This window comes from Coenobita brevimanus, chromosome 19, assembly GCF_032717465.1.
Source record: "Coenobita brevimanus isolate Jiangsu-jjx chromosome 19, ASM3271746v2, whole genome shotgun sequence".
Taxonomy (NCBI): Eukaryota; Metazoa; Arthropoda; class Malacostraca; order Decapoda; family Coenobitidae; genus Coenobita; species Coenobita brevimanus.
This window is the reverse complement of record NC_136972.1, coordinates 3,030,953-3,103,041: the sequence shown is the minus strand read 5'-3', so window position 1 is coordinate 3,103,041 and position 72,089 is coordinate 3,030,953. Positions and strand designations below refer to the sequence as shown.

At 43.3% G+C, this 72,089-nt stretch overlaps 1 protein-coding gene across 1 annotated transcript; it reads right to left on the bottom strand.

Moving 5' to 3' along the window:
• Positions 1–18,960: 18,960 nt before the first annotated feature.
• LOC145391608 (sodium-coupled monocarboxylate transporter 1-like) lies at positions 18,961–66,396 on the bottom strand. The gene is made up of 13 exons (XM_080266152.1): positions 66,168–66,396; positions 65,608–65,741; positions 57,638–57,826; positions 56,176–56,327; positions 55,595–55,735; positions 54,313–54,531; positions 46,058–46,176; positions 45,661–45,815; positions 41,385–41,629; positions 29,528–29,932; positions 26,989–27,066; positions 23,164–23,264; positions 18,961–19,145 (listed from the first exon to the last, which is right to left on the bottom strand). Exons 1-13 carry the CDS (start codon positions 66,394–66,396, stop codon positions 18,961–18,963), a joined length of 2,352 nt encoding a protein of 783 aa, XP_080122278.1.
• Between the last annotated feature and the right edge of the window lie 5,693 nt (positions 66,397–72,089).

The window sequence follows — 72,089 nt, the reverse complement described above, 5'->3', positions numbered from 1 at the left end:
GTGAACTGAGTTAATTTTTCTCTTTGAAAGTTGGGTTGAAACAGGGATGTGTCATGTGTCCATGGTTGTTCAATCTGTACATGGATGGGGTAATAAAAGAGGTACGAGGTAGGGTAGTGGATGTTGGAGTGGCCCTGTTGAGAGTGGGAAGTGTTTGGAAACTCCCTGTTCTGTTGTTTGCAGATGATACTGTGTTGTTGAGTGAAAACGAAGGAGAGCTGCAAGGCTTAGTGGATGAGTTTGGGAGAGTGTGTAAGAAACGGAATCTAAAGGTGAATGTAGGGAATAGTAAAGTGATGGTCTTTGAGAGAGGTGTAGTCAGTGAATGTACAGCGAGGGTGGATGGTGAGGAATTGGAAAATGTGAGTAAGTTTAAGTACTTGGGTAGTGTGCTGAGTAAGGATGGAGGTTTGGAGGGTGAAGTGCTTGAAAGGGTACAGCAGGGAAGAAAGGTTGCTGGTTCCTTGAAAGCAGTGATAAGAAGAAGGGAAGTGAACATGGAAGTGAAAAAGTTACTACATGATAGTATTGTGATACCAACTCTAATGTATGAAAGTGAAGCTTGGACGTTGCTGGAAGGACACAAGTCAAGAGTGAGAGCAGTGGAAATGAGTCATTTAAGAGGAGCCTGTGGAGTCACATGGAGAGACAGGCTGATAAATGAGGATATAAGGGAGCTTTGTGGTGTGGATATGGATGTGATAGGAAGCGTCATTAGGAATACAGTGAGGTGGTTTGGCCATGTGGAGAGGATGGAGGGTGAGAGACTGAAGAAGAGAGTGAATGTGAGTGAGGTGGAGGAGGGAAGAGGGAGGGGGAGGCCGAGGATGAGGTGGAGGGGGGAAGAGGGAGGGGGAGGCCGAGGATGAGGTGGAGAGAGGGGGATGTGAGTTGGGAGCGGGGCAGTGAAGTGGCGGGGGACAGAGCGACGTCGAGGCGATTTGTTTGTGGCCACCCTCAACGGGATTGAGGCGTCTGGCAATAGATAGATAGACTTTAACCCGTCACGTCCCTAGCTATTTTGCACCTCGAACACCCCCCAATGCAGAGCTATTTTGGAAAAAAAATTTGGGGGCTAAAACTTCCTTTTTTGTTGAGAAACAAAGGAAAATCACCAAGAAAGGGCTTACCATGGTCAATAAGTGGTCGGAACAGGTGAGGTCCCCCGCACCAGGTATCATATTCTATCACTGACGTGTGAGTCGCACACGTTTTCTATGGTAGGTAAATTTGGTAGAAACCACAAAAAACACCTCTACATTTATTGAATTTGAGCTAATAAACAATAAGAATAACAATACAATGGTTTTCATTGACTTATATATGAAAAATAAGCATTGTACCTTCGTACGAGCATAGCGAGTTGGATCAGAGTGGTAACACGCTATGTGCTAAGTTTCTTGTTTCAGTCAACATATCATTTTTTCTACTTGTATACTACTGTTTCAATGTCATTTTACCATTTTGTACTGTATGTAAATGTTTTCAGCTGTTTTCATTCATTACGATGACATGTAGCATAACTATAACGCACATCTGCTTAATCAGCACACTCGCTATGACTCGTATCTCAACATACCATATTCTTTTATCACTTTCATAGTATTATTTTCTTTACATAAAACCTTTCTCCATCACTGTAAATCTTTTCAATTATTTACATTCATTACGAGGGCATTTAGCGAAATGCTAGCGCATATTTACGTAGCAAGCACAATCTCTACGACTCGTGTTTCAACTTCTACTTTATATTTTCACTCCCAGTATACTTTCCCACTTACATTACACCCGTTTACACCCTATACTGCACTGTACATATTTACTAGCATTATTTATTCAACTGAACGTCAGAGTATCGCACCAAAATACCCTCGCGATGAATGTTTTGACTAAGATAATACTCACACACTTACATACTAATTTTTCACATATATTACACCCGTTTCCACTTGTAACGCCTATTTACATATTTACGGGCCTTATTTATTCCACTAAGCGTCAGGAAATCGCATCTATTTACTTGCTAGAAATATTTTGACTTAGAATAAATTGCAGCACTTACAAAGCTTTCAACTTATATTACACCCGTTTGCATTTTCCATACAAATATTTACACACTTACAGGCCTTCTTTATTCCACTGAGCATCAAAATATCGCATCAAAATACCCTCGCTAGGTATGTTTCCACTTAGATCATATTTATACACTTACATACTAATTTTCCACTTATATTAAACCCGTTTCCACTTTATACAACTATTTACAGATCTACGGGCCTTATAATTACACTGAGCGTCTGTTTATTGCATTTATTTCTGAGTATCAGCGTCCTATCGCATTCACACCATATCAAAAGTGCATCAAGGTGTGATACTCGCTGAAACATGGGTGAATACAGAGACCCACGTCACACTCCACGCACTCATAGCGGGTGCCTTTCCTCTGAGTGGTGGGTCTCACCCGGGAATTGGTACACACGTGACACCTACGTTGGGGCCTAGGTCTATTTGGCTTGGGAGGGATAGGAGTGGGGAAATGTCGGGCAGATATTCTCAGGGGAGTTTGGGTGACAGGGGCAGTGCAGGTGCGGTGTTGGGGCCTTTCAATCGCATACCGGGAAAAAATCTCTCTTGTTAGCTTCCTTACAAACCCTTCAAATGCTTCCTGAACTCCTGTTGTCATGGCGTGCAGGTGGTGGCAATTCAGTGCAGTTATATCTAGCAAGTGAAAGAAAAGCTTCTTATACCACTTCATCGTGGTTCTGGCACATTCGACCGTGGATATCATGGAGTCTGACTGGTCCACCAGGTGCATGTTGATGTTATAATCTAGGACACACTCAGGATTCCATGTGTGGCGCCTGTTCTCGCTCCGGTAATCCACGGAATCAGTATGGTGCATCAAGGGGAGGTGAACCATGGACAAGAGGCTGACTTCTCTATTATGGTTCCACACAGTTGCAAGTATGTTGTTTGCCTGGAACACGACAACCTCATTTCTGTCAAGTTTCTGCCTCACCTTGGCCATGTGACGCCGGTTCACCTTGATGGTCCCACATATCCCCGTGTCATGCCTGTGTAGATAACGAGCGAGAAGAGGGCTAGTGTACCAATTGTCCAGGTAAAGGACGTGACCACGATGAAGGTAGTCTTCTATCATTGTCTTTACCACTGCTCCCGACAGTCCAATACTCCGATCTTCTATTATGTCTGTCTGTGCACCGGTGTACAAGACTATGTCTTGCACATAACCAGTCCTACAGTCACACATAACAAAGATCTTGAACCCAAAACGGTGCCTTTTGCTGGGTATGTACTGCCGAAATGATGTATTGCCTCTCCACAACACGAGACTCTCGTCTATGATGAGGTCTCTACAGGGATAAAATGACGAACGAAATGTTTGCCTCAGGTGATCAAAGACCAACCTAATTCGCCTCATCTTATCTGTGTCATTCGCATTTGCAGGATCATCAGCATCGTAAAAGTGGAGGCGACTTAGAATTTGTTGAAAGCGATTACGGTTCATGATTTGGCCAAATATTGGTGTCAGCATAACAGGGTCCCTTGTCCAGTATGCCGGAATTCTGTTCTTTCGTATAATACCCATCAAAAGGACCAGGGCAAAAAATAGGAACATTTCTGAAAGGGAGACAGGGTAATCATATATGATAGAATGCCTGCTCCTTGTGCCCAATCTTTCACCCTCACGGCGCTGGCTGCTAACAAAATGGTTTGTTTGGTCAACTATCTGCTCCACAAAACCCTCACTGAAAAAAATGTGGCCTGGTGGAATTAGGGTGAATTCTGGGAGCAATGCAACCAGCATGCCCATGCTCAGTGAAGGGATGAATGATGGGAGAAAAATCACTCCCATCCTCCCAATTCCTTGTAACAAATCCCTCATCCCCATCATCCCCATCGTCACCTTCGTCTGGGTGGGGAGGAGATGCTGGTGGGGGAGGTTGGGGAGGAGGAGTGCGGAGGGCTTCCCCACTCGCACTCCTCTTCCCTTGGCCTTTACCCTTTCCTTTTCCCTTACCCTTACAGCCTTGTGGAACATTTGGGGGCTGTGGGGATGAAGTCTGGGAATACTGGGGCACATAAGATGTGCTGGGGAGTGGTTCCTCCCCTCCTTCCCCCTGCATCACAACACCACGTGATTCATCATGCATCCTCACTCACCCACGTGTTAGGGAATACTGGGGAGCATAAGTGGTGCTGGGGAGTGGTTCCTCCCCACCTTCCCCCTCCATCACAACTCCACATGATTCAGGATGCACCCTCACTCGCCCACGTGATACACCCCGCCGCCTCACACCACCACAGGAGAGCGATGACTCACTTCCGCCACTCTCACTTTCAGTACTCCTCCCTGCACTTTCCCTTTCACTCCCCACTCCCTCCACGGCACTTCCTACCTCTCCAAACAAAAGACTAGGCCCATACTTGCTTGTATGACGTGGTGTGCGCTCAGGGCCACGATGAGTGATAACTTCTCGGCCGTACCACGTGGCAGCGCATCCCTCGGCTCCGTCCTCGTCCTCGTCCTTGTCCTCGTCATCAAAATCAGGCTCCACATCACGTTGGGGCTGGCTAGAAGATGTTGCACGTTGTTTTTGTGCCTACTGCCCCTCTATAGCAGCACAATAAGTCACGTACTTCCGCTTCCTGGGGGACGGGACCTCCTCATCACTGCTGGTGGTTTCCTCCACCTCTGGCTGGACATAATCTTTGTCAACAACCTCGTCGTCCATTGGGGAATCGCTGTCGCCTGTAAAGGCGTCCAGGGCGGTTTGGATTTCTTCCTTGGAGAGACCTCTATGCGCCATGTCTGAGCAGGACTGTTGCTAACAGGTGAGTGACCTAGCCGCAGGTGAGCGCGGGTTGCGTGGGGTCACCAAGTGCCCCAGCCCGGTGGCAGGTAGGGGAAGGTCGAGCAACCATACCTACTGAAAATCAAGCGCGAAATTTGAAAATTGTGCAAATTATCCACCTTACAAGTGCGCGATGTACCAGTACGTCATCAGGACTGGCAAAGGCAAAATGTTGCAACGTATCCATACGTCGACGGGACGCCTCGGGTTAAGGCGAAAATCACAGTCACAATAAAAAAATAATGTTGGAGAGACAGACAGACAGACAGACAGACAGGCAGAAACAGAGAGTAGGGGGGAAAGGGCATGGAGCAAGGGAATGAATATGAGTGCAACAAGACAGACAGAAACAGAGAGTAGGGGGAAAGGGCATGGAGCAAGGGAATGAATATGAGTGCAACAAGACAGACAGATAGTCAGTCAGGAGGCTTTTCCTCAAATTCTAATATTTCATAAACCCGTATAGACTTTTTAAAGAAATAAATCTACAAGAAATGCAATTTCTAAATGAAGTGAGAGAGAGAGAGAGAGAGAGAGAGTGGTGTGTGGGAGGGAGAGCTGTCATTTGCGCCTTGTCTCTAATCCAATTAAGTTGCCCAGTACAATGTATGGCAACACTGTGGGACGGGGACTCCCCATGAGGGACAATGCCCAAAAGCTCTCCATAAAATAGAGAGACTATAGTAAAGTAGATAATTAATACACTGGTAAACTATATAACTGCTGGGACACAAGTAAGAGGTTTAACTAATGAATTGATTTATTAGTGAATTGAGGAAGACAGAAAATAATGGCCTGATACCCTAATGAAATAGTAAAGTTGGCAATGAATATACTATACCCTTTTTACTCTAACTTCGCCTAAAACTGCCACCTATCCATCTTCATTACTGGTTGTAGCAAGAGATTAACACTACAGTATGATGCTAGTCATGAAGAAGTGCTACGGAAGGGATGTGGAGCCATAGTATTGCCTTATTCTGCATGGAATAAGCCGCAGAAAGACGAAAATCTGTGCCAAGTTAAGATAAAGGGAGTATAGTGAAGCAGGAAAATAATGAAGTGTTAAATAAATGGCAGGACAAGTTGTGGTAGGGTGTTAGGCAGGAGGGACTTTACTGGGTCAAGATACAATCTGAAAACACAGGCTAATAAACTGGTATGTAGGAGGATACCCAAGCAGGTTCACATACTGTACTCTGGGTAAGACATACTCTTTGTTGTATATCAAAACCGGTATCAGAGTCAAGGGAAAAACTCACATTTTACACCCGCTGCAAATTGACTTAGGACCTACATACAGAATTGCTATGGGAAAGTTGTCTGTCTTTGCTTTGTGTTTCCATCTCTACCAAGTGAATTTTTTGAGCAAGAAGTAACTGGCAACTCCTCTGGTGTTGGCGGGAGGTGGTGAAACACTCAGCATGTCAGTGCTTGCCCAGGAGCGAGAGTGGGAGTATATATTCCCATCACTCCGAGCTTGCACCTCCCTCTTTTTTCATATACATTACTGTTGCCCTATTATTTTCCCAGAGTCGAGTTGTCATGCCTGGAAAGTACTGTTCAAGGGATGAGAGGGTCCGTATCATTGCATGGAGGCAGGATAATGTCCCTGTCAACACGATTTGTGATGCATAAAGTCAACCCTCATGAAGATTCTTGCTGCAGTGCCCGGCCTGCCACCTGATGTCTTACCATGGTGGTGGAAATAGGACAACTTTCAGAGGTACAGATACCCTTCTGAAGAGGAAAGTAATCAAGAATCCTGGACTGACGGCAGCAGAATTGAAGAGAATGCATCCCCAGCTGTTACAAGATGTCTCAATTTGAACTATCCAATACTGTTTGCAGAAGGAGCTGGGTCTGCCAAGCCAAGCCGCAGCCAAGAAACTGCTTCTCACTGACCGCATGATGAAGCAGCGCATTCAGTTTGCCAAGAAGTATGCACTTGGGACATCGGATGAGTGGAGAAAAATTATGTTTTCCGATGAAAGCACATTTCAAGTGTTCCAGGTGCGTTCTGCCAAGGTTCGTCGCCCTGCCTCCCATAGTCGATATTGCCCTGCTCACACAGTGCCGACTGTTAAGCACTCACAATCAATAATGGTATGGGGGTGTCTCTCAAGTGAAATGGGAAGGGGAGGCCTCTACTTTCTTCCTATGAACTTGACGATGAATGGTGGCCGGTACAATCAGTTTCTGAAAGATCATTTGTTAAACTTTTTTGCTATTCATGGATGCGACTTTTTCATGCACGATTTAGCTCCATGTCGCAAGTCAAGAAAGGTGACAAAATGGCTTCAGGATAATCGGATTGAGGTCCTTGACTGGCCTGGCAACAGTCTGGATCTAAATCCGACAGAAAACTGCTGGGCAGAGATGAAGAAAATCATGGGAAAGAAGAAGACACCCAATCTGGACAACCTCAATACTGAACTGACACTTGTTTGTGCGAAGAAATGTCCTTAGATTACTTTAGAGATCTAAGTGATTCCATGCCAAAACGCATCCAACTGGTCCTGAAAAACAAGAGTAACATGAAGTCATATTAATGAATGGCATATCATGAACAAACACTGATATACTATGATTTCTGTGTTTTTTAATACCTTGTGGGTGAAGGTCCTAAGTCAATTTTGCGGTTGCTGTATAATATCCTAACCATTATTATTTTTTTTTTTGGGGGGGGGAAAGTCTGTACCAAACACAGACTGCTGTTGGTCTGATGGGATTTTTTTTATTTTTTTTATTTTTACGTATCCGACTTTGGGCAAAGGCAAGGCCAATTTCTCAGGGGCAGTGACCTATCCCAAGGCCCAGTAGTCCCCCTACACCCCCACATGTCACCACTTCGGCGCTAGGGCTGTCTCATACAGGACTGGTGCATTGGTATTAGCTGGGGTATTTTTACGACATGCCGGCGGGTCATCTAATAGATCAGGAAAGTCTGCTTTTTTTTTTTTTTTTTTTTAGGAAATTCAAATCTATGGAAGATATTATGACAAAACTTTTATAATGTTGTTGCTGTTGTTGTTCCTGTCTGTTAGTCTGTGTGGCCGAGCAGAACCATCGACCACAAGCAAGTAGCTGCCATCCTGTGGCAGACAGCGCCTCGCCAAACCGAAACAGGAATCTTAACGACAAAGCTGATGCATTGACCCACTCTTGCTCTCTTTTCTTAATCAACTTTTTTAACACCACAGTCAGGGCTAATTATTCCCATACGTTTTGTGAAGGTGTTGGCAACAGCACTAACCTAAGGCGTGAAATGTCCTGATCTACCAAAATGTGTTGTGCAGATGACTGTATCACTGCGGTGATGGATGTCACAATCTGGTGACTCTTCCTGCCTCTCGCTTCCCCCTCATGTTGTAACCCCCACTCCCTGCCCCCTCACCCTGCCCCAGCCATTCCTCCCTCACTCAGCCTCCTCCCTGCCCCCTCACCCTGCCCCATCCCTTCCTCCCTCACTCAGCCTCCTCCCTCCCTCCCATACCCTACAGTACATCCTCTGTTCTTCCTCACCCTGATCTATTGCTTCATAGTGTTGTCTGTCATCCACCCTCTTTCCCATCATCCGTCTCCCTTTCTCGACTGATTCAATTCCCCTTTCGGTTTGTTCTCTCCCTTCCACCTACACCCTCACTTTACATTCTCCAGCCTTCCTCCCTCCCTTTGCTGCACCCTTTCTTCTTTCTTCCACTCTATTTTTCCTTCCTCTCCGTTCCTCAGTCACTCACTGTTTCTCCTTCCTTTCTTCCTGCCTAACCTATCGTTTTCCTTCATTCCTCACTCCTTCTCTCTTCCCAGTCCACTCCTCTTTCTCTCTCTCTCTCTCTCTCTCTCTCTCTCTCTCTACCCCACTGCTGCTGCCCCTTCTCTCATCCCCCTCTCCCTTACCCACTGTACACTGTCGCTCCTCTGCTTCCTGTGTTTCCCCACACAGATCGTGATTATTTCATTTTATATTTTTATTCCACGCCCACTGACGATAGCAAGAGAGAGTGGGTTGCTTTCACGACGTGTGTTTGTTTGTTTGTGTGTGTGTGTGTGTGTGTGTGTGTGTGTGTGTGTGTGTGTGTGTGTGTGTGTGTGTGTGTGTGTGTGTGTGTGTGTGTGTGTGTGTGTGTGTGTGTGTGTGTGTATAAAAGAGAGAGACAGACAGGCAGAGATTGACTCAGTGAGAAAAACATATCGTGAATAAATGCTTATAATATAAATGTGTGCATTAAAGAAAATATATTTTGGTGACGCAGGGAAGGTGGACAAAAGGGAAGAAATGAAGTACTGTGTTGATGGTTGGGAAGCTGAGAGAGGAGAAGAGAGAATGGAGAAGGAGAAGAGAGGGACGAAGTGAGGGGAAAAGAGAGAGTAGAGAGTGAGGAAGGAGAAGAGAGGGAGGAAGTAAGAGGATACTAGAGAGTAGAGAGTGAGGTACGAGAAATGGGGGGAGGGAAGGGAGAGAAGACAGAATAGGAGACGGAGAAAGAGAAGAGAGGGAGAAAGAGAGAGGAGACAAGAGTGTAGAGAGTGAAGTGGAAGAGAGGGAGGAGGTGCAAATAATATATATAGACACACACACACACACACACACACACACACACACACACACACACACACACACACACGAGCAGGATCCGGAGTGAATATATTCACAGAAAAAAAAAAGTTTATCTTATTTCCTCTTTCCTTGCCTATCTGCCGTGCCTGTCATCATCCCTCTTATTTCCTTTTCCTTGTTACCTCTCCCAACGAAGTTGGAGGAGGTTATGTATTCATCTATGTTTGTTTGTCCACAGGATATCTCCAAAAGTTCTCAGTCACTTTCAATGAAGTTTTGTGGAAGGGTGGGCCATGGGCCAAAAAAGTATCGCATAAATTTGGGGGCGGATCCGGATCCGGATCCTATGTATCCTTGATAATATAAGTTTTCAATGAATTTCAATGAAATTTGGTGGAAGGATGGGTCACGGGCCATGAAGAATTTATTAAATTTTGCTGCAGATCCGGATCCGGCATTCGCGGAGGTATGCGCTCACTGAGTGGTTTCTAACTACACTTTTCCCCCTTGTTAAATGCAGTCTCGTATTTTGTCAGTTTCCTGCCTCAATATATCTTTGTGCTTTTTCCGCCTTGCACTTACTTGAGTCATCTGCTTCTCATCACTTATTTTACCTTTGCCAGTCGTGCCCCACGGCTGCCTCCTGACTTACACTGACACCCAAGAGCCTGTTCAGTGAAAACAATGACACTCACTGAACCAGGAAGACACACCTAGTAAACAGAAAAACTACGTGTGTTACTTGTTGATGCATTTGCCAGCATGGCACAGGTGCGGTCGACGAACGTATAATAAACCTGGGTTGGGATGACAGGAAAGGGGGAGGGAGGTAGAAAATAAAGGAGTAAGTAGGATGAGGGATGGAGGGAAGGAGGGGTAGGAGGAAGAAAATAAAGAAGTGAGTAGGGAGGGAGGGAGGGGTAGGAGGAAAAAAAATAAAGGAGTGAGTAGGATGGGATGAGATGGTAATGGCTGGTGATGAACAAATAGATATGAATACCGTGTGAGGACAAACACTGATGTTATACAAAATCGTTGAGTGTTTAATGGAGTATCCTGTAATGTCGGCACCTCACAACACCACAGCTGCAGCACACTGGATGAAAGGTTAATATAATGTTCTAGTCTCGCTGTATACACTACCTTTACCGTATTAACTTCTCCCTCTTATATATCATATTGGCCTTTTTATGCGACTTTGCTTACCTATTGTTTGGAAATGTTATCTCCCCCTTCCCTACTTGGTTATTATATTGTTTCCCTCTCTGTCTCTGACTCTTACTTCCTTCAGTAAACTCTGCTTATATATGTCTGATATTTGGAGTATTCAAATGCTTCCTGTGTTATTTTTCTTTCATCCTCTGCTGCGTCTCTCCATCCACTGTTGAATTCCAATACATTACCTGGTGGCAGATTCACCTCTTCCTGTACCACAGTAACACTTGAGCATTGATAAGCTGGTCCATTACCACCGACGTATTGTGTGTATAAAGTGACCCAGTTACCGGCACACAGTCAACCAGTTACCGCACACAGTCAGCTAGTTACTGGTACAGTGTCAACCAGTTATTGGCACACGGTCAATCAGTTACCAGCACATAGTCAACCAGTTACCAGCATACAGTCAACCAGTTACTGGCACGCAGTCAACCAGTTACCAGCATACAGTCAACCAGTTACCGGCACACAGTCAGCCAGTTACCGGCATACAGTCAACCGGTTACCGGCACACAGTCAACCAGTTACAGGCACAGTCAGCCAGTTACACAGTCAACCAGTTACTGGCACACAGTCAACCAGTTACCGGCACAGAATCAACTAGTTACCAGCATACAGTCAACCAGTTACCGGCACACAGTCTGTGGCTATTTCTCCTACAGATAAAGCAGATCTCTTCACTCAGACTTTCTCCTCCGATTCCACCTTAGACGATTCCGGTGCTGTTCCTCCATCAATTCTCTCTGACTTCTTCTTGGCTGACATTAAAATTTCTTCAGTTGATGTATTTTCTGCCATCACTGGCCTCAGTACTAATAAGGCATATGGGCCTGATGGAGTCCCTCCTGTTGTTCTCAAGAACTGTGCTTCTGTGCTTACACCCTGCCTAGGCAAGCTCTTTCGCCTTTGTCTATCAACTTGTACCTTTCCTTCTTGCTGGAAGTTTGCTCTCATTCAGCCAGTCCCAAAGAAGGGTGACCGTTCCCAACCCCCTAACTATCGTCCAGTTGCTTTAACATCCTGTATTTCAAAAGTTTTCGAGTCAATTCTTAATAGGAAAATTTTAAAGCATATTTCCTGTCACAACCTTGTTTCTGATCGTCAGTATGGGTTCCGTCAGGGACGCTCCACTGGCGACCTTCTCACCTACCTTTCAGACTCCTGGCCATCCTCCCTTCGGGACTTTGGCGAAAGCTTTGCCATTGCACTTGACATCTCTAAGGCTTTCGATCGAGTCTGGCATAAATCTTTAATTTCCAAACTGCCCTCTTACGATATTTATCCTTCCATCTGTGCCTTCATCTCTAGCTTCCTTTCTGGTCGTTCTATAGCTGCTGTTGTAGACGGCCATCGTTCTTCTCCTTGATCAATCAACAGTGGTGTTGCTCAGGGCTCTGTCCTATCACCAACTCTCTTCCTTTTATTCATCAATGATCTTCTAAGCGGTACATTTAACCCTATCCACTCTTATGCCGATGACTCCACCCTTCACCTTTCCATTCGGTTCCCGCAACGTCCATCTCAGCAGTTACTTCAACAAACAAGAGATGAGGCTATGGCACACCTAATGTCTGACTTGGCTCGTATCTCTTACTGGGGTAAAAATAATCTTGTTGTTTTTAATGCATCAAAGACTCAGTTTTTACACCCATCAACCCGACAAAATCTTCCACAGGTATACCCACTAATGTTTAATAATATTCAGCTTAATCCTGCATCATCCTTGAACATGCTTCGGGTTTCTTTTACTCGGGACTTATCTCAGAAAGATCATATTACATCTCTTGTAAAATCTGCTTAGAAGAGATTAGGTGTGCTAAGCCGACTCCGTTCCTTCTTTACCCCTGCACAATTGTTGACTCTATACAGAGATTTTATCAGCTCCTGTGTGGAGTACAACTCTCATGTGTGGGAAGGCTCCCCACATACAGCTCTTCTCAATAGGGTGGAGTCAAAGGCTATTCGTCTCATTAACTCTCCTCCTCTTACTGACTCCCTTCAACCTCTGCCTCCTCGTCTCACTGTTGCATCTTTACCTCTTTTCTATCGCTACTTCAAAGGTCACTGCTCCTCTGAACTGTCTGCATGCATTCCTCCACCTCTACGACGGGCGCTTAGCACCCGTCTAGCAGCAAACTCTCATCCCTTTTCTGTCCAACTCTCTAATGCAAGAGTTAACCGTTACTCTCAGTCCTTCATTTATGCAACAGGTCAACTCTGGAACTGTCTCCCTCTGTCTGTATTTCCTGCTTCCTATGTTCTCCAGTCTTTCAAACGCAGTGTGTCCAGACATCTCGAGATGATCGGATCTTGAATTTGGCTCTCTATTGTATTTTGTTTTTTCTCTTGGAGGAAACTGTTACTGCGGGCTCATGGCCTTTGGTTCCTTCTTCCTAGCATAAAAAAAAAAAATGAGGAAGTAAAGGAGCATTGTGGTGTAGAAGTGGATGTGACAGAAAGCATCAGGAGAAATATATTGAGGTGGTTTGGCCATGTGGAAAGGATGGAGAGTGAGAGTCTAACTAGGAGAGTGTATGTGAATGAAGTGGAGTGGCGGAGAGGGAGAAGGAGACCGAGGATGAGATGGAAGAATGGAGTAACATGCCATATGAGAGTGGAGGTTGTAAGATTGAGGAGGGGCAGTGAAAAGGCAGTGGACAGTTTGACATGGGGAAGATTTATTTGTGGCCACCCCTTATGGGATTAAAGGCGTCTGGTTATAGACAGATAGTCATACTTTTTCTGCATACGTGTCATTCCTGGTATACCCTAACTTATAGCTACGGGTATTATGCACAAGGCGCTTGTGAATAAAGAAGAGTCAGTGTACAGTCAAAGAACAGCTATCTTTTCAATTTTGTCTGAAGAAAATTTCTATCTATCTATCTAGCCAGGTGCTTCAATCCCATAAAAGGTGGCCACAGACAGATCGCTTCCATGTCGCTCTGTCCCCTTCCATTTCATTACCCTCCCCCATATACCTCTCCACCTCCCTCTTTCATATATCTCTCCTCTCTATCCCTCCAGCTCATCCTCGGTCTCCACCTCTCTCTCCCCCCCTCCACCTCACTCACATACACCGTCTCTTTAGTCTCTCACTCTCCATCCTCTCCACGTGACCAAACCACTTCATTTTATTACATCACACCCACACCACAACGCTCCTTCACTTCCTCATTTGTCAGTCTGTCTCTCCATGTAACTCCACATGTTCCTCTCAGATAATTCATTTCCACTGCTCTCACTCTTGACTTGTGTCCTTCCAACAAGGTCCAAGCATCGCTTTCATGTTAGAGTTGGTATCAGAATACTATCATGCACTGACTTTTTTTATACTTCCATGCTCACTTCCTTATTTCTTATCACTGCTTTCAAAGAACCAGCAACCTTTCTTCCCTGTTATACCCTTTCATGGACTTCATCCTCAAAACTTCCATCCTTAAGCATCACACTACCCAAGTACTTAAATGCACTCACAATTTCCATTTCCTCACTATCCAACCCGACTGTACATTCAGCGACTTCATTATTCTTGAAGACAATAACTTTACTCTTCCCTACATTCATCTTTAGATTCTGTTTCTTACGCCCTCCCTTAAACTCATTCACCAAGCCTTGCACTTCCCCTTCGTCCTCACTTAACATCCACTACCCTACTTTGTATCTATTTTATAACTCCATCCAGATACAGATTGAAGAACCATGGAGAAATGACACATTCTTGTTTCATTAACTGGCACAGAACAATGAAAATCCAATCTCATGTACAGTATGTTTCAAATGGTTTGATTTTTCTGCTATGTATTATTCAAACTTTGGAAAGCTATTTATGTCTTTCTGTACATGCAGAGCAGAAGGTTAGGTTTTGGAACCCCTATACAGAGGGGGTCACTGTATGTGCAAAGAAATGGGTTAGTTTCTGGAACCACTGTATACGGTATTGCTTTAAAAAGAACAAGACAAGAATATCCCCAAGAAATCCCATTAAAACATCTTTGGACACTATTTCTGTTCTGTTATCCACAAACTCTACATTTGGACAACTGGAAGGCAAAGTGTGGTGTTGCTGTTTACACAGATATCTGCAACTTTTGGTCATCTGTTTCTCAGGTAAAGTAATCCAGACATTTCTTCTCTCTTGCTGTTTGTACATTAGAGTGGAGTGTTATGCTTCAGGTGAGTGTCGAGAGAGCAGTTGGATCGTGGATGCCTGATGTACAGCACGTCATCCATCACGCAATGCAGCAGAGGAGCTGGTGTGGACCGTGCTGAGCCTAGCTATAAGGTAAGGGTTGTGGCATGATTCATATCTTCATGCTGTGCCTCCTGGCTGTGTGTGCATAAAGTGTTATACAGTGCTATCAGGTTCGTTGATACAGTATGCTGGTCTGATGGTCGCTGATGTTCCAGGTCCACAGCTGAAGTCACATCACTGAAATAGATGCATCAGCAGTGTGATCTTCAGACAGCTGTTTGAGTTCTAAATGCTAGGTGTGGTCGTGAGTGAGTTCACACTTTGTGGTGTTGCCTGGAAGAATACCTGATATAATTTTTGAGGACATGCTATTAGAAGCACCTTATGCATGTCATATAAGAACTCTGAACCAATAATGTATTGTATGAGTGCAATCTGGATAAAACATTTATGTTGATAGATTATGGTATACTATAATGCTGCAAATGTGTGTAGAAATCAGACATGGGCAAGACTGAAGAATGTAGTGGTCATTTTTATCCATATGTTACTAATGGTTTACTAATCATGATTTTTATATTGACATTTATGATCCAGTATTAGTGATCTGTGTTGATATCTTGTGTTTAGGGTTAATATGTATTTTCTGACATGACATTGATGTTGGCTATTTATCATGTTACATGTAAATAGTGAGATGGGCAGTTAGGTGAAGTAGAGTGGAGAACCGACAGAGTTTGGCAGGATGATGTAATGGAGGTGATTAAGGAAGCACTAGATATGAAGTCAGAGAGTGAGGAAATAATTGTGGAACCACATATGACGTGTGAGAGGGGGGTTTAGTGAAGAGATAGTTGTAGAACCGGATGTGAAGAAAGAGGTTGGGGTGAATGAGACTATCCAAGACACACTCACCCTTTCAGGTGAAGTCGAGAAGTTCAAATGTCTGGAGTGTGGCAAACTGTTCCAGTGTAAGAGCCAACTTACCCGACATGCGGGAGTTCATTACGTAGTGAAGGAGTTCATGTGTAATGTGTGCGGTAAACTGTTTAGCCAGAAATCTCACTGACGAGGCATTTGGATATACGTTCAGGAGTGAAGGAGTTCAAGTGTAATGAATGTGCTAAAGTGTTATTCATTCAGGAGTGAAGGAGTTCAGGTGTCATTACTGTGGTAAACAATGTAATTTGAAAAGTAACCTCATTAAGCACCTACTTGTTCATTCAAGGGAGAAGAAGTTCAAGTGTAATGACTATGGTAAGCTATTTCTTACCAAAGGCAACCTCACCCAGCACTCACAGACTCATTTAGAGGTGAACTTTAAGTGTGATATATGTGGTAAACTATTTAGTCACAAAGGTACCCTGACCCATCACTTACTGGTTCATTCAGGAGTAAAGAAGTTTCAGGGTGATTAGAATGGTAAATTATTTCAAAAGAATACACCCAGGCATGTTATCTTTCACCGAAGTCAAGGAGCATTTGTGTCTTGAATGTGATGTGGTGTTGTGTCAGGAGCTCTAAGAAATGTTGTTTAATTATATGGTAGGATTTTTTTTCCTGTTTAATACTCTAGTTAAAAACACTTATTCTTTCAGTCTGTAGTTGTATAGTAGACCCTTGCTTTACTGTACTCCATTAGACTGCATATTGGATTTAACGAGCACTTTGAGGTCCCTGGACAAGTCATCATATACACCGGATACCATCTGGTAAATGGGAAAAACCATGTGGACCTGCTGGACAACTCTGTGCCCACCAGACACTTTTTTTTTTTTTTTCCCTTAACGTATGCTGAACATTACCTGAGGCGCACGATGCAGGCCTACCAGATTGTTTCCCCTGTCCAGAGGGACCCAGAATGCAGTTATCAGTGCTGGCAGTGGTATTTTTAACCCGCATAGGCTAGTCATGAAGTTCTATGACAAGGGTGTCAAAGTATGGGCCGCGTAAGTGTAGAATGGGTATAGTTTTCCTTTTTATTACTGAAATATGCTATTTCACTCAATTTCCATTGTGTGCCTGAAATCCCACTTCAGGGGGGGAACATCAGACTTACTGGATTATCAGCTTTATCAGATTGGGTTTGTCCCCAGTTGATCCAGTGTACTGTAGACAGGGTCTACTGTATGTATAATATGCTCAAGCTGATATGTGAACTTGGGAGACCACTGTATAACAAGTCATATGTTGTGTGTACCTGCAGAGATATTCTTTCAGATTTAATAGTATTTTTTACCATGTTTTAATATGTTTTTACCATGTTTTAACAAAGTTTTTTCAATGTTTTAAGTGTTTTTTTTCCAAGCACACCTGCCTCACTGCAACAATATTGACATACAATAAATAAGTTACATACTGTAGCAGAAGTTCATGTATAAATCTTTTATCACGTTTTTCCAGGGCCACCTGTCATTCATTTTTTGAGAGATTAGAAAGTACAAGTATTAAGAAATCTTTAAATTTGAATGCTACATGAGGATGGAACTATTGAATGTATCCATGTGAAGATATCAGAAATTCCAAATGATGATGTCAACTGTTTTTGTATATATGTTTTTCATTAGAAAGTGACATTTCGAAGTCATAAAATGTATTCAAAAGAAAATGCTACAAGTATTTTACTGCTAACACTCACACAGGAGTGAATCTTGGCACTGAATGACAAAGAAATTTCTACTGTACAGTTCTCAGAACAGCTGCAGGCATCAGTAGGATGGATGGTGTATATAATGGAGAAATTCATGAGCATTTTAGAATGGAGGAGATGGTGACGGGAGGGAGGTATGAAATAATGTGAATGGATAAAAAGAAATATACAGTATTGGGATGGTATGGACATAAACAAAGAGAGTGAAGCAGTACAGTCATTCCCCAACTTCATCTCTCATGGATTTGACTTATGTGATGCTACAGGCTCTATGGTGCTATGAGCTCTGTGCTGCTACAAGCTGATGGTGTTATGAGGTCTATGCCGTTACAAGCTCCAACTTGTACACTGACACGTAATTCCCCAACTTCATCTCTCATGGATTTGACTTATGTGATGCTACAAGCTCTATGGTGCTATGAGCTCTGTGCTGCTACAAGCTGATGGTGCTATGAGGTCTATGGCGCTACAAGCTGATGGTGCTATGAGGTCTATGGCGCTACAAGCTCCAACTTGCACACTGACGCGTATTGCCCAGCTATTCCCACCAAAAAAACATTCATTAGGGCCTGGAACAACAGAAATACCTATTTTTTCTCTCTCTCTCTCTCTCTCTCTCTCTCTCTCTCTCTCTCATAGACCAGCTTTTTTTTTTTTTTTTTTTAATAGTTCAAGACGCTGCCCCACAAACTTTGGAACTAACTAGGCAAAGAGGAAAAGATTGTATCGCCTTTGAGCCTTCCCTGTACACGTCCTAGGTTATTATTAAAACTTCCAAATACTGTGCCACTATTACCATTGTTTATTTACGGTATACTAAGTTAATTCACATGGCAAAGGCTGTAATTATACTCAGTATCAGTTCAGTGTTTACTCATTAATCTAACTTTCGGGTCGCTTGTTGTTCAGTACTTTCGTTTGGATGAATCCTGACGGACTATCATTAAGTGAACATCTGTATGAGAGCACATTTTCTCTTCTTCCTGTTATTAAGATGCCGTTATATAAAATTATTTACTGATTTGTCTAAAGTAGGCTATGGAAAAAAAAAAATCGTAACCAGCACAACATACATTACATGCTATACTGAACTTATAAATATAAATTAATGGTAGTGCACTCCGTAATTATTCTAAAGGAAATGATATACCAAGCATCATCATTATAATATTTGAGGGCTTCACTGTTACATGTAAACGGCATCACTGCAATGTTCCTGGCTTAAAACAGATCATTACAAGAGGCTTTTCATTTATATGGTATCTTGTCAATGTGTGATGAACTCATTGTGGAAAAATCAAAACATCTGAAACACGCGCTGGTAGAGGTAGAATTATACACTGTATTTAACCAGCTGTACATTTTCTTCCGACAGAACTGGGAAGATTGTTGTTTCTTTACTGTTCATACTGAAGAAAACTGGATTGATTTGTGTGTGGTGGTGGTAAGGCAGCATAAGCTAGGGATGGCTGCCATTGTGATGACTCTTGGTTCGGGGTAACACGGTCATGGTGGTCACATGGTCCGCCTCATAGACATAGTTCACCTTATGTGAACCACAGCAGGTCCTCCACAGCCATTGATGAAGCCTCCCGCAGCTGATAAAGGTCAACCGTTTATCCACAGCGTTTGGGCTCAGAGGACCTGGAGGCATCAGTTCAACAGTTTAGAGTCCAGTTAAGCTTTTACAGGCACTCTATTCCTGAAACTATGAAAGTAACAACTCCATATTTATCTATAAATATACTACACAATAATGTAAGCAGAGTCTTGCCAACATTGGTGTAGTTTCAGCTTAATATTTGTACATATTATCCAACAGGTTACCGAAAAAGATTGTCACGGTATGGAACTAAGTCTGATATATTTGGGGTGAGCTTGTGCGAACAATTGATATATGCAAATACTGTATTATAATATGCCCTTGTAATGAATGTAGCCATGTAATGGAGCTAGCTCTGTGGCTAGATTGAGGAGTGGTTGGAAGAAGTTCAGGGAGCTGTTGCCTCACCAGACATTGAAAGGGCTGTCCCTCCGTGCTAAGGGATCTCTGTATGCGGCATGTGTTAGTAGTATAATGCTGTATGGTAGTTAGACCTGGGCAGTAAAGGAAGAGGATAGTCGCAGGCCCAAACGTACAGAAATGACAGTGATTAGGTGGATGTGCAGTGCGTCCCTGAGTGCAAGGCCTTGGGGAGCTAGATTTACGATGGAAGAGTTGAGAGGTAGAATGGGACTGGTGTGTATCGATGTTGTGATGAGGAGGGGTAGATTGAGATTGTTTAGGCATGTGGAGAGGATGGGGGATGATAATTGGTTGCGGAAAGTGAGAAGTGTTAATGCTGGGGTAGGGAAGCAAGAGGTAGACTGAAAAACACCTGAGATGAGGTCATTGGATGTGATTTCAGGGATACGGGACTAAATAGAGAAGCTGCCAGAGATCGAGCAGCAAGGACAGCCGCCATTAGGTGACCGAGCCAATGCATGCAAGCATGTTGGAGCCTTCAAAAATGAAACCAATGAATCCACCGGATCTGCCCTTTTCAGTCTGTCTACTGCTGGTTACATCACGGGTTAAAGCTTCCAAGGCTTCACCAACTTTTAAGTATTGAAATTAGTCTTGTGAAGTATCCAAGAACTGACTAAGAGTTGTTGTAATAGAATATCCTAATTTTTAAGTCATTGTTCTTGGCATGGAATTTAACCACTTATTTAATTTCTGGGCTTTAACAGAATATACAAGATATAAGAGCATACTTCCAGACCATGCTGAGATTTCATTAAGGTGCCAAGGTGGTATGGCCCCTCTTTTTGTGGATGCACCATTGAAATTTGAAAGTTGATTGCATTTGTGTGAAATATTTTTATGTTGTATCATTGATAAAGGCTTCAGCATGCTTGCATGCATCTGCCTTTGTCACCTAATGGTGGCTCTTCACGCGGCTCGATCTCTGGCAGCCTCCCTATTCAGTCCCTTATCCCTGAGGTCACACTGCATGACTTCATCCCAGGTCTTTTTCGGTCAGCCTCTTGCAACTCTACCCCCGACGTTCATTTTCAGCATCCAGTTGTCATCCTCCATCCTCTCCACACGCCTAAACCATGTCAATCTGCCCCTCATCACAGCACCAATACACTCCAGTCCCATCCTTCCTAACTCGTCAGTCATAAACCTAGCCCCCTCAGGCCTCACATTCAAGGACGCAATACACATCCACCTAACCATTGCCATTTCTGTCCATTTGAGCCTATGAATATCCTCATCCTTTACTGTCCAGGTCTCATTACCATACAGCATTACACTCCAAACACATGCCGCATACAAAGATCCCTTAGCACAGAGGGAAAGCCCTCTCAGTGTCAGGAGAGGCAACAGCTCCTTGAACTTCTTCCAGCCACCCCTAACTCTAGCCACAAGGCTAGCTCCAGCCCCACCTGAAGTAAATAACTTGTCCCCTAAATAACAAGACTTCAACACACTCAAGAAACTCACCAGCAGGATCAATCCTTTCACACCTGACTATCTTTATATGCTCTGCCAGACTCACTGCACACATGGAATCAGCATTATGCACCCACTTACCACAACTACTGCACAAGATGCAGTTAGTTCCCACACTCTTGTGGCAAACTGCACATTGCCACTCTTCCTCTGCTTCGACAGTATGTGCAACTGATAAACTATGGTATATTTTATTTTTCAGATTCTGAAGTTGAATATCCACCCTATTCCGAAGAATGGAAGTTCCTCTGACCCCTCTAATTACAGACCAATAGCTGTCACATCTCTTAGTAAGGTATTTGAAACTTTAATTAATAAGCACATTGTTGAACATCCTGAATCCAACAACTTAATTTGTGATAGACAATATGGTTTTCACCACAAAAGATCTACCATTGACATACTCAATCTCCTAACTGATACTATCCATCAATCAACTGACCTACATGGAGAAACTCATGCAGTAGTCCTTGATATTTCTAAAGCTTTTGACTGAGTATGGCACCGTTTCTTGCTGTCCAGACTCACTGACTATAGACTAATGTCTTTTGTTCCTTTGATTTCCTCATATCTCAATGACAGGAAAATAAGGTAAAAGTAGATGATGTATATTCCAATTTCCACTCATTTAATGCTGGCGTGCCGCATGGATCAGTTCTGGCGCCAACCCTGTTCCTGGTTCATATTAATTATCTCTTATCTGTCACCCACAATCCCATCCACTATTATGCAGATGACTCAACACAACATAGTTCATTCACACTCAGTCACACATTTACAAAGTCTAATATCTCTACCTCTCAACTCAGTACAGCCATCTCCATAAATCAAGACCTATCTATGGTCAGTGAATGGGGACAAAACAACCTTGTCTCATTTAATGCTAGTAAAACTAAATTTATACAATTTACTAACAGACAGATATTCCCAGATTCGTATATTACCTTCAGTGCTACTAATATTCCCATCTCCAATAGTGTTGAAATTCTGAGCATCTCACTTAACAATGCCCTCAGCTGGATCTCTCATGTTAGATAACTTGCTAAAACCGTTCCAAAGAACCTTGGATTATTAAATAGAGTCCATCACTTCTACACTGACGAGCAGTTAGCTGTAATTTATAAGAGCCATGTGCACTCACAGCTTGAATATTGCTCACCCTTGTGGAATGGATGTGGAGAGGTTGCATTAAAACAAGTAGACAAATTCAGAACAAAGCTGTTAGAATTTTTAACAACCTTGCCATTACAAATAAACTGCCTCCCCTACAAGTAAGAAGGAATGTTGCCTTCCTTGCATTATTTTACAGATATTTTTATGGCAAATGCTCAGACGAAGTTGCGTTCATGGTGCCACCTCTCCATGCCTTCCCTCGTGCTACACGGGCATCTAGTAGCGCTCATGACTGGAATGTCACTCAGCCATGTTGCAGAACTTCTGCCTATCAGAAATCTTTCATTCCCTAAACTGCATCTCTTTGGAATTCGCTTCCCCAGAGTTGTTTCCCTCCAAAGTTCTACCTACAGCTGTTCAAGTCTAACTGTTACAGATATTTTATGAACAGAGGACACCAGTAATCTGGTGTATGGATTAGTTTTATTTATTCGTTTGTTTTTCTTTCCTCTGTTCTGTTATTAAAAAAAAAAAAAAATACGTGTTATGAAAAAGTGGTGCTGGGTCTGTATAGAGGAGCAGTGACACAGTTCTGTTCAGAACACTAAAATGTCCTCTGGAACTACATTAACTAAGCCTAGAATTATGGTGTTGCCATTCTAATCACCTTTCACAACATACCGGTACTTCATGAAAACAGGTGATAGAACAGGAATTACTGCTAGTGCATTGCAACTCAGCCATACTAGCACTGCCATTCCAATCTGCTCCTGCATAACCGCTTGTTCCTAACAATGCTACCTGCCCTGACTATTGGTGTACTACCATCTGGAACAGCTTGGTCTACCAGTCCCAACCACTGATAAACAGTACCACCATCTGCCACTACTGGTGCCAGTCGGTGTACCGCCATCCAGTTTGTCAGTGCTATCAGAGCTAACTGTTGGTGTGCCATCACTATATTATTAGTGCTAACTGTTGGTGTGGGCTCACCCCCACCCGTGCCAACCAGTGCTGAGTGGCCATTACAACGGCAAGACAGCTCACCAGTACAGAGGGATATGAGGTTGCTGATGATGAGGGTCATGATGATGCCAGTAATACCGAAGTAGCAGTACGAGACATCATACACGGTCCTGCCCTCACTCCTGCTGGCACCATACCACACACCCTCAAACATTTGCATATGTAAAGAAATAAAGTCACTGAATCATTACCAGCGAATAAGATCAAACGCTGTAGTCATGTCCATGTAAAAAAAAAAAAAAAAAAAAAGAATGAAGAAATAATGGAACTGAGTGCAAAAATTATTGTGATATGTCTGTTCATTGTTGTTGGAAAGTTGGTATGGATGAATTATCATGGAATAAGTGAGGCATTACATCAACACACCCGCTGATTGATGAACATGATGGCTTCATTAGTGGTTGGGGATTTATGGATCAAATCCCTGTAATGGAACAATGGGAACTGCTTGTGAAAAGAAATGTTAGATGTTTATGCTAGATGTCGTTTATATAGGCTCCAACATGCTTGCCTGCATCTGCCTTGGTCACCTAATGGAAGCCCTCCACGCTGCTCGATATCTGGCAGCCTCCCTATGTAGTCCATTTTCGCTGAGGATTTGGAAAAAGCATATGCCAAGGTAACCAGAGGGGTATATGAAAGGTTTTGTGTATGTATGGTATGGACAAAAAAGCAATTGATTGCTCTTAAGAGTTTCTATAATGGTAGTCAGGCTTGTGTAAGGGTGTGTTAAGTCTATCTATCTATTGCCAGACGCCTTAATCCCGTAAGGGGTGGCCACAAACAAATAGCCTCCATGTCGCCCTGTCCCCGGCAATTTCACTGCCCCACTCCCAGCTCACACCTCCCTCTCTCATACACCTCTCCACTCCAGCCCTCCATCTCATCTTTGGCCTCCCCCTCCCTCTCCCCCCCCTCCACCTCACTCACATACATTCTCCTCGTCAGTTTCTCACTCTATCCTCTCCACATGGCCAAACCACCTCAGTGTGTTTCTCCTAACACTTCCTACTACATCCACATCACAACGCTCCTTCACATCCTCATTTGTCAATCTGTCTCTCCACATGCTCCTCTCAGATAACTCATTTCCACTGCTCACACTCTTGACTTCTGTCCCTCCACCAAGGTCCAAGCTTCACTTCCATACGTTAGAGCTCGTATCACAATAGTGTTACGTAGTAACTTTTCACTTACCTGTTCATTTTCCTGTTTCTTATCACTGCTTTCAAGGAACCAGCAACCTTTCTTCCTTGTTGTATCCTTTCAAGCACTTCACCTTCCAAACTTCCATTCTTACTCATCACACTACCCAAGTACTTAAATGCACTCACATTTTCCATTTCCTGCTCATACAGCATCATTGTACATTCACTGATTTCGCTTCTCTCGAAGACCATAACTTTACTCTTCCCTACATTCACCTTTAGATTCCGTTTCTTACACACTCTCCCAAACTCATCCACGAAGCCTTGCAGCTCCCATTCGTCTTCATTTAACAACAGAGTATCATCTGCGAACAACAGTAAAGGTAGTTTCCAAACACTGCCCTCATTAGGGCCACTCCAATAATCTCTGCCCTACCTTGTATCTCTTTTATAACCCCATCCATATACAGATTGAACAACCATGGAGACATGACACATCCCTGCTTCAATCCAACCTTCAGGTAGAAAAATTCACTCAGTTCACTATCCACACGCATTGCAGCCTTAGCACCATCATACATACTCTTCACAGTACTCAACAACTTCCCATCTAATTCATATATTCTTAATACTTTTCACAATCCTTGTCTATCCACCCTGTCATATGCTTTCTCCAAATCCATGAAGGCCGCATACAACTTTTTTCCCTTCCCTAGAAACTATTCCACAAAAGATCTAAGAAGGAATATCAGATCTACACAACCTCTTCCCTTCGTAAATCCTCCCTGTTCTTCTCCAGCTAATTCCTCAGTTATTTCCCTAACTCTGTCAATAAGTACCCTACCATATACTTTTTTTATTACACTAAGAAGACAAATGCCCCTATGATTACCACACACTTTTTTTTCCTCTTTTGGTTAGTACAAGGGAATAATTATACCTTACTTCTAAGCCTCCGGGACTCTACCCTCCTCCCAGGCCAATCTGCACATCTTCCACATCCATTCTACTACTATCTCTCCCTTATGCTTCAGCATTTCACCACACTATCAATTCCTGGGGCTTTCCCTACTTTGACTTTCTTCATTGCTTCCACTACTTCCATGTTACTGATTTCTTCCTCTCTTCTCACATCCCTCCTTCTCCCAGCCCTAGCCACTTATACTCGCATTACTTTCATTGTCTATATTCAACAATTCCTTAAAGAGTTCTCTCCATTTGCTCACTTTTTTCTCCCTTCTGCACTAGTAACCTACCAATTTCATTTGTCTCTCCCCGACTACCTTCACTGCCACCCAGTCTTACTCTCTTTACCTCTCTCCAGAACATTTTCTTACAGTCCCTCCACTTTACACTCCATTTCCTTCCAAATTCCTCATCCACTCTCTTCTTACTCTCTCTCTCATTAATCTTTTCACCCCTCTCTTTCTCTCCACATATGGTCTCTCTTCAGTCTCACAACTTCTTCCACGCCCTGTTTCTCATCCACTCAGTATAAGCTTTCTTCTTTTGTGTCACAGCCTGTCTCACCTCTCCATTCCACCATACTGTTCCTTGCACCCCTTTTTGTCTTCTCGTCACCCCACACACCATCTCACATGTTGCACAGATTTCTTCTGTGAATATCTTGCACACACTTTCCACGTCCCCCATCTGCTCCGATCCATAGTTACCCAACTGCTTCTCCACTTTTGTCTTATATTCTGTCTTTTTCTCATCCTCTTGTAACTTTTCCACTCTCCTTGCCTATACTACTTCCTCCTGTCCTTCCTTTCTTCTGTTTCTCCATTTCACTTGGACCATGATTTTCACCACCACCAAATTGTGGTCAGAAAGTCCACTTCCCCAACCACTATATACTCTTGCATCCATTACACAGCTTCGCATCCTTTCATCCACACACACATACTCAGTCATTGTCTTCCGTTCATTTAGTTCATCACCCACCCTTCTCAACACTCGCCATGTATACCTATGGATCACTTTGTACCTGAAGAGGTTACCAACTCCTTCCCGGCACAAATGTCCACTAAAGCACTGCCAGTCTTAAGAGTGTGATTTAATATCAGTGTTAGAGTGAGATAAGAACGAGGTCTGTTCAGAAAGTATCCGACCTAAGGCTCTAGAAAACTGAATAGGTAACATGTTGAGCTAGGACATTATTCACCCACAAAGTAGGACCCTTCAGACTTGACACACGTACCCCAGCATTCTTTCTACTCCCTGAAACATTTTCAAAGTCGGATTATCTCCTGCAGGTGCTTCGTCGCATTCATCATGATATCTTCTCACGTCTCAAATCAAGAACCCTTCAACGCAGTTTTGAGCTCCAGGAGTAACCAAAAGTCACACGGAACCATGTCTGGCGAGTAGGAAGCCTGCCGGTCCTGCGGGATGTTGTGCTTTGCTAAAAATTCCTGAATCAGTTGAGAAGAATGAGCAGGGGTGTTGTTATGTTGCAGCTTCCAACTTGCTGCTTTCCAGAGATCTGCTCTCTTCCTCCGAACTGCATCACGGAGACAACGGAAAACGTCGAGGAAGTAATGTTTGTTGACAGTCTGACCCTCTGGTGCGTATTCGTGATGCACAACATCATGGTAGTCGAAAAAAAATAAAAACTGTCAACATGCTAGTTCATTTCACCTTGCTATTGACCTGTCGTGTTTTTATGGGCCGAGGCAACCCTGCATGTTTTCACTGGGACGACAGTGCTTTGGTGTCTGGATTGTACTCGTACACCCAAGTTTCATCTCCAGTGATAACATCTTCAGAAGGTCTGGAACACGATTTGCACACTCCAACATGTGTTGAGCAATGTTCATCCGAGAGAAGAGTTCATTATGAACTCGATGATTCACCTGTAGGAGATGTTGAAAACCGACTTTGAAAATTGTTTCACCCAGTGGAAAGAATGCTGGGCTACGTGTGTCAAGTCAGAAGCTAACTACTTTTAGGGGGATCAGTGTCGTAGCTCAACAGGTTAACTATTTATTTTTTTAGAGCCAAAGATCGGATACATTCTGAACAGACCTCGTATGTGTAACATACTCATGGCTGTTCAATATACATTTCACATACTGTGTATGGATGGGTTTATTAGAGATTTAAAAAAAAAAAAAGTCAAGCTATTGAGAAAGGGATGAGGACAGTAACGAGTGGTAAAGGGTGGATTATTTCAAACATGGTGTGGGCAGATGATGCTGTGTTAAATGCCGAACAAGAGATTTGAAGATTGGTGCAGACTATTATGAATATTTGTGAGCATCGTGATCTGAAAGCATATGTAATTGAGAACAAAGTGATGGTTGCTGAGGGAGAAGTTGACTCCCAGTGTGATGTGATGGTGTATGATGAGAAACTTGAAATGGTGAGAGATTCAGTACAGAGGTGGTATAGTGAAGAGTGGTAAATGTCCAAAGGAAGGGAAAAGTGGAGTCTCACAGGAAAAGAAGGTAGCAGTTGCTATGAAGATACTGATGTAAAACAGGTCCAAGTATATTGACTATGCTTGAGGACTACATACAGGAGTTTCCGTGCCCACAGTAACATTTGAGTATGACATTGGTGTGAAATGAAAAGCTTAGAGTAAGTACAGTAGAAATGTAGTTTTGGGGGAATGAGTGTGGAATGTGGATGGGATGAGAAATATAGTGTGAGTCATGAAAGATGTGGAATGAGGAAGTCTATGATCAGTAGAGTGTGTCTTTAGATGGTACGGTAATTTGAAGAGGATGGATGTAAATACTGTAGTATAGAGAAAAGGGTATATCTGGTTATACATGAAGGTTGGAGGAGGACCAAGAAGGTGGACAGATATGGTGAAGGAGTGTGTGAGAAAATGAGGCATGGAGGTTGATAAGGCTAGGAAACTGTCAAGGGATCAAACTACTTGAAAGAATTGTAAAGAATTTTGTACTAAAGTATGACGTGGTTTGGTACCTCTGTTTTTATCACGTGATTGACGGTCGTCAGAGTGGTTCTAGCTGATCAATAAGGTGAAGTGCTTAACCCCTACACCGCGGGCTTGTTTACCAATGACTTGCGTGTGCCGCGGGGTTATTTGGACTCCGACAGACTCTCAAAAAATATTTGCCAAAAATCAGTTATTAGTCCTAGAATAATAAAATTACATATGCTTATGGCACATACCTTCAGCTTTCTCCTGGAATGATTGTTGAGCCTTCTTCGGTTACCGTAGGACTTGTGGAGACCTCTGAAGTAGGGTAACGAAGTCTCCACTTTACACTTCCCGACAACCCGTAATATGATTACCACAGCCAGATACAAACACTATAAACACTATTCTACAATTTTCAAGTAATTTGGGATCCATACTCAAAAAAAAAAAAACACTGTGAAAGCAATGGAAATTACGAGCGCGTCTGATCGTCGCACTGGCACTAGTTCACTTTTGTTACTCTGTCATTTATTATTCATAAAACCCCTCACACTTTATATTTCTATTACTATATAACACTTATATATATCTACAGTCTTTATCCATAAGTTTCCTTCAGTAGTATTAGTTTATTGTCACTGTAGGGATTCAATTTCTGGTAATTTTTTACAAGTGCACAGGGACGTCTTTTTTGGTGAAACCAAGGTATTTCTGATGGTTTTTGATGTGTTTTGAACGAATCTGACCTTCATTTCTGCCGCAAATCAGTATATTTCAAGATATCCCCCACCCCCCCTTCCCCCCACAAGAATGGGGGAGATGGGCGAGCCCGTGGTTTTTGGGTGGTGGAAATCACATAATGTATTGATTTGCGATAGAAATGAAGGTCAGAATAATTCACAACACATCAAAAACCATCAGAAATACCTTGGTTTCACCAGCCAGGCCGGCGAGCGCCGGCCAGTCTGGCCTACTCCCCACCGCCCCGCACCAACAATCGCCTGCCCGCTGTGACCAGCAAACCATTATCTCCTAAGCTAAACTAAGCTAACTTAAATTAACCTAACCTAAACTAACCAAACCAAAACTAACCTAACCCAACCCAAGCAAAACTAACCTAACCTAACCTACCAAGCCAAAGGTGAGACCACATCAACAGAAAAACTAACCTTAATATTCCTCCTCAGTGGGGACTGGGGCTCCCGAGATGTGGACAGCTCTAGCGTTAGACTGTGGAGGATACAAACGAGCAGCCTCGATGAAGAAATGGTGGAGCAAACTCGTTTTAAACTGGCGAATGAACAAGTACCGGGAGAAATACTGTTAAAAATATTCTGGCCTGATGCCAGGACGCTTGCTCCACTCCTTCAAATCCCTCCACAGTCTCTCGATACTCTGCGTGTGGTTCGATGGATCCACTTTATCCACAAACTCCATGGAGTGATTCACCACCTTATGGGAGTAACCGAGATCATGCAGTGAGCCGTACGCAGACCAACCGTCGGTGTTGATGATCGAGCCGGGGCGAATATACTTCTTTATAAGTGGGATTAACGTTTCCTTGTCCCTCCTAGCAGAAATTGGCTCCACCAGAGGTACAATGAAAAGTTTTTTGGAGACTCTCTCAATACCACCCAACACCCACACTTGACTCAACGGTCGACCCTTTTCAAATTTTCTTTTTATGAAAAATGTTTCGTCCACCTCGACAACAATGCCAGGGCCGCCAATGGGAGACTGATTTCTGAATCAGAACAATGAAACTTTGCTGCAGAAGCTCCTCCAATCCACACTCGACCTGGATGATATTTCGAGATTTTCAATAACGGTTTCGTGATCGAAATGTTTCTGCAGCCAGTATGACACGAATAACACAATCTTCCACGGTGCGAGATGTGTACCTTCCAGGAATGTGCCCTTGTAGTCCGAAGAAGAGAATGCACAACGCTTCCTTTTCTTGCTTTTGGGAACTTTATACTCCCTAGAACAGTACCAGATATGTTGATCACTCCGATAATTGCATGGATTGTGACAAGTAGGACACTCAACAGATGACGGTAACACTCTGTGCTGTCTAACCCCTACACCGCGGGCTTGTTTACCAATTACTTGCGTGTGCCGCGTGGTTATTTGGGCTCCGACAGACTCTCAAAAAATATTTGCCAAAAATCAGTTATTAGTCCTAGAATAATAAAATTACATATGCTTATGGCACGTACCTTCAGCTTTCTCCTGGAATGATTGTTGAGCCTTCGTCGGTTACCGTAGGACTTGTGGAGACCTCTGAAGTAGGGTAACGAAGTCTCCACTTTACACTTCCCGACAACCCGTAATATGATTACCACAGCCAGATACAAACACTATAAACACTATTCTACAATTTTCAAGTAGATTGGGACCCATACTCAAAAAAAAAAACACTGTGAAAGCAATGGAAATTACGAGCGCGTCTGATCGTCGCACTGGCACTATTTCGCTCATGGTAGTCTGTCATTTATTATTCATAAAACCCCTCACACTTTATATTTCTATTACTATATAACACTTATATATATCTACAGTCTTTATCCATAAGTTTCCTTCAGTAGTATTAGTTTATTGTCACTGTAGGGATTCAATTTCTTTCAGTAAAATACGTAGCATTCACTTTCTCGTCCTGTATACTGGCATTGAGAGTGAGTCACTTTCATCTTCACTCTCATAACTCATAGCATTCAGACATGCTAGAATGAAACTTTCACTTTCATTACTCCTAGGGTATATACTCGTATTCTTATAATACTACTCATTTACATTTCTATTTACGTTCTCTATTTTATTTACGTTATTTACATTTCTATTTTATTTACAGTGTTATGCACTGTCACTTGAAATAACTTATAAAACTATTTTCCATTGTTCACGTATATTTACATTCATTACTTTCACTTGCTGTTTACACATTATTTACACATTATTTACAATTCCACTTGCACTGTTTTACTCAATAGAAAGATCGTAGTCACTCTTTTATCAATTGTCAGCCCTTTACCTCTTTCCACACGAGGTTTAGTAGGGGGTAAAGGTCACAGAGCCATTTGCATGGGGGTGAAAAAAGGCCTTGAAGTCAGCAAGATGAAACGTACGTCCTCTCACTTCGGAAGATGAGAGTACACTGCTAACGCAGGGGCCAGGCCAGCTAGCCTAGAGGCCTGCTTTAGGGGTTATTCAGAGTTACCAATATTACTTCTTGAAACAGCTAAGTCTAGCACTGATATGATTGGCAGGAAATCTAGACAATACATTATAAATTTGGTAGTTCCAGGTGAATGTAAATATCATTTAGGCTTCTCCCATCCCTTCTTACATGTATATTAATTACGAAAATAGATTAGAGGCCTACTTAGGAGATATATAATCAGAGCTACCAATGTTAAATCTTGAAACAGCTTTGTGTAGCACTGATATGATTGGCAGGAAATCTAGACAATACATTATAAATTAGGTAGTTCCAGGTGAATGTAAATATCACTTAGGCTTCTCCCTTCTCTCCTTACATGTATATTTATTACGAAAATAGATTATACGGCATATTTCAAGGGGAAAAAAACAGCGAAAATTAGCGAACGAGTGCACGTGAGGTGTTGTCAGGTGATAATTAGCCAATTCCAGGTGTATGGCACTCTCACTTACCTGATTTCTTTCTTGTATATATTATTTGGTATAAGAATACGACATAGGGCTTATTTCAATGGATGAAATCAGTGAAAAATTCCAGGGAAGATTTACTTAGCGTAGCATGGCCGGGCAGGCGAGAGGATAGGGTAATGGAGGGTGGGTAGGGAGGGGAGTCAAGAACATGAAGAAATGGCTAAATTGTCAACAATGGATGGGAGTACAGATGAGATTAGGAGTGCTGACTAGTGTTGGACATTGTCAGTACTGATAGATGATACAAGCCCCCACTTGAAAGCCCGGGTGAATTCAAAATAACACAGAATCACAAAAGCGACGCCCTGCGGTATGATCCCTTGCTCCCAAGCGTCACGAAAGTGACGCCCCGCGGTTAAGGGGCTAAGGAATTTCATAGACGCATCATCGTTTTTATAAAATGAGCTAATAGCGAGCAGTCCTCGCACCCACCTGCCATGACTGACCCGTGCGTATCTGAAATTCAAATTAGCGCGCCCGTTGTATCAGAACTTCACGCATGAGCAGATAGCACGTGCACCAACAATCGCCTGCCTGCTGTTAACAGCAAACCATTGTCTCCTAAGCTAAACTAAGCCATAAAATTATACTTTTCCGTACCAAGAACAATGGGGGACCTGTGGGAAAGCGGGATTTTGGGTGGGGAAAACACGCAAAAACGAGTGATTTCCGACTGAAACTGTTATCAAATTCAAACCGAAAACACTAAAATCCTTCGGAAAAATGAAATTTTAAGCTTCATAGGGAGTCCGTGTTTGATAACTGGGGGGCTTTGCCCCCCAGACCCCCCAGCCCTGACCGTGCTTTCTAACTGAGGGGCTTCGCCCCCCAGACCCCCCCTTACATTAACCAAACCACATCTAACCTAACCTAACCGGGTGTAAATACGAAATAATGCCTTTACTCACGTCGTGGCTGAAGACGAACTGACTTTCAAATCCTGCGGGACCCTAGAGTATCTGAAATTCAAATTTGCGCGCTGGTTGTATCACTTTGAACTTCACGCATGAGCAGATAGCGCGTGACGTAACAGTAGACACATGCTTTAGCCCCACCCATAAGTCACGTGAGCCGTGACGTGATCGTAGACACACGCGAGACAGGACCACAATGCCTTAGGAACGCCTCGCTGTCACGTATGTAGAGTAATTTTTCGGAAAATTTTCAAAAATCTTTTTTCGGGTTAATATTCATTTGCGGAAGTTGTTTCTAGGGCTCAAAATGTTTGCAATGGTAAGATTTAGATATCTGTAAGAGTAAAATTGAGATTCCAAATCCCTGTGCATTTGTAAAATAATACCCAATTTCTTTCAGTTAAATACGTAGCATTCACTTTCTCGTCCTGTATACTGGCATTGAGAGTGAATGTCACTTTCATCTTCACTCTCATAACTCATAGCATTCAGACATGCTAGAGTGAAACTTTCACTTTCATTACTCCTAGGGTATATACTCGTATTCTTATAATACTACTCATTTACATTTCTATTTACGTTCTCTATTTTATTTACGTTATTTACATTTCTATTTTACTTACACTGTGTTGTGCACTGTCACTTGAAATAACTTATAAAACTATTTTCCATTGTTCACGTATATTTACATTCATTACTTTCACTTGCTGTTTACACATTATTTACACATTATTTACAGTTCCACTTGCACTGTTTTACTCAATGGAAGGATCGTAGTCACTCTTTTATCAATTGTCAGCCCTTTACCTCTTTCCACACGAGGTTTAGTAGGGGGTAAAGGTCACAGAGCCATTTGCATGGGGGTGAAAAAAGGCCTTGAAGTCAGCAAGAAGCAACATACGTCCCCTCACTTCGGAAGATGAGAGTAAACTGATAACGCAGGGCCAGCCTGGAGGCCTATTTAGGGGTTATTCAGAGTTACCAATATTGGTTCTTGAAACAGCTAAGTCTAGCACTGATATGATTGGCAGGAAATCTAGACAATACATTATAAATTTGGTAGTTCCAGGTGAATGTAAATATCACTTAGGCTTCTCCCTTCCCTCCTTACATGTATATTTATTACGAAAATAGATTAGAGGCCTACTTAGGAGATATATAATCAGAGCTACCAATGTTAAATCTTGAAACAGCTTTGTGTAGCACTGATATGATTTGCAGGAAATCTAGACAATACATTATAAATTAGGTAGTTCCAGGTGAATGTTAATATCACTTAGGCTTCTCCCTTCTCTCCTTACATGTATATTTATTACAAAAATAGATTATACGGCATATTTCAAGGGGAAAAAAACAGCGAAAATTAGCGAACGAGTGCACGTGAGGTGTTGTCAGGTGATAATTAGCCAATTCCAGGTGTATGGCACTCTCACTTACCTTATTTCTTTCTTGTATATATTATTTGGTATAAGAATACGACATAGGGCTTATTTCAATGGATGAAATCAGTGAAAAATTCCAGGGAAGATTTACTTAGCGTAGCATGGCCGGGCAGGCGAGAGGATAGGGTAATAGAGGGGGGGTAGGGAGGGGAGTCAAGAACGGGGAGAAATGGCTAAATTGTCAACAATGGATGGGAGTACAGATGAGATTAGGAGTGCTGACTAGTGTTGGACATTGGCAGTACTGATAGATGATACAAGCCCCCACTTGGAAGCCCGGGTGAATTCAAAATAACACAGAATCACAAAAGCGACGCCCCGCAGTATGATCCCTTGCTCCCAAGCATCACGGAAGTGACGCCCCGCGGTTAAGGGGTTAAGTGTGGTAAGTTATGCTTGTGATGTGGAGTCAGGATTCCAGGAGTTTGAATGGTGAGTGAATAAGAATGTGGTTCATTTAACTAGGCATGCTGTTGATTAGTTCTCCTGCCATTTTTCTTTTTTGTCCTCTGGCCATGTCTCACTGAAACCTTGGTTGGGAAAAAAATGTTGGGATGATGATAATGAAAATGATGAAGCTCAAGAAAACTCAAAGGTAAAGCAAGAGAGAGTAACATCCTCTCTTGCATTAGACTTTACCAAAAAATAATTTCATGAGCAATTCTCCTTTCATGTTGAATCTATGTATCTATCTATAGCCTGACGCCCTAATTCTACAAAGGGTGGCCCCAGACAAAACGCCTCCAAGTCACTCTGTCACCCACCATTTGCACTCCCCCCAACTCACTCCCCTCTCCCTCATATACCTCTCAACTCCATCCCTCCACCTCATCCTCGGTCTTCCCCTCCCTCTCCTTCTCTCCACTTCACCTACATTCACCTTCTTAGTCAGTCTTTCATTCTCCATTCTCTCCACATGTCCAAATCACCGCATTGTATTTCTCCTAATTTTCTCAACCACATCCACATCCACCCCACAACGTTTCTTCACTTCTTCATACGTTAACCTGTCCCTCCATGTCACTCAACATGCTCCTTTCAAGAAACTCATTTCCACTGCTCTCATTCTTGACTTGTTCCCTTATAGCATGGTCCATGCCTCGCTTCCATACTTCAGGGTAGGGATCACACTATTTTCATGCAGTGACCTCTTAACTTCCATACTCACCTCCCTATTTCTCATCACTGCTTTCAGTGAACCAACAACCTTCTTTCCCTGCGGTACCCTTTCAAGCACTTCATCCCTAAAAGTTTCATCCTCACTCATCACACCCAAGTACTTGAATGCACTCTATCTATCTATTGCCAGACGCCTCAATCCCGTTCGGGATGGCCACAAACAAATCGCCTCAACGTCGCCCTATCCCCCGCCATTTCACTGCCCTCCTCCCAACTCACACCCCGCTCTCTTATATACCTCTCCACCCCATCCCTCCATCTCATCCTCGGCCTCCCCCTCCCTCTTCCCCCCTCCACCTCACTCACATACACTCTCTTCGTCAGTCTTTCACCCTCCATCCTCTCCGCATGGCCAAACCACCTCAGTGTATTCCTCCTAACGCTTCCTATCACATCCATATCCACACCACAATGCTCCTTTATATCCTCATTTATCAACCTGTCTCTCCATGTGACTCCACAGGCTCCTCTAAAATAACTCATTTCCACTGCTCTCACTCTTGACTTGTGTCCTTCCAACAACGTCCAAGCTTCACTTCCATAGGTTAAAGTTGATATCATAATACTGTCATGTAGTAACTTTTTCACTTCCATGCTCACTTCCCTGTTTCTTATCACTGCTTTCAAAGAACCAGCAACTCTTCTTCCCTGCTGTACCCTTTCAAGCACTTCACCCTTCAAACCTCCATCCTTACACATCACACTACCCAAGTACTTAAACGTACTCACATTTTCCAATTCCTCACCATCGAACCTCGCTGTACATTCACTGACTTCACCTCTCTCAAAGACCATCACTTTACTCTTCCCTACATTCACCTTTAGATTCCGTTTCTTACACACTCTCCCAAAGTCATCCACTAAGCCTTGCAGCTCCCCTTTGTCTTCACACAACAACACAGTATCATCTGCAAACAACAGTACAGGGAGTTTCCAAACACTACCCTCTCTCACCATGGCCACTTCAACATCCACTACCCTACCTTGTACCTCTTTTATTACCCCATCCATGTACAGATTGAACAACCATGGAGACATGACACATCCCTGTTTCAACCCAACCTTCAAAGAGAAAAATTCACTCAGTTCACCATCCACACACACTGCAGCCTTAGCACCATCATACATACTCTTCACAGCATTCAACAACTTCCCATCTAATCCATATATTCTTAATACTTTCCACAATCCTTGTCTATCCACCCTGTCATATGCTTTCTCCAAATCCATGAAAGCCGCATACTTCTTTCCCTTCTCCAGAAACTTTTCCACTAAAGATCTAAGAATGAATATCTGATCAACACAACCTCTTCCCTTCCTAAAGCCTCCCAGTTCTTCTCCAACTAATTCCTCTGTTCTTTCTCTAAGTCTGTCAATAAGTATCCTACCATACACTTATCCTATTATACTAAGAAGACAGATGCCCGTATGATTACCACACACTTCTTTTTCCCCTTTTCCTTTGTACAAGGGAATAATTATACCTGACTTCCAATCCTCCGGGACTCTACCTTCCTCCCAGGCCAATCTACAAATTTCCCACATCCATTCTACTACTATCTCTCCCCCATACTTCAGCGTTTCACCACACACTCTATCAATTCCTGGGGCTTTCCCCAATTTAACATTCGTCATTGCTTCCACAACTTCTATCCTACTGATTTTTCTTCCTGTCATCTCACCTTCCTCCTTCTCCCAGCCATTCCCCAGCCACTTATACTCGCATTACTTCCATCCTCTATGTTCAACAATTCCTTAACGTGTTCTCTCCATCTGCTCACTTTTTCTCCCTTCTCCAGTAGTAATCTACCATTTTTATCTTTCACTCCCCTGCTAACTTCACTTACACCCTGTCTTACTCTTTTCACCTCTTTCCAGAACATTTTCTTACAGTTCCTCCACTTTACACTCAAGTTCCTTCCAAATTCCTCATCCGCTTTCTTCTTACTCTTACTAATCTTTTCACCTCTCTCTTTCTTTCTACATATAATTCTCTCTTCCGCCTCTCAACTTCTTCCATGTCCCTATTTCTCATCCATTCATTGTATGCTTTCTTCTTTTGTGCCACAGCCTGACTCACCCCTTCATTCCATCACGCTATTCCTTGCACACCTCTCTGTCTTCTCTTCATCCGACGCACCACATCACATGCTGCACATATTTCTTCTGTAAATATCCTGCACACACGTTGCACGTCCCCCATCTGCCCCAATTCATATTTGCCCAATCGTTCCTCCACTTTTCTCTTATACTCTGCCTTTTTCTCATCCTCTTGTAACCTTTCCACTCTCCTTACAAATACTCCTTCTTCCTGTCCTTCCTTTCTTCTATTTCTCCATCCTAATTGGACCTTGATTCTGGCCACCACCAAGTAGTGGTCAGAAAGTCCACTCCCCCAGCCTCTATAAGCTCTTGCATCCATTACACATTCTCGCATCCTTTCATCCACACACACATAATCAATCATTGCCTTCCTTTCATTCAGTTTACCACCCACATTTCTTATCACTCACCATGTATACCTGTGGATCATTTTGTGCCTGAAAAGGGTATTGGCTATCACCAACCCCCTCCCAGCACAAATGTAAACTAACGCACTGCCATTCTCATCTATCTCAGCAAGCACACCCCACTCACCAACTATTCCATCCACCTTCACATTCCCTACTTTACCATTCATATCACCGATCAAAAACACTCTCTCATTCCTTCCAAACTTATCCATGCACACTTCCACATTTGTCCAGAACTCTTCTCTCACTCTGCTTGCACGATCTTGTGCTGGCAAATACACACACATAATCGCCCACATTTGTATTCCAACTTTCAATCTTACCCACACAATCCTTGACCCAACTGATCCATACTCTGTTATGCTCTTCTTCCATCTTTTAATCACAACTATACATACTCTTTCTTTTGCCCTCTCATTCTCACCTACTCCTGCACATATACCCCATCCATGCTCCCATTCTCTCGCACTCTCACCTCTCCATTTCGTTTCAGTTGTTCTGCATACATCAACTTTCGCATCCTCAAGCATCTGGACAATTTCTCCTTCTTTCACCTCATTATTCTCTCGCCTTACATTCCAGGTTCCGATTACCATGTCCTTTGTCCGGTCCTTGGTTGTCATCTTTTGGTCAGTCCTTGTCCGAGGCTTATTATTTGTCTTTTTAGTTAGTTGTTTTCCGGGGAGGGGCACTAACCCTTCGCGAACCCTTTTAGTCGCCTTTTACGACAAGCAGGGATACTGGGGGAGTATTCTTGAAAATCCCCCATACCCCCTGGGGGTACTCACGTTCTCAATATCCTCACCATCCAACCTCACTGTGCATTCTGTGACTTCATTCCTCTCAAACACCATTACTTTACTTTTGTTTACATTAACTTTCAGATTCCTCTTCGTACACACTGTCTCAAATTCATTCACCAAACCTTGCAACACCCATTCATCTTCACTCAACAATACTGCATTATCAACAAACAGCAACACCGTAATCTTCCAAATCTCACCCTCATTCATTAGAGCCACCCGCACATCCACTGTCCTACCTTGCACCTCCTTTGCAACCCCATCCTTGTATATATTAGACAGCCATGGAGACATCACGCATCCCTGTTTCAATCCCACATTGAGATCAAAGAACTCACTCAGCTCACCATTCACTCGCACCGTAGCCCTAGCTCCTTCATACATACTCTTCACAGCACTCAACAATTTCCTCCATTCCATAATTATATTCTTAACGCCTTCCACATACCTTACCTATCTATTCTGTCATATGCTTTCACCAAGTCCATGAAGGCAGCATACACTTTCTTTCCTTCTCTAGATACTTCACTAAACATCTTAGAAGAAATTTCTGATCTACACATCCTTTTCCCTTCCTAAATACCCCTTGATCTTCTCCAACTGGCTTCTCTGTTATATGCCTAACTCTATCAATGAGTATTCTACCATATATTTTTCCAGTCACACTATGAAGTCAAATACCCCTATAGTTACCACATACTTCTCTCTCCCCTCTTCCTTTGTATAAAGGAACAATTATACCTGATTTCCAGTCCTCTGGAACCCTTCCCTCTTCCCAAGCCAGTTTACACAACTTCCATATCCACTCCACTACAATCTCACCCCCATACTTCAGCATTTCACCATACACTTCATCAATTCCTGGGGCCTTTCCCATCATCATCCTCTTCATTTTTTTCACTACTTACACCCTAGTGATCTCTTCTTCCCTCCTTTCATCCCTTCTCCCAGCCTTTCCCCAACCACTTATACTCGCACTGCGCTCACTCTCTACATTTAACAAATCCTCGAAGTGCTCCTTCCATCTCCTCAATTTCTCTCTCTTCTCCACCAACAATCTATTATTCCTTTCTTTCACTCCTCAACACCTTCCATCTCCTCAATTTCTCTCTCTTCTCCACCAACAATCTATTATTCCTTTCTTTCACTCCTCAACAGTTTCCCCTTTCGCACTGCCTTACTTTCTTTATCTCCTTCCAAAACAATTTCTTACTCACCCTCCACTTCACACTCAGACTCCTCCCAAACTTTTCATCTAGTTTCTTCTTACTCTCCTTCACCAATCTCTTCACCTCCCTACTCCTCCCCACATATAATTCTCTCTTCTCTCTCATCTTCTCCCCTACCTATACTCGCTAGCCAGTCAATACATGCCTTCTTCTTTTGTTCCACAGCTCGTTTCACCTCATCATTCCACCATGCTGTCCCTTGCACACCCTTGCATCTCCTCCTCACTCCACAAACCACCTCACACACTGCACTTATCTCTTCTGTGAATATCTTACATACATCATCCACCCCTTCCATCTACTCTAACTCATACCTTCCCAGTCTTTCTTCCTCTGTGCTCTTATACTCTGCCATTTTCTCACTATCTTGTAACTTCTCCACTCTTCTCACAGGAGCTGTTTCCTCCTGTCTTCCCCTTCGTCTCTTCACCCATTTTCTTTGCAGCCTTACCTTGGCCATCACTAAGTGATGGTCCGAAATTCCATTCCCCCACCCTCTCCACACTCTTGCATCCAACACTTGTCTTCTCATTCGCTCATCCACACACACATAGTCTATCATTGCCTTTCGTTCAACAAGTTCACTGTCCCATCCTCCTCATGACTCTCCATGTATACCTGTGGATCATCTTATGCCTAAAGAAGGTGTTGGCTATTGCCAACCCCTTACCAGCACAGACGTCCAGCAAAGCACTACCACTCCCATCTACGTCAGCTGGCACACCCCACTGATCAACCACTCCATCCACTTGTACATTCCCAACTTTCCATTCATGTCTCCAATCAAAAACACTGTCTCGCTTCTCTGAAACTTGTCCATACACGCTTCTACACTTGCCCAAAACTCATCTTTCACTCTTGCCTTTCAATCCTCTGTCGGCGCATATGCACATACAGTCACCCAAGCTTGTCCACCTACTTTCATCCTCACCTATACAATCTTTGCTTCCACTGTTCTATATTCTCTTGTATTCTCCTTTCACTTCTTGCTTATCATCAGACATACTCCCTCTCTTGCCCTCCCATTCTCATTAACTCCGGCACATATTCCTAAACCGTATTCCCATTCTCTCACCCTTTCACTTTTCCGTTTAGTTTCAGTGTCCACATACATCCACTCTTGCCTTCTCAAGCACCTGAACAGTCTCGCTCTCTTTCACTTCATCATTCACTCCTCTCACATTCCATGTCCCCACCCTTAGAATGTCCTTTGTTCTTTCCTTAGTCATCAACGTATGGTCCGTCCTGATCCGAGGCGCTTTATTTGCTTGTTTAGTTAGTTCTTTTTACGGGGTGGGGCTCTTAGCCACCACCAACCCTTTAATCGCCTCATACGACAAGCAGGGATACTGGGGGACTATTCTTGAAAACTCCCCTACTTGTAGTTAGAGAGAAAGTTTCATGTTTGGTGACACTGTTTGTTAACCTGTTAGTGTCAGGTGCCATAGTGGTGAAATCTGTAGTTAGGTCAATCGTGATATTGGTGCTGGGTGTAGCAGTGATGTTGCTGATGAAGGCGACGATGGAGTTGTTGACATGGTGGAGGAGGTTCTCAGGACAGCTGTCAACAGAAAGGGGGAGGTGGGTGGGGTGTCCTCCCCCACGCAGGAACTTGCCCACCACCACCCAAATGTTGTAACAGAAGGCCACCAGGAATCCTAACACTGCACCCTGAAGATTGTGGTTTGGTCATATGAATCTGTGGTTTTATGTGGACATCAGTTGATATAAAATACTACTTGCATGTGTTATAATATTGCCCTCCATATTCCCAGTAGACCTGATATTAAAAAGGAAGAGAATCAACTGGGATAACAGTCCCATATCCTCTATTCTTACTCTCGGCAGTTTTGCAGCAATCCTCTGATCTAGGTCCTGCACTAGTAATAAGCTAGTTCGTGTGGCCTTTTGATATGAGGTGTGATTATGGTGACTGTGTTAAGGAATTCAAAGTATGTTGTGTTGGCACTGAGTGAGGCATGGATGAACGGGCATGAAGTGGAGGAGTGAGAAGGTGTGAAATGTATAGATCAGGTATATATGCGTGAGTGTATGGTGTAAGGAAGGAGTTGCTCTGTTGATGAATGATGTATAGCAGATGAATGAAAGATCATAAATTTGTCACCATGAGGCTTATATATGCCAAGTTCCAATCTGGGAGAAAAATGTGATAATAAAAGACACATTTGGTGATGGGAGAGTGAGAGAGAGAGTAACCTTGACACTGGTGGTATGAGCATAAGAGCAGTAAACAGGACTGAACTTATGTTGTAGCTAATTATAATGATACAAATAATTATTCTTTTGTGCATTATTGTAAAGTACAAAAGTTTTCTATCTATCTAGCTATCTATAGCCCCACGCCCTAATCCCGCAAAAGGTGGCCGCAGACAAAACGCCTCCAAGTCGCTCTGTCACCCACCATTTGACTACCCTCCCCCCAAATCACCCCCCCCTCCCTCATATACCTCTCAACTCCATCCCTCCACCTCATCCTCGGTCTACCTCTCCCTCTCCCTCCTTCCACCTCACCTACATACACCCTCTCAGTCAGTCTTTCATTCTCCATTCTCTTCACAGGTCCAAACCACCTCAGTGTCTTTCTCCTAATCTTCTCAACCACATCCACATCCACCCCACAGCGTTCCTTCACTTCTTCATTCGTCAACCTGTCCCTCCACGTCACTCCACATGCTCCTCTCAAGTAACTCATTTCCACTGCTCTCACTCTTGACTTGTTCCCCTCTTGCAAGGTCCATGCCTCGCTTCCATACGTCAGGGTAGGGATCACAATACTATCATGCAGTGACTTCTTAACTTCCATACTCACCTCCCTATTTCTCATCACTGCTTTCAGTGTACCAACAACATTCCTTCCCTGCTGTACCCTTTCACGCACTTCATCCCCCAAAGTTCCATCCTTACTCATCACACTACCTAAGTACTTGAATGCACTCACATTCTCCATATCCTCACCATCCAACCTCACTGCACACTCTGTGACTTCATTCCTCTCAAACACCATAACTTTACTTTTGTTTACATTAACCTTCAGATTTCTCCTCCTACACACTGTCCCAAATTCATTCGCCAAACCTTGCAACTCCCATTCATCTTCACTCAACAGTACTGTATCATCAGCAAACAGCAACACCGGAAGCTTCCAACTCTCACCCTCATTCATTAGAGCCACTCCCACATCCACTGCCCTACCCTGCACCTCCTTTACAACCCCATCCATGTATATATTAAACAGCTATGGAGACATCACACAACCTTGTTTCAGTCCCACATTGAGATCAAAGAACTCACTCAGCTCACCATCCACTCGCACCTTAACCCTAGCTCCCTCGTACATACTCTTCACAGCACTCAACAATTTCCCCTCCACTCCATATATTCTTAATACCTTCCACATACCTTGCCTATCTATTCTGTCATAAGCTTTCTCCAAGTCCATGAAGGCAGCATACACTTTCCTTCCCTTCTCTAGATACTTCTCCACTAAACATCTTAGAACAAATATCTGATCTGCACACCCTTTTCCCTTCCTAAATCCCCCTTGTTCTTCTCCAGCTAGCTCCTCTGTCATATGCCTAACCCTATCAATGAGTATTCTACCATATATTTTACCAGTCACACTAAGTAGGCAAATACACTAAGTAGGCAAATATGGTTACCACATACTTCTCTCTACCCTTTTCCTTTGTATAAAGGAACAATTATACCTGATTTCCAGTCCTCTGGAACACTTCCCACTTCCCAAGCCAATCTACACAACTTCCATATCTACTCCACAACAATCTCACCCCCATACCTAATCATTTCACCACACACTCCATCAATTCCTGGGGCCTTTCACAACTTAATATTCTTCATCGCTTCCACTACTTCCGCCCTACTGATCTCTTCCTCCCTCCTCTCATTTCTTCTTCTCCCAGCCATTCCCCAACCGCTTATACTCGCACTGCTCTCACTCTCCACATTCAACAAATCCTCAAAGTGCTCCTTCCATCTCCTCAGTTTCTCTCTCTTCTCCACCAACAATCTATTATTCCTATCTTTCACCCCCCTACTATTTCCCCTTTCACACTGCCTTACTTTCTTTACCTCCTTCCAAAACAATTTCTTACTCTCCCTCCATTTCACACTCAGATTCCTCCCAAACTCCTCATCCACTTTCTTTTTACTCTCCTTCACCAATCTCTTCACCTCCCTCTTCCTGCTCACATATACCTCTCTCGTCTCTCTCTCATCTTCTCCCCTACCTCTACTCGCTAACCATTCACTATATACCTTCTTTTGTTCCACTGCTCGTTTCACCTCATCATTCCACCATGCTGTCCCTTGCACACCCTTGCATCTCCTCCTCACTCCACAAACCGCCTCACACGCTGCGCCTGTCTCTTCCGTGAATATCTTACATACGTCTTCCACCCCTTCCATCTGCTCTAGCTCATACCTTCCCAGTCTTTCTTCCACTATGCTCTTATACTCTGTCATTTTCTCACTATCTTGCAATTTCTCCACTCTTCTCACAGGAGTTGCTTCCTCCTGTCTTCCCCTTCGTCTCCTAAACCACTTTCTTTGCAGCTCTACCTTGGCCATCACTAAGTGATGGTCCGAGACTTCATTCCCCCACCCTCTCCACACTCTTGCATACAACACTTGTCTTCTCATTCGCTCATCCACACACACGTAGTCTATCATTCCCTTTTGTTCAACAAGTTCGCCATCCATCCTCCTCATTACTCTCCATGTATACCGGTGGATCATCTTATGCCGAAAGTAGGTATTGGCTATTGCCAACCCCTTACAAGCACAGATGTCCACCAAAGCACTTCCATTCCCATCTACGTCAGCTGGCACACCCCATTGACCAACCACTCCATCCACTCGTACATTCCCAACTTTGCCATTCATGTCTCCATTCAACAGCACTCTCTCGCTCCTCTCAAACTTGTCCATACACGCTTCTACACTCGCCCAAAACTCATCTTTCACTCTTGGTGGAAAATATGAAATCTACAAGAATTACACAGCAGTGTATTGAAATAATTGACATCCATTGATAATGAAAGTGATTATGAAGAAATGTATGATAAATGAGAGGAACAGTAAGTTATAAAACCTGTGACACCTTTGCTTCCCTACATGAGTTACAAGATGTACAGTGATTATGAATTACTAGGCTATATAAGAGTGAAAGAATTAGCAATAATTATTTTATGTCACGATTTATATAAAGCAATCCGTGCTGCTTCTGTCATAATAATACAAGGATTGTCTAGTTCTGATGGCCTCTCCTGGCTAGCCCTTTGCATGCAGTACAGTATGCTTCACTAATATGCTTCACTAATCAAAGAACTTTCCAGCCAACGTAGCAGCCATCTTCATACAAGTTCCCTCTTACACACCACTCACAAGAAGGTAATGATTTGCATTTACTTATTCTGCGTGATGTGCTTGACCATTAGGGAAGGCTAAACTTTAGTTTTGAAAGACCTGATACCACCTCCCCTCTCAAAACCCTGTGTGGGAGGTAATGCCTGAAAGATACAGTAAATCCCTGTAGTTGTAGGTTACATATTGGCCTATAAATTTTTGACTAATAATAATATGCTCCTCATGGGGCAAAGTAGGATTGGATGATGATATGAAATAACAATACTTTTATGTGGAGAGTGTAAACCTGTGCCCACCTTTGTGTTGACCCAGGGTGTGCACATGCCAGCCAGGAAGACGCCTAGGATTGGTCCCTTGACAGCTCCTGAAATGCTGCTGGAGATGTGGAAGATGTTGCCCAGGTTGCCTGCCAGCATACCCGCACAGATGCCAGATAGGCCCATCACCACAGCTGCCACCAACATGCAGCATCAATACACAGTTCCACAATATAGTGTCTACCAGAATGTAAGGAAAGTGTTTTGCAGTACTCTATGCTGATGATACAATCTGGTTCCATTGTATAAAATTATAAATGCCATGGACAACATGCAGTGCTGAGTGTGTATTGACAACACAGGGAATGATTTTTAAAGTTTATGGACCCCTCAAAACTGCTGAATTATTGCTGATAACATGAAAAGAAAGCCTTACATATGAGCTTGAGGACTCTGGTGGCTGAGGCATCTGACATCCTGCTGAAGTATGGAATATCCTTCAGAAAGTCCTCCCACAGCAGGCAAGCCATAGAGTTACAGTAGCTGGACAGCGAACTGTGTTGAAAGTGGGACATTGTTTGGTAATTATGAATGTGTTGTCTGAAAGGGAAATTTTCCCCGTAGCTAGACCTTACTAGATCATATAGCCCTGCTAGGTGACAGGAGGGCGCTACCCCTCCCGGCATGGCGGCTACCGGCGTGGATCGAACTCACGACCCCCCAGTACCAAGTCCGATGCTCTACCACTGTGCCACCCTGACCCCATGTGTTGTTTGATAAAGACATAGATGATAACTTTATCAAGAAATTTATAATCTATGATTATTTTTCTTGCATGAGTAATGTAAGTAAAAGCTAAAGTTTGAAATGTGGCAAATAGTCACTTGAAGTGGAAGGCTAATGTGTGATTTGAAATTTGTGATATGGAGAAGGAAATTGAACAAAATGGCTGCAGGAGAACTTCAAAAAGGAATATAACTAGGCTCAGCATTGTCATGTAGATGTAAGAAACTGACTTGATAGTAATTAAAAAATAAAAATAAATAAATAAAAAGGAAAGTGATCCATTGAGAAATATGGAATAATATATCCTTGGATAAGAATTGATGTAGTTGAGAACAGAAGCACTATGGAGTTGTTTCCTCTAAGAACTGTAGACTGCCTCCGGTGTGACAACGTGGAATACTTATATTTTGTGAGGGAAGTACATACACAGTTGATGATGGAAGAATGAGATACTGTACAGCAGTTTAAACAAATGGACAAACAAAGGTGTGTACAAGACATCAAGATGTGGAGACTGATGAGGCAAAGAATTAGTAAATGATTGCACTGTATTGAAGATTCTTGCACAGAGTTATGTATGATTCAGTTATGGAATTATCTCTCATATTGCTGTGTATGCACTAACTGAGTTATCTCAAAGAAAAAGACCTGTTCAATACCAGCCTCAACTCAGGTGTGGAACAGTGCCCCTTGTGGGATACACTATTAGCCTTTAGCAACTTCAGTGCACTTACTGGCACTGACAGGGAAGGCTTTGAAGATTGTGTATAAGTAGGTCCCCATGGCTTTAAAATCAGAAATTTCAATAGTTCTAACTTTCTGTATTTTAAAAATTCCCTTAAGTTGAAAATTTCTGCATCCAGATTCCCGAAGCCTTATCTTCACTGCTGGACTTGTTATTCCATTGTTGAAGGGGTCGCTAAGGAGACTGACCACCTTGTTGTAAGAACTCTGGAGCATCCTGCAGAACTGCTTGGTTTTCAGGAAAACAGAGTTCTTTACTGCAGTTCACAGACTTGATGTTGCTGCTCTAAGGCTACAGATGAAATATGGGAAAATCTCGGGATGCCATATATAACTATTCAGTCTTGAGTATGGAATGCACTGATGAGTATGCAGTGACAGTCAGGAGTCAGTTTGGTGTGGTCAGTGCTGTTGATGGCCCTTTTGAGTGGAAGGGTACTCATAAGTGTGTTACTGTGGGAGAAGCTGATGAATGTGTTGTTGAGTGCCCAAGATCAAGTAGGGGATTTGTCTCACCAGGGATGCTAGCAACAGTTGATGGGTATTGCTTCTAGACTGGCCAGGGACTGAGGGCCACAAAGATTTCTGGCTTGTCGGTCAAGAGTTTTACCAAGAACGGACAAAGAGAGGTATGTCAGGGAAATTCCTGAGGAGTTAGAGGGTGGCTTTCAAGTACAGTAAAAGTCCTGTAATCCGAATGCCAGGGGGCCGAGGGTCTTTCGGACTATTTTTTTTTTTTTTTTTGGACTATTGAGGGGACCTCTGAAAACATCAGAAATATGTACAGGATCATTAAATAAACACTTAAAATGATGTGGGTTATTGTTTTACTCACCGGAAATGCAAAGAATTGTAGATGAATAGTTGCAGGCAGGTAAGTACATCCAAGTCGAAGAGCAAGTCCAAGCCAGATAAATCTTTAGATAAAGCCCAGAAAATTTTGAAAAAGCCCAGAAAAAAAAAAAATCGCCTTCCAATATTCGGAGTATTGGAATGTTTGGATTATTGGTGGTCGGATTGGAGGACTTTTGTTGTAAATGACCTTCGACCTGCTATCAAGCCCTGAGGAAACTCTGCTCCAAACCTGCCTCTCAGGTTAACTCTGCTGAGATAGTAGATAGATGGCTTGTGTCTAGAGTGAGTGACTAGAGGGCTCATTGGCCTGAATACTTAAAGCAGTTGTGTATAGCAGAACCCAGCATAGAGCTTCCATCGGCTGATGTGCAGTCGCTAGCTGCCATCACACCAGTCTACAATGCCATGTCTTCCTTAGATGAATACAGGAAGGGCAGTGACAAGGCTGAAAAGTGGTAGGGCGACTGGTCTTTGTGGCATCCGGCCAAACTGATCAAAGCTGAGGAAGAAGCCATATATTGGGATTACTTGCAGTAATATGGGGGTGAGATTGTAGTGGAGTGGATATGGAAGTTATGGAGACTGGCATGGGAAGAGGGAAGGGTTCCAGAGGATGGAAATCAGGTATAATTGTTCCTTTATACAAAGGGAAAGGGGAGAGAGAAGTATGTGGTAACTATGGGGGTATTTGCCTTCTTAGTGTGACAGGAAAAATAAATGGCAGAATACTCATTGATAGGGTTAGGCATATAATGGAGAAGCCAGTTGGAGAAGAACAAGGGGGGTTTAGGAAGGGAAGAGGTGTGTAGATCAGATATTTGTTCTAAGATGTATAGTGAAGCATCTAGAGAATGGAAAGAAAGTGTATGTTGCCTTCATGGACTTGGAGAAGGCTTATGACAGAATAGATAGGCAAGGTATGTGGAAGGTATTAAGAATATATGGAGTGGAGGGGAAATTGGTGAGTGCTGTGAAGAGTATGTACGAAGGAGCTAGGGCTACGGTGCGAGTAGATGGGGAGCTGAGTGAGTTCTTTGATCTCAATGTGGGACTGAAACAGGGTTGTGTGATGTCTCCATGGCTGTTTAATATATACATGGATGGGGTTGTAAAGGAGGTGGAAGGTAGGGCAGTGGATGTAGGGGTGGCTCTAATGAATGAGGGTGAGATGTGGACGATTCCGGTGTTGCTGTTTGCTGATGATACAGTGTCGTTGAGTGAAGATGAATGGGAGTTGCAAGGCTTAGTGAGTGAATTAGGGAGAGTGTGTAGGAAGAGGAATCTGAAAGTTAATGTAAACAAGAGTAAAGTTATGATGTTTGAGAGGAATGATGTCACAGAATGTACAGTGAGATTGGATGGTGAGGATGTGGAGAATGTGAGTGCATTCAAGTACTTGGGTAATGTGATGAGTAAGGATGGAACTTTTGGGGATGAAGTGCTTGAAAAGGTACAGCAGGGAAGGAAGGTTGTTGGTTCACTGAAAGCAGTGATGAGAAATAGGGAGGTGAGTATGGAAGTTAAGAAGTCACTGCATGATAGTATTGTGATCCTTACCGTGACGTATGGAAGCGAGGCATGGACCTTGCAAGAGGGGAACAAGTCAAGAATGTGAGCAGTGGAAATGAGTTACTTGAGAGGAGCATGTCGAATAATATGGAGGGACAGGTTGACGAATGAAGAAGTGAAGGAACGTTGTTGGGTGGATGTGGTTGAGAAGATTAGGAGAAATACATTCAGGTGATTTGGACATGTGGAGAGAATGGAGAATGAAAGACTGACTAAGAGGGTGTATGTAGGTGAGGTGGAGGGAGGGAAAGGGAGGGGAAGACAGAGGATGAGGTGGAAGGATGGAGTTGAGAGGTATACGAGGGAGGGGGGAGTGAGTTGGAGTGAGGGTAAGCAAATGGTGGGTGACAGAGCGACTTGTAGACGTTTTGTCTGGGGCCACCCTTTGCGAGATTAGGGTATCGGGCTATAGATAGATAGACTTGCAGTAGCAGAAGTTGTTCGATGTACTGGTATAATTCCTCCTGACTGGACAAGGTGTTCGGTTATCTCTGTTTGGGAAGGGAACGGAGATCAGTGTGACTGCAGTAACTACCACGGTGTTATAGTGTTCAGTGCTCCAGGCAAGGGTCTTGCTCATATGATGTTGATGGATATCCAGGACCATTAGCTTACGATTCAGAAGCCTCGGCAATCTTCACCCAAGAAGTCTACACTTGATTGGATTCTAACCATTGTGAGTTTCAGTAAGGGCTGCTGGCAGCCTGCATCAGTCTCAAGAAGGCGCTTCACTCAGTAAATGTGGCAGCAGTAGGAGGACTCCTATTCCCCTGGCACCCCACAGTGATTATCCAGTTGATAACTGGCTTGTATTAAACACTGTGTGTGTGTGTGTGTGTGTGTGTGTGTGTGTGTGTGTGTGTGTGTGTGTGTGTGTGTGTGTGTGTTCTACTGCTTGCCCATTGCGTTTATTTCTTTCATTTTTCAGTGTGAGAATAATGATGAAAAGTGTGAGGGTCATGACGAACGATGTGATAGTGATGATCAGGATCGAATCCAGGAATATTTTAAGGTGTTGTCCATACACAATGCCAAAGTGATGAGCAATTGGCAGTTGGTATCATTTGCTCTTTTATTATATTTTCAGACTTTTGACCCGATGATGAAGTGCTGTGAACATGGATGTGAATATTATTTGTGTATTGGTATTATTCGTAACTTTCGTTTCGTTTATAGAGGCTCCAACGTGCTTGCATGTTCCGGCCTTGGTCACCTAATGGTGTCTCTCCACGCTACTTGATCTCTGGCAGCTCCCTATTTAGTCCTTTATCCCTGAGGCCACACTCTGTAACTTATCCCAGGTCTTTTTCGGTCTGACTCTCATAACCCAACTCCCAACGTGAATAGGTTGTATCATATTTATATCGTTCATTCATTTTTGAAGGATCTAACACGTTTGCGTGAATCGGCCTTGGTCATCTAAATGCGGCTGTCCATGCTGCTCAAACTCTGGCAGCTTCCCTATTCAGTCCCTTATCCCTGAGGTCACACTCAGTGACCTCGTCCCAGGTCTTTTTCGGTCTACCTCTCGCAATCCCCAATATTAACACTTCTCACTTTCTGCAGCCATTTATCATCCCTCATCCTCTACACATACCCAAACCATCTCAATCTACTGCTGTTCATCACAGCACCAATACACTCCAGTCCCATCCTATCCCTCGACTCTCCCACTGTAAACCTAGCCCCCCCCCCCAAGTCTCACACTCAAGGACGCACTGAACATCCACCTAATCATTGTCATTATACGTTTGAGCTTGCGACTATCCTCTTCCTTTACTGCTCAAGTCCCACTACCATACAGCATTACACTCCAAACACATGCTGCATACAAAGATCCCTAAGCATGGAGGGAGAGCCTTCTCAATGTCAGGAAAGGCAACAGCTCCCAGAACTTCTTCCAACCACTCCCCACTCCAGCCACAGAGCTAGCTCCTGCCCCACCTCCAGCACATAACATGTCTCCCAAATAACAAAACTCTTCCACACACTGAAGAAACTCACCAACAAGTTCAATCCTTTCATGCCTGACAATCTCCACCTGCTCTCCCCGACACACCACACATGAAATCAGCATTATCTCGCACTCTACCTCTAATATCACCACATGTCTCATGCACCCACTTATCACAGACACTGCACAAGATGGAATTACTTCCCACGCCCTAGTGGCAAATGGCACATGGCCACTCTCCCTCTTCAATGACAAAACCGCCCCCAGCCCTAGATATCATCACTTTTGTTTTATCTGCATTTGCTCGTAAGCCCTTGTGCCCTATACTATCTCTCCACCTCGTACATCTTTCCTCCGCCCCCCTTTCATTCTCTGCAGTCAACACCAAATCATCAGCATACAACATCTCCCACCACGGGAGTCCATTTCTGAAGTCACGTAAGAGGGCTTCAAGTACCATGATAAACAACAAGAGGTTCAAGACTGACCCCTGATGCACACCAGCATTCATGGAAAACTCATCACTCAACTCTCTATTCACCCTTACCTGGGTGCGAGCACCCACATACATGGCCACAACCACCCTAACCAGCCACACCTCCATCCCAAGCTTTCTCATTGCCCACTTCACCACCTCTCTAGGGACTCTGTCAATGGCCTTTTCCAAATCAACAAAAACAAAGTACAGTTCCCTTTTCTTTCATATATATTTTCCTGAAGTTGTCGAACAATGAACATAGCATCAGTGGTCCCTTTGCCTGGCATAAACCCAAATTGCATCTCATCAATATTCACTCTTTCTCTAATCGTACCTTCTAGAACTCTCTCCATTACCTTCATTATTTGGTGTAAAAGCTTTATGCCTCCACAGTTTCCTTTTTCCAGGGCATCACCCTTCCCCTTGTACACATTTCTATGGAGGAAAAAAATAATAAGAAGGGAAAGACCCAATTTGTATGTGTATATTGCAGAGTGACGCAAATAATGCTTCACTAAACTCATGTGGCAGTATCTTATGTGTTGTGGGGATGGCTCAGTCTGCTAGTATGGGCGCGGATGATGGAATATGCGTATGAAATATATATGCGATGCAGGGTAGATACTGGTAACACTGAGTGATGATAAAGGATGTAAGAGTGATGATAAAGGATGTGAGAGTGATGATAATGGATGTGTGAGTGATGATAAAGGATGTGAAAGTGATGATAAAGGATGTGTGAGTGATGATGGATGTGAGTGATGATACAGGATGTGAAAGTGATGATAAAGGATGTGTGAGTGATGATGGATGTGAGTGATGATAAAGGATGTGAAAGTGATGATAAAGGATGTGTGAGCGATGATGGATGTGAGTGATGATAAAGGATGTGTGAGTGATGATACAGAATGTGAGAGTGATGACAAAGGATAACATTGATGGATGTCAGAGAGAAGATGAAGGATGTGAGAGTGATGATAAAGGATGTGTGAGTGATGATGGATGTGAGTGATGATAACGGATGTGTGAGTGATGATGGATGTGAGTGATGATAAAGGATGTGAGAGTGATGATAAAGGATGTGGATGAAAGTGATGATAAAGGATAGTGTTGATGGATGTGAGTGATGATAAAGGATGTGGATGAAAGTGATGATAAAGGATGTGGATGAAAGTGATGATAAAGGATAGTGTTGATGGATGTGAGTGATGATAAAGGATGTGGATGAAAGTGATGATAAAGGATGTGGATGAAAGTGATGATAAAGGATAGTGTTGATGGATGTGAGTGATGATAAAGGATGTGAGCAGTGGCGTCCCGAGGTGGGGGGGGGGGCATGCGGCCATGGCTCCCCCTTTTGCAAATTATGTCTATTTATCTATCTATCTTTCTATCAATCTATCTGTCTATCTATATCTATCTATCTATCTATATATATATATTTATTTATTTTGTTTATTTATTTATATATATATATATAAATTTTTATTAGTTTATTCCAGTTGTAAAGTTGTTTCATAGAAACGTGAGCATTTGAATTTTACTAATATAAGGTTATTGGAGAGACTGAATCACAGCTCAGTGGCACAGAGTACTGAAAAATGACTTCATAATATGCTATACTTATGTCGTTTACCCATTCCGTATGATCTGAAAGTGATCATAAAATTGGCCAAAATGCAAAATTTTCTGGAGAAGGGGACCTTCAAGCACCCCCCCCAACCCCCTAGCTGTATGGACTAGCTGCGCTCGCCAAAGTCATGGGCTGCATAGTAAAAAAGATACAAAAAAAAAAAAAAAAAAAAAAATAGGCCCCTCTTTTCAACTTTCCAGGTACGCCACTTGATGTGAGAGTGATGTTAAGGGATGTGAAAGTGATGATAGATGTGAGAGTGATGATACAGGATGTGAGAGTGATGATAAAGGATAGCGATGATAAAAGATGTGAGTGATGATAATGGATAGTGATGATGGGTGTGAGTGATGATAAAGGATGTGAGTGATGATAATGGATAGTGATGATGGATGTGAGTGATGATAAAGGATGTGAGTGATGATAATGGATAGTGATGATGGACGTGAGTGATGATAAAGGATGTGAGTGATGATAATGAATAGTGATGATGGATGTGAGTTATGATAAAGGATGTGGGTGATGATAATGGATAGTGATGATGGATGTGAGTGATGATAAAGGATGTGGGTGATGATAATGGATAGTGATGATGGATGTGAGTGATGATAAAGGATGTGGGTGATGATAATGGCTGCTGATAAGAAAAGGAAGAACCACTACGTCACCCACCTAAGGACGCCGCCATAGACAGCTGCCACAAAGACCCCAGGAACGCCAGTGAGGTGACCCAACTTCTGCATGACCAGGTAAGGGATCACCTGGTCGGGTTTCTGTATCCTGCCTGATGCCAAGGGATCGCAGTCTCTGAAGGCAGCATAGGCAACCAGGCCGGAGAAGTAGAACAGACCCCACAGCAGCCACACACCCACGGCAAAAGAGATGACCAACCTGTGGGAAAAACACGTAAATTAAGGATTAAATGGTACCAGCAGATACCTTTTAACAACGACACACCCACAGCAAAAGCGATGACCAACCTGTGGTAAAAACGTAAAAATTAATTTATTAGATGTACTAACAGAGAAGTACAACAGACCCCACAACAGCCACACACCCACAGCAAGAGATGGCCAACCTGTAGTAAAAACAAGAGGCTTACGAGATCCATATAAATTAAGCATTGGTGAGTGTATGTCAATGCAGTACCCTGTAGTGAGTTGAAGCACTGATCTTCCGAGCACTACAAATGATAGTTCGTGTTTAGTGTTGGGACGATACGTGGATTAAGCAGTGTTATGGTGGGCCAGTATTTGTACAGTTTATGTGAATTCTGTGTTTTCAGCCCTTACCTTGAGGATTTTTATACGCATATGAAGTCTGCTATGAATTTTTACATTAATGAATCTGAATACTTAAATATGCAATGTGTCCACACTCACTCATTATGCGGCTCCATGAGAATGTAGTGGGGTTACGCATTTTTGCAGTGCCTGTCTTCTATACGGATATCCACACACCCTTCTTACCCTCAGCATATTCCCTTCATTCATTTGACTGTCTTGCATCCACTCTCGTCTCCCCTTTTCCCCCACTGCCCATTCCACATAGGCATCCCACCAAATTGAACCTTTCTTACTCCTTGCTACCTTTGCATTTCTAACCACGCACTCCCTTCATCAGCTCCACACGTTTTCCAGATCCATTTATTCCTAATTCACTGACTCTAACTCATCTTTTCCCTCGGTACTCATCTCACTGCTTTCACTTTAATCTTCGCTACTTGTCATTCCCGTTGTCCCCTTCCTCTCTATCCACCACGTTCCTCACAGCTATATCTTTTATACCGTAGTCTTACGATCAATGAACTTCCACCATCACCTCTAACTGCTTTCGTATCAATAACACTTCTAAGCATCTTTCTAAAAATATTACAACCAGTTAGTCTCCCTTCAGTATAAATAGGAAGGTAGATAGACCGACGGATAGAGAGATGTAAACAAGGCCATCTAACCTTTGTGCCATAACGAGGTTGCCGATGGAAGCAAATCTCTGGTAGCTGGGCTGGTGGATGCCAATGACCGACAAGGTGAAGTAGAAGCCAAGCACGGTGGTCGACCAGAAGGTGTGGCGCACGAAAGGACTTGTGTTCATGCTAGGGCAGAAACAGGAGGCTGTAGTGTGGCCTGTTACTGTATGGTCATATATATTTTTTCTTCTTTTTATTTCAGTGTCGTTGAATATTATAAAGCCAACTCTAACGTTAACTCTTACATGTATGACTTTATGGCTATTTTTTCTTTTATAATTTCAATCACGCTGAATTTTATGAAGTTGACTCGAATAAATGGGCTTTATTATATATGTGTGCAATATGACAGTAAATTGTTTTTATTGAAATTAAACGCACACCATAATATTATCTCCTCTCAACACACACACACACACACACACACACACACACACACACAGAGTTTTGTGCTTCACGGTTAAAATACACACATTTCCCTTATCACAAGAATCAAACGGTACTCCCATTGCAGATTCTGGCGCTTTCCGTCAATTGGAATTTGCGCCGAAGTAACGGTGACTCACTTGAAGAACTCTATCCTGGAGCCCTGGTCAGCTATGGTCCAGACATTGACAAGACCAATTTCCTGGCAGCAGATGATGACCACGACCAGCACCCCGCCGAACATGAGCAGCGTTTGCATCACATCAGTATACACCACGGCCTTCACACCACCCTGCAACCACACAGCCCCGTCGGTTAAGGAAGCTCCCTAGCGCCTTTTCCCAAGCGATTTATTTTGCTTATTACATTTTACTGTCCTCTTTTGCGTTATGTAAATCATTCAAACAGAGCCGTACTCTGCATAAATAACGTACAAGAGGATATTACCCAGCCACACCCAAAAGTAAATCGCTAAGCAAGAGGTGTTACGCAGACTCCTTACCTGACGACATAACAGACTACATCTACCTCTCACTTAACCCCTTACTTACGCTGATGTCTTTTGTAGTTATTCTTGATAGCCACGAACGATTTTATTATTATTTTTTGTGTATACTTTGGATAGACCTCCGAGGGAATTAATGAAGGCTATATCTAACCCCTCCAGTTGAGAGAGAGAGAGAGAGAGAGAGAGAGAGAGAGAGAGAGGTCACCCAACTGGCATATAATTCCGTAAAGATATACCGACACGAGAAATGAGTCCTCGGTTTGAAAGGCGTAACAGCTACACTCATTTTCATCCATTCTATTTCACTTTTGTATTTCACGTTACCGACTCATTTTCAAGCAAGGAGCATTTAGTGAAGATCAAGGTGCTATCCAAGTCGCTTCTGTGCTGACAAAACTTATATAATTAGCCTATTATACAATTTTTTTTCAAGTTATTTTTTCTATATAGGCAAAATGGCAATGTTTGATTTCTGGAATACATAAGAGAAATTGATGAGGCTGCAGTATTCTTTCCAGTGTTAATAATATAGGACTAGCGTTTGAATATCTCTCAAAGGGTGAATGATTCTTGTTGATGGTTCTCCAGACCACAGAAGTAGTAGAAGTAGTCTCAGCAGGAAACCTGACCTGACATGAGCTAATCTAAATGGTTAAAGAATGTGAAGGACCCACGGAGATCTGCATGACCTAAAGGAGTCTAGGTAGACGAATGGACTTAACTGAGCATGACCTTCCTAACCTAACATCACATAACAAGTCCAGATGGATGAGACAAGCCCAACTGCACTGATGAACATGACTGAATTTAATTTGCATGACCCCAAATGAACTGAATTTAGGTGAACGGAATGGGGTGGACCAAAATTAATATGGATCTGATATTTGAACTGCCCTAATCTGATCGATACAGCCATACTTGCACCAAACATGTGATCGACGGGAGGACCTAAGGCTCAGGGTCCGTCCAACGTTCAGACTCGGACACTAAAGCAGACCTAACCCAGTGCTTCGTTTCATCTCGTCGATCACATGTTTCGAGCAAGTTTGGCCGTACACTGAGACTGCCTGACTGGTTCCCGCCTTGCAACTCACCACAGAGATGTAGAAGGTGCACACGAGCCCCAGAAGCACGATGGAACCAAGAACAGAGAGACCGGTGACGGTGGAGAGAGCCAGGGAAGGCGCGTAGAGACACCCCCCCATATAGATGAGCATTGCAATGAGCTGACATATTGTTCCAAGGAGACGCACTGCCCTCGACTTGAACCGCAGCTCCAGGTACTGTGACACAGAAAAAAGGCATGAGCTTTATGATGTGGATTGAGGTATTTTATTATCACTATTAGTAGTAGTAGTATTGTAGTAGTAGTATTGGTGGTGGTAACGGTGGTGGTGGTAGAGGTGGTGATATTATTATTATTATTATTAGTGGTAGGTGGGGGCACTCACCATCCACTCACTCAATGTATTGCTGCTCTCGGGTGTCTGCCCTTTCCTCTCTTCCATCCTTCTTTCCTTCCATCCTCTTCTGTCTTTCTATCCTTCATTCTTTCCTTGCTCTTCTGCCTACGGGTGACTTTACACTCCCTTTTCTGTCTTTCTTTCCTTCATTCTTTCCTTTTCCTTCTGCCTGTGGGTGACTTTATACTGAGTGACAAGCCAAATGGTTTCCTGTACACCAGAAAACCATTTACTACGCTGGGTGGTAACCATATAACCAAATTTTGGCACCTGGTGTTTTAGTGGGTAATTATTGCTCTCCAGTCGGATTGAGCCGGTGAAGGTTTATATCCAAAGGGTGGTTAGGGTTGATTGCTCATGTAATGCCACTGAGGGATGAGTGAGGCTGATAAGTCTCATCTTAAATGTAGAGACCAACTGCCTAGCCCCGGGCTCCTACGCTCCCCTTGGGGCAATGTAGGATTGGATGATGGATGGATTATCAATATTATTATTATTATTATTATTATTATTATTTATTATTATTATTATTATTATTATTATTATTATTATTACAGTATTATCAGTGAATGTACAGCGAGGTTGGATGGTGAGGAATTGGAAAATGTGAGTACGTTTAAGTACTTGGGTGGTGTGATGAGTAAGGATGGAGGTTTCGAGGGTAAAGTGCTTGAAAGGGTACAGCAGGGAAGAAAGGTTGCTGGTTCTTTGAAAGCAGAGATAAGAAACAGGGTAGCGAGCATGGAAGTGAAAAAAGTACTACATGACAGTATTGTGATAACATCTCTAACGTATGGAAGTGAAGCTTGGACGTTGTTGGAAGGACAGAAGTCAAGAGTGAGAGCAGTGGAAATGGGTTATTTAAGAGGAGCCTGTGGAGTCACATGGAGAGACAGGCTGACGAATGAGGATATAAAGGAGCGTTGTGGTGTGGATGTGGATGTGATAGGAAGCGTTAAGAGGAACACACTGCGGTGGTTTGGCCATGTGGAGAGGATGGAGGGTGAGAGACTGACGAAGAGAGTGTATGTGAGTGAGGTGGAGGGGGGAAGAGGGAGGGGGAGGCCGAGGATGAGATGGAGGGATGGGGTGGAGAGGTATATGAGAGAGGGGTGTGTGAGTTGGGAGCGGGGCAGTGAAATGGCGAGGGACAGGGCGACTTGGAGGCGATTTATTTGTGGCCGCCCCAAACGGGATTGAGGCGTCTGGCAATAGATAGATAGATTATTATTATTATTATTAATATTATTATTATTATTATTATTATTATCTCCGGTAGGTGGGGGCGCTGACCATCCACTCACTCGATGTAGTGCTGCTCTCGGGTGTCTGCCCTTTCCTCCCCTCCATCCTTCATTCCTTCCATCCTCTTCTGTCTTTTTTTCCTTCATTCTTTCCTCGTGCTTCTGCCTACGGGTGATTTTAGACTCCCTCTTCTTTCATTCCTTCATTCTTTCCTCTTCCCTCTGCCTGTGGGTGATTCTACACTGAGTGACAAGCCAAATCGTTTCCTGTACACCAGGAAACCATTTACAATGCTGAGTGGTAACCATATAACCAGATTTTGGCGCCTGGTGGTTTAATGAGTAATTATGGCGCTCCAGTCGGATTGAGCCGGTGAAGGTTTATATCCAAGGGATGGTTGAGGTAAATTGCTCACGTAATGCCACTCGCGGATGAGTGAGGTTGGTCACTCTCATCTTAAAAACCAGGACCAACTTGCCTAGCCCCGGGCTCCTACGCTTCTCATGGGGCGATGTAGAATTGAAGGATGATATTATTATTATTATTATTATTATTATTATTATTATTATTATCATCATATCATCATCATCATCATCATCATCATCATCATCATTCCTATCTTCAAACAATATATTCAGATTAAGGGAGATGTATCAAACGTATGGGAGGCAATAAACCCCAGTTAATGCCATTATTGGCACACCTTCTTAACCCTTTAACCGCGGGTGTCATTCCAGAATGACATTGACAAAACTGGACCAAACCACGGGTGTCATTCTGGAATGATCGTGAATATTTTGAACACAGTGCGTTTTTCCTGCACGCAAAGTGTCTCACGCAAGAGTAGCTGTCGAGTTCTTTCACGCCAGCCATCCCACACCTCCCTCCTCCAACCCCGAGGGGGCCCCCCCCACCCCTGCCCTGACCCACATCAGTCAGTATCTGTCCAGCTCTGTGCGTGAGAATGGCGCTCCGTCCCGACTCATCGTCGCTCGCTTCCTCCTCGAAAGTGATTAGTGTTAGTGTGCCTTCTACCTCTACACCGGTGAAGGAACTGCCGATGGCGAGGCAGAAGGGGTTGAGCACTCCTGAAATTAGAACTAAGCTGGACAAAACAGTATGTACTACTCTTGACTGTGGCAGTGAAAGTGACACACTCACAGCAAGCAGTGACGATTTGGCAGTGATTGGTGGTGAACCATTTTCCATTGATAGTGACAGTGATGAAAGTGATCATGTTGTTTCCCCCCCACCACCCCCAACTTACTCTGGGAAAGGGAAGGCGCCTATGGGCAAAACTGGTATTGCACGAGGGAAGGGAGTGAAGCGCAGACTTACGTCTCCCACACCAGGCCCTAGTAAGCATTTCCCATCAATTTCCCGTTCTCCTAGCCCTATTGCCCTCACATCATCATCATCATCTGCCGTGCCCTCTCCTCAGTCTACATCATCTGAGGAATACGAATTCCCAGAGCCTGCAAAGCGAGGGAAGGCAGGCCGTGCAGGCAGGGCAGGCCGGCCTAGAACAAAGGGGATGTGTGGCAGTTGGAGGGCAAAGCTGGGCGATAAGCGAGGAGATAAGCGAGGTGATAAGCGGGGAAGAAAGGGTCAAGTTTCACCACGCACCAGGTCAGAAACCCCCCTGCCTGCCCCTCGCTCAGCTCCCTCACCCTCGCCACCCCCCCACTCACTGCCCCCGCACTCACCCCCCTCCCCGTTGCCTCCTGCCTCACCCCCCTCCCGCTCGCCTCCTGCCTCACCTCCTGCCTCACCCATTGCCTCACCCATTGCCTCCACCTCAGCTCCTTCTCACGGGGAAACGAGTGCAATGCAACCTGCCACTTCCACTGAACCATGCACAGGGAAGGTTGATGCATTTGTTTGGTCTGATGGTGCAGATTTTCAGCCACACAATCCGCCGTTTGATATGACAAATGCTGGAATACAGCCTGCCTTTCCATGCAACGCAGGAGATGACTTTGTGGACTACTTCCTGGCCTTCATGGATGATGAAATCGTGCAGCATGTCAGCGATGAGACCAATAGGTATGCAGCTCAGTGTGCAGCAGAAGGGCTGGGACCTATTGGCTCACCAAAGCAAGTGTCGTGGTTGCCTGTCGGAATCAGAGAGCTGTATGTGTTTTTTGCACTAATGTTTCTGATGCCCCATATAAAGAGACATGAGTTGGAGGAGTACTGGCTCGTGGATGACATTACTACTATCCCAATATTCGGGAAGTATATGTCACGGGATCAGTTCCGACAGCTGCTAGGATACCTGCACTTCACTGACAATGCAAACCCGTCCCAAACTGACCCTTTGTGGAAAGTGAGGGATTTTCTCAACAGGATTTGGGATCGATTTATGCGATTTTTCCGGCCTATGCAGAAAGTCGTCATAGACGAATCCCTGGTATTGTTCAGAGGACGTCTCAAATTCATGCAGTACATCCCCAGCAAACGCCACCGCTTTGGGATAAAGTTCTTTGAGCTGTGTGACTGTGAGACGGGGTATATCCTGGATTTTGTCATCTACTCTGCTAGTACAATGGACGTGAACAGGAAAGACCCCCTTGGCTTCTCTGGCTCCGTTTTAAAAGTGCTGATGGAGAGGTATTTTGGTGGTAATCATGTGCTGTACACAGACAATTACTACATAGCACCGAAACTCTCCAAATACCTGGCTGAATACGGCATTGGCACTGTTGTCACTGTACAGAGCTATAGGAAAGAGTGGCCAAGTTTCCCCGAAGCATCATCATCATCCAAGGGAGATGTTCACCTGAAGAAGTCAGACAAGCTTCTGGCGATCAGGTGGCATGACAAGAAGGTCGTGAATATGATCAGCACCATCCACAAGGGGGAATTGCAGAGAACTGGGAAGGTCAGCTACAGGACGGGAGAGCCAATCATGAAGCCTGATGCCGTCATTGATTACAATGTCAATATGAGACTTGTTGATAAGTCTGATATGATGATTGGCGAAATCGACTGTCTCAGGAGAAACACCCGATGGTACAGGAAGGCTTGCCTGCACATGCTCGATATGTGCATGCTCAACGCCTTCATTCTCTACAAGACACAAGTCAGGGGCATAAGGCAACCATCACTGAGACAGTTTTCCAAGACTGTCGTGCAGCAGCTGCTTGCACGATTTGGTCAGGTGACGGCATTGATCCCGAGGCGACACTCTGACACACAACCTGACCATCTTGAGTGCCGCAGTTACATGAGCCGGCACCAGCTTGTGAAATTGCCTCTTACAGCAGGCGGCAGGTTGTCACAGGGCCGCTGCAGAGTATGTCATAACACCACACGGAGGCCTCGGACGAGAAAAATGAGCACACACCAGTGCCTGGAATGCCAAGTCGCTCTATGTGTAACTCCATGCTTTGCCGAGTACCACTCTCTGAGTAAATACTGAAAGTGACAGTGATATATAGTGATGCGACAGTGACGTGCTTTACCAATAATTGTATAATGGATAATGTAGTAATAAGGGATATTTTGCCTAGAAAAAAATGTAAATATTGGCCAGTATAATAAGTGATATTGTAATAAGAGAATCTGCGGCACTTGTGTAATTCTGCGGCACTTGTGTAATTCTGTGATGCGACAGTGACGCAATATAGTAATAAGTGCAGTGTAAATATAATGTATATTGCCCAGATTATATGTAAAATAATATTAGAAGTTAGAAATAATGAAAGATCGCCTGAAACGTCAGTGAGCGGGTGACGCTGCAGTGAAGTGAGGCGCAGCCGCAGTGAAGAGCGGGCGCAGCCGCAGTGAAGTGCCTTTTACCTACCTCAGTGAACACAGAGTGGGTGTTTATCGTATGTACAGTGTTCATATATGTTTATATTACTATTATGAGAGAGTGGTTGGCATTTGGTACTGGTGTGTGGGGCGTAAAATAGTTATTTCACACCCCTCACTTCTAACGGCTCTGCCTGTCCTGTAAAAGTCAACAAAGTCATGAAACCTACATCAATGGAAAGCTGAAGGTTAGTACTTTCTAATGGTACCTTATTTTTTTCTCTAGATTTATTCTGTGCAGAGTTATTAAAGTTTAAAGATTTGTTTACATTTAGCTGAAACCCCCGAGGGAGAGGACAGTCAGACCAAAACAATACCCGAGGTTAAAGGGTTAATTTAAATACAGCAATCTGCCTCTAAGGAAAACTAAGAGTGTACGTCATACGAAGGAAATAACCACTACGAAGACACATATGTCTTTTTTGTGTTTAATCTTGCAATGCTTCCAGTTTGCATCCCATCTCCAAGTACCCCAACACAATGGCGTGAGTTTAGTGAACATACATGGCCATATCATTGAAACTGAGTACTTTTTATTATTATAATAATAATAATAATAATTATTATTATTATTATTACAATATTATTATTATTATTATATTATTATTTACAGAAATTTCTCAAACATTTAACCCGCCCCGTCCCGTCGACGTATGGGTACGTTGCAACGATTTGCATTTGCCAGTCCCGGGGACGTACCAGTACGTCGTGCAATTCCAAGGTCCCTAATTTGCACAATTTTCAATTTTCGCGCATGATTTTTCGTATGTATACACGGGACACCTTCCTCTATTCCTCTACAAGATGCCAAGCAGGGACAATGCCTTACACCGCATAACCTCCCTCCTCCCCCCCTCATGCCATTGTCTCTGCAATTCACCTGTTACCAGTGACCTGGCCAATAAAGACATTCAGGGCCAGAGTGATTCCCCAATCGATGACAATGTGGAGGACAAGGTTTACATAGCATTACAGGAAGAAACAGTCAGAAATGATGATCAGGTAATGTGGGGAAAAAAAGGTTATGAATGGTGATTAGTTAGTGAGTGAAACAATGCTTATAATGCCTATATTACTGCTTGAAAACCAATATACTCTCATACTACATATAAATTCATACCAAGTAAATAAATAAACATCGTTTATGAGTGGATAAAATAGTTACCCTCCCATAGAACTCCTTTTCTTTGGTGCCAGCATGTTAGAAAACCCAGTCAGGTAAGGAGGAACTCCTACCTGGGTTGAGTATTTTAAACCTCAGGTGAGCGATTTCTCTATGAATTTTCGATGTTTCTCACCAAAAGCAAAGGTTTTAGCCAAAAAAAAAAAAAATCGAAAATACCTCGGGACTGGGGGATGTCGGAGGTGTGGAAAATCTCGGGACGTGACGAGTTAAAGATCATGTACAGTCAAGAAGCAACTGTCTTCCCACTTCTGTTTAAAAAAAAAATTACAACTTTGTGAAATGCCTTGAAAAACCATACCAGTACTAGTGTGTGTTTCAGGTGGTTCGATATTTCCGTTATGTCTTCGTCACAGTTTGGAAGATACTTGTGTGTGTCTGTACAGTAACATGTTTGAACTTTTTTTTTTTTTTAAATCTTTACTTCATGCCGTCGTGTGGGATGCAGGCCGATCACATCTAACAGTAATAACAAGTGTTTCCCCAATAAGTCCAAATTGAAGGCAGGTCCTTAATACCTGCACCATGATTACGTCTATGTGATTCGTGCACTACTTTCAACTTGAACCACAGCTGCAGGTGCAACATCACAAAGCCAGGAGTTTACTGGGCTCTCACCAGGTTATAAATGATATTATAGAGAATTGCCTGAAATAGGAGAATAACAACGAAATAGCCACCAAATGCCCAGGCTATGATAGTAGGAACCATGCATGGCATGTGAGGTGCCCTCAGTGCTTGCGGAGGATGCCAAGTGAAAAGACGCAGAACAACAGAGCCTCACCATTTTGTGCCTGCCTCACAACCCTGCCATCCAGTTTAGGGCCAAGCTCACCGGGATGTTAACCCTTCACCACCGTACCTGGACAGCTTGTGGTACCCAGCAGCAGCCACATCATACAAAGAGGGGCGACCTCCTCATACCACAGCGTGAGAGGAGACCAAGCCATCATCAACTGGGTGCCAGCTGCTTCCACTGACACAGTAGCGATCCAGACCGTTTGCACTGCCACGGTGGCCACTCAGGCCAAAGTTGCCTTCATCCAGGTTGTAAAAGAGTATGGCAATTTAGACCAAGTTAGTGAAAAGTATGGCCTTTTAAACCAGTTTAGAAAAAGAGAATGACAAATTTAGACCAAGTTAGAAAAGAGTATGGCATTTTAGACCAAGTTAGAAAAGAGTATGGCATTTTAGACCAAGTTAGAAAAGAGTATGGCATTTTAGACCAAGTTAGAAGAGAGTATGGCATTTTAGACCAAGTTAGAAAAGAGTATGGCATTTTAGACCAAGGTAGAAAAGGAAATGTCAACTTTACACCCAGTTAGAGTGAAAAGAGTGGAGGCCAAACACTGACCTGACTAATGGACACAAGACGCAGGTTGTAGAAGAGTGGAAGGGTGAGCTGGTGGGTGACGATGCTGCCCAACACCACACCCAGCAGAGTGACCCCTATTTGTGACCCGTATAAGTACACTTCAGTGGGATTCCCTGTAGAAAAATGGGGATGGGATTAAAATGAGTTTAGGGAAATACTTTCAGAGAATGGGAGACTGACTAGAAGAGTTTATGTGAGTGAGGAGGTGGAAGGGGAGAGCAAGGATGAGATGGAGGGATGGAATGGAGAAGATGTAGAATGAGAGACTGAATGGAAGAGTGCATGTGAGTGAGAAGGAAGGGGAGAGGGAGACCAAGGATGAGATGAAGGGATGAAGTGGAGAGGATGGAGAATTAGAAACTGACTAGGAGAGATGTTGATTCCTTCAGTTTTCGCTATTAATATTCTGCTATGACTCGTTTGAAAATCATGTTAATTTACAGAAAGATTTGTTTATGGAAGAATGTATAGAAATTTATTGAATCACTCGTGTTGTTGAATAGCGAACCCTAGAGAGAGAGAGAGAGAGAGAGACTAACCTAGTACAGATATAGCCGAAATGATGCCACCAAGGAGAGAGAGTGCCACAGGGCAGGGTGTCATGGCGCCGCTGCCCAACAAGTACTCCTGCGTGGACTCCTTGCCGCGACTCCTGTAGGCTGTCCACACCCCGATACCGAGCGACACCGCCAGCATGAGACTAAACACAGCATAATCCACGGTGCTGAAGTGCTCAGCAGCGTGACTCTCATCCGCTGCCGACGCCATCACTCCACGACCCCGACACTGCTGCCAATAAAGACGATATTGATTACGTTCAGTTCACGTTCTGTACACGGTTTTTTGGCTCTAGGTTTGACTGCCATAAATAAAGCATCGAAAATTAGGCACAGAATTCTTACCTGTCGACTGCAGTTAAGCGATTTAATTTATAAGATACATTTTTCTCCAAAAATACGATACGTGGAGCATTTTATCTATCTGTATATCTGTCTATATCTGTCTATCTATCTATTCAGACGCCTTAATCATCTCTCTCTCTCTCTCTCTCTCTCTCTCTCTCTCTCTCTCTCTCTCCATTTATCTATCTCTCTATTTGCTTCCGATGCCTATTTGTTGTCAGTCCACACAAGATAAAAATACGAGACAGAGAGAGAGAGAGAGAGATGTACGGAGGAAAATATTGAGGAGAAAGGAAGGAGGGAAAGAGAGTAAAAGAAGAGATTTGGAAAGGAAAATGAAATTAGGAGAGAGAGAGAGAGAGAGAGAGAGGTGCAGTGTGTCGGTGGGTAACTTAGTGTTCTTAAGTCAGCTGAGAGGGTGGCCAAGGCGCCACTAACTTAACCTGTCCGTGTAGATAGAGATCGATAGATAGACTGGGGCAGATAGATGGGTAGACTGAGGTAGACTGGGACAGATAGATAGACTGGGGCAGATAGATGGGTAGACTGAGGTAGGCTGGGGCAAATAGATAGACAGACTGAGGTAGACTGGGGTAGATAGATAGACAGACTGAGGTAGACTGGGACAGATAGACAGATGGACTGAGGTAGACTGGGACAGATAGACAGATGGACTGAGGTAGACTGGGGCAGATAGATAGATAGACTGAGGTAGACTGGGGCAGATAGATAGATAGATTGAGGTAGACTGGGACAGATAGTTAGATAGATTGAGGTAGACTGGGACAGATAGTTAGATAGACTGAGGTAGACTGGGACAGATAGATAGACTGGGGCAGATAGATAGATAGACTGAAGTAGACTGGGACAGATAGATAGACTGATCGGTTGGTAAAAAGACTGAGGCAGATAAATAGATAGATAGACTGAGGTAGACTGGGACAGATAGATAGACTGAGGTAGACTGGGGCAGATAGATAGACTGAGGTGGACTGGGACAGATAGATAGACTGAGGTAGACTGGGACAGATAGATAGACTGAGGTAGACTGGGACAGATAGATAGACTGATTGGTTGGTAAATAGACTGAGGCAGATAGATATATAGACTGAGGCAGATAGATAGATAGACTGAGGTAGACTGGGACAGATAGATTGACTGACTGGTTGGTAAATAGACTGAGGCATATACATATATAGACTGAGGCAGATAGATAGACAGACTGAGGCAGAATGAGATAGACTGAGGCAAAAAGATAGATACAGTATATAGACAAAGACAAAATTATAGATAGATAGAAGGACCGAGGCAATATTATGATAGATATATAGATAGACTGAAGCAAAATGATAGATAGATAGATAGACAGATAGATAGACTGAGGCAGAATGATACATAGGTAGATAGATAAGTAGGTAGATTAGACAGACAGACAAGCAGACACAGACAGAGACAGGCAGACAGAGATAGATAGATAGATAGATAGACGGATGGATTTTGTTGCTCCATCCGTATCAACCCATATTAGGTCCACTTCTTTTCTCTGGGGGAGTGACAGCCACATATAACCCTTACAAATACTGGCTAAATACGAAGGACGTGTGTATGCAGGAAGAGTGATACATGGTTTGTTCTCTCTCTCTCTCTCTCTCTCTCTCTCTCCTGGAATATCTTGAGTGATAATCATTAGGGTGGGACCGACTGACAGGGCCATTCCTAAAGATGTTTCTGCATCAAAATAAATAAATAAATAAATAAATCCTCGGGTGGAAGGGGATAATCTCTCTCTCTCTCTCTCTCTCTCTCTCTCTCTCTCTCTCTCTCCCTCACATACGATATTAAACCCAGACTCATTTTTCCTTAGAATTTGTAAACGATCGACCAAAAATTTTCGCCGTATAAGATGCAGTTTATGACATTTTTTTTTTTTTTTTTTTTTTTTTGCTTACTTTACTGATTTTTTTTACTATGCTTATTTTATCACCTTATTATTTAAGGTCATTAAAATAACTATTATTTATTTTTTTAATAACTGAAAAAGATTTGGGATTTTCAACTTTTTTTTTTTTTTTTGCTCATATCCAAACTCATTTCTTTGGGAATGCTACCATTTTTTGAGGATAAGTTGATTTGGTTCTTAAAATTGTGATTGTTATTGTTGTTATTATTATTATTATTATTATTATTATTATTATTATTATTATCATTACTACTACTACTACTACTACTACTACTGCTGCTGCTGCTGCTGCTGCTGCAACTATTACTACTACTATTACTACTACTACCACTATTATTATTATTATTATTATTATTATTATTATTATTATTATCAGAAAACCTGACCTAAAATGACATTACCCTAACTGACCTTGACCTAAATTATTATCGCATGAGTGTACCAAAGTCTCTGTTCGTGCTGTGGGTACGAAAATAGGAGTGGATGTACTAACCCTACCTGAGACGTGTTGTGTTAATGGCTTAACTTATGAGTCGGCATTGTGTACTGTGCTGGAGCATAGCTTATGCTACTTGTACTTAGCCAACACTACTAATGCCCCATTTAAGCTGTGTATGGGGACACAGATTGGTGATTTCTTGGTAAACCCAGCTGCCGTTCGTGTATGCCAGGACTTCCCATTCTCTGTTGAAGATGTATGCTCAGTTGTTCAGTCCACCGACATTACTGCCCCATCTAATCTTGAATCTCATGTGAAACAGAGGGATTATCCAGAGTACAGAAGTCAGTTGCTTGATCTCTTGCGAGACTACCATGAAGTAGTAGCCCTACCTGGTGAGAACATGGGCAAAACTAGCTTACTCCAGTACAATATTACATTACAGCCTGAAGCTCAACCAGTGTAGGCCTATATCCCTGCCTACCTTTTACCGCACAGCCAACGCCAACAGGCTGATCGTCTTATTCAGGAAATTTGGAATCGAACGTTATCGAACACTCTGACAGTCCATGGGACAGTCCACTATTTCTCGTTCCAAAGAAAGGTGGTGAGTTGCGACCAGTCATAGATTACAGACGCGTAAATGTGCTGACTGTCCTGGACAGACTTCCAATTCCTGTACTCACCAATTTGTTGGAATCCTTAGGCGAAAGCAATTGTGTTTTCTCCTCCCTAGATCTTTTGAGTGGCTACTGGTAAGTAGAAATGGAGGAATCATCTCGTCCAATCAGTGTATTTAGCATCCCATCCGGTCATTACCAGTTCCGTAGACTCCCATTTGGCTTGAGAAATGCACCATCGGCGTTCATGCAGCTAATTCATAAAATTTTTGCTGGCATGATAGGTTACTCAGTCTTTGCATATCTAGACGACTTCGTAATCACTAGTCACTCTGTAGAACACTTAGAAAAATTGGCCGAGGTGTTCACTAGGCTCAAACAAGCTGGACTGAAAATCAAACTGTCAAAGTGCCATTTTTTATGTAAGAAGCTACAGTTCCTAGGACATGTCGTCGATGCTCATGGAATTCATACATCTGATGACAAGGTCAGTGGAGTAACAAACTTCTCTACTCCCACCAACACAGATGCAGTACGTAGTTTTCTCGGCCTTAGTGGCTACTACCGTCGTTTCATCAAAGGGCACGCTCAAATTGCTGCGCCATTAACGAAACTGTTAAAGAATGACGAGCCTTTTATGTGGTCAGATGAACAAGTTACCGCATTTACCATCCTGAAAACTGCTCTTGCACAAGCCCCGGTTTTGGCATTCCCTGATTATTCAAAACCATTTTTTCTATGTACTGATGCAGTGGTGCCGTTCTCATGCAAAATGACTCCGAAGGAAAGAAACGTGACATTGCCTAGGCCAGCTGTGTGTCAAACTCCATAGAAAAGAATTGCAGTGTAACTCAGTGGGAAGCTCTAGCTTTGGTCTGGTCCCTGAAACATTTCAGCGACATCATCTATGGTTACCCTGTTCGCATCCAAACAGACCATCTTCCTCTGTGTGACCTGTTTCGGGGACGTAATCTTACCGGTCGATTTGCACGTTGGGCAGTCACTGTTAATGACTGTAATCCAACCTTTGAATACATTCCAGGGAAATCAAATGTTGTAGCCAATGCCTTCTCTCAGCACATAGCCCCAGTCTCCACTGATTGTGGCGTAAATTTAGCGTTCAGTTATGACACACTTCATGGGTTCCAGCATGTTGGTCCTGTATGGTCTCAGGTTATATACTTTCTTGAGTCTGGTAATGATTCTTCCTTGCCCAAGTTACCAGTCCCTGTATCTGATTTCTTCCCTGACAGTTGGTGGGTAGCGGGTGGAATAAACGTCATTTCACGTCTTCTGTGGTCAATCTCTGTGTTATTGCCACCTTGCCCATTGTACTGCACCTTCCATGATGTTAGTCTGTTCCTGTCCCCAGTCTCCAGCCTTTTTGCAGTTTTGGTGTGGTTTTGCTATGGAATACCTAACTGTAGTTCTGTTATGGAATACCTAACTGTGGTTCTGTTATGGGAATACCTAACCCACACCAACCCCCACCTGCCACCACACCGCCACAACCCAGTAAGTCCTCCACCACTAACCTCACTACCTGCCTGAACTACCAGTCCTGTAAAACCCATTAGTACATTACCACCCTGCACGGGCTTAGCGATTTAGCCATCATAGCCCCAACCGACCCCCCCAACCCCCACTACAGTGAGTTACCCCCAACCGCCGCTAAGCTTGGTGTATCATCACCACCCAAAACCAAGCCGCCCTGACGTCATGAAAGAGAGAGCGTGGCCACTCACAGAGGGCTACGTCACAGTCTTCCACTCCTATCAGCTTCTTGCCTTGCCTCTTACATAACATTATCATCCCACACTCTCGTCATAATCCTCTTCATAAGCATCACCTCTAACTTCAACTTAGTTTATAGCAAAGATGTGGGTCTACGTGCTGACAATGCTGACCCTAGTTGGGTCTGGATTGGGTGAGGACGATGGTGTCGTATGGCCTGGGGCCTTGGTTGGTGTGGGGGGCGAGGTAATGGTGGTGAAAGATGTAGTCTCCTTGTGCTACGACCTAGAGCTGCTGGCTGCTGTGGCTATCGCCCTGCCCGATTTCTTACACCAGCTAGGGGAGTTACTGGCTTTTCCATCTGCTATCAGGGAACAACATCCAAAGGATGCGTTTTGCTACCAACCCTACCAATCCATATGCCGGAAGATGGCTTTGTAAGGCTTCAGTTCTCTCATCTCCAAGACTCTTTCCCTAACCAAACACCCGTAGGTCGTTCACGAGTGAAACGTGGACTTTTTGATCTTGGAGGAGATATTCTAAGTGGATTATTTGGTGTAGCTACCACCTGTGACCTTTCTAGACTTAAATCTGACCTTGTTGAATTAGCCAGTGCCCTAGAATCTCAAAACAGAGTAATTAATGTTCAACATTCCATGCTACAGAAGATTACAAACCATTTGGATGATGTCACACACAAACATTAAACAAGTTCACCACAATTCTAACAAAGGAAATTTCAAAAGTTAATATTGTATCAGAACTTGCGTATATAGTTCTCAGACATCACCATATTCCTTCTTGCG

Coding starts and splice junctions, on each gene's coding strand:
- LOC145391608 (XM_080266152.1), bottom strand. CDS start 66,396: ATGGCGTCGGCAGCGGATGAGAGTCACGCTGCTGAGCACTTCAGCACC. Junction 65,742..66,167: donor TTCGGCTATATCTGTACTAG/GTTAGTCTCTCT, acceptor ATTTTTCTACAG/GGAATCCCACTGAAGTGTAC. Junction 45,816..46,057: donor CAGAGTCCTCAAGCTCATAT/GTAAGGCTTTCT, acceptor TGTTGGTGGCAG/CTGTGGTGATGGGCCTATCT.